Source organism: Silene latifolia, chromosome 11, assembly GCF_048544455.1.
Source record: "Silene latifolia isolate original U9 population chromosome 11, ASM4854445v1, whole genome shotgun sequence".
Taxonomy (NCBI): domain Eukaryota; kingdom Viridiplantae; phylum Streptophyta; class Magnoliopsida; order Caryophyllales; family Caryophyllaceae; genus Silene; species Silene latifolia.
The window spans coordinates 164,456,216-164,528,304 of record NC_133536.1 but is presented as its reverse complement, the minus strand read 5'-3'; the positions used below and the strand labels follow the sequence as shown (position 1 = coordinate 164,528,304).

At 37.4% G+C, this 72,089-nt stretch overlaps 7 protein-coding genes and 1 long non-coding RNA gene across 10 annotated transcripts in view; 2 read left to right on the top strand and 6 right to left on the bottom strand.

Annotated features, from left to right (window-relative positions):
* The window catches only part of LOC141612043 (F-box protein CPR1-like), a 2,933-nt gene extending 37 nt beyond the window's left edge, over nucleotides 1-2,896 (bottom strand). Inside the window, exons 1-2 of one of the 2 annotated variants that reach the window (XM_074430744.1) lie at nucleotides 1,746-2,896; nucleotides 1-1,453 (exon numbers count right to left, since the gene is read on the bottom strand). The exon at nucleotides 1-1,453 is cut by the window's left edge and continues 37 nt beyond it. In XM_074430744.1, coding sequence (XP_074286845.1) covers nucleotides 176-1,291 — 1,116 coding nt within the window. In that variant the 5' untranslated portion in view covers nucleotides 1,292-1,453; nucleotides 1,746-2,896 and the 3' untranslated portion in view covers nucleotides 1-175. The remainder of the gene's footprint in view (nucleotides 1,454-1,745) is intronic. The other variant, XM_074430745.1, reaches the window with a different exon arrangement.
* An 849-nt stretch (nucleotides 2,897-3,745) lies between these two features.
* On the top strand, nucleotides 3,746-4,456 carry LOC141614285 (uncharacterized). The gene has a single exon (XM_074433043.1). It carries the CDS (start codon nucleotides 3,746-3,748, stop codon nucleotides 4,454-4,456), a length of 711 nt encoding a protein of 236 aa, XP_074289144.1.
* An 8,624-nt stretch (nucleotides 4,457-13,080) lies between these two features.
* On the top strand, nucleotides 13,081-16,822 carry LOC141615181 (uncharacterized). Its single transcript, XR_012529690.1, has 4 exons — nucleotides 13,081-14,045; nucleotides 14,130-14,201; nucleotides 14,342-14,478; nucleotides 16,630-16,822. It is a non-coding gene; the product is annotated as an uncharacterized LOC141615181 (long non-coding RNA).
* A 16,154-nt stretch (nucleotides 16,823-32,976) lies between these two features.
* LOC141612042 (F-box protein CPR1-like) lies at nucleotides 32,977-34,945 on the bottom strand. Its single transcript, XM_074430743.1, has 2 exons — nucleotides 34,833-34,945; nucleotides 32,977-34,282 (listed from the first exon to the last, which is right to left on the bottom strand). The coding sequence occupies exons 1-2, from the start codon at nucleotides 34,847-34,849 to the stop codon at nucleotides 33,175-33,177; spliced, it is 1,125 nt and encodes a 374-aa protein (XP_074286844.1). The 5' UTR covers nucleotides 34,850-34,945; the 3' UTR covers nucleotides 32,977-33,174.
* Nucleotides 34,946-39,095: 4,150 nt separating this feature from the next.
* On the bottom strand, nucleotides 39,096-41,778 carry LOC141612041 (F-box protein CPR1-like). 2 transcript variants are annotated; one of them, XM_074430742.1, is made up of 3 exons: nucleotides 41,589-41,778; nucleotides 40,472-40,599; nucleotides 39,096-40,319 (listed from the first exon to the last, which is right to left on the bottom strand). In XM_074430742.1, the coding sequence occupies exon 3, from the start codon at nucleotides 40,136-40,138 to the stop codon at nucleotides 39,218-39,220; it is 921 nt and encodes a 306-aa protein (XP_074286843.1). In that variant the 5' UTR covers nucleotides 40,139-40,319; nucleotides 40,472-40,599; nucleotides 41,589-41,778; the 3' UTR covers nucleotides 39,096-39,217. The 2 variants fall into 2 exon arrangements, with proteins under 2 accessions (XP_074286843.1, XP_074286841.1); XM_074430740.1 differs by lacking the exon at nucleotides 40,472-40,599 and having other exon boundaries at nucleotides 41,589-41,775.
* A 2,175-nt stretch (nucleotides 41,779-43,953) lies between these two features.
* On the bottom strand, nucleotides 43,954-46,390 carry LOC141612040 (F-box protein CPR1-like). The gene is made up of 2 exons (XM_074430739.1): nucleotides 46,258-46,390; nucleotides 43,954-45,215 (listed from the first exon to the last, which is right to left on the bottom strand). The coding sequence occupies exons 1-2, from the start codon at nucleotides 46,272-46,274 to the stop codon at nucleotides 44,117-44,119; spliced, it is 1,116 nt and encodes a 371-aa protein (XP_074286840.1). The 5' UTR covers nucleotides 46,275-46,390; the 3' UTR covers nucleotides 43,954-44,116.
* A 1,105-nt stretch (nucleotides 46,391-47,495) lies between these two features.
* LOC141615180 (F-box/kelch-repeat protein At3g06240-like) lies at nucleotides 47,496-50,038 on the bottom strand. Its single transcript, XM_074433667.1, has 2 exons — nucleotides 49,721-50,038; nucleotides 47,496-48,858 (listed from the first exon to the last, which is right to left on the bottom strand). Exons 1-2 carry the CDS (start codon nucleotides 49,726-49,728, stop codon nucleotides 47,742-47,744), a joined length of 1,125 nt encoding a protein of 374 aa, XP_074289768.1. The 5' UTR covers nucleotides 49,729-50,038; the 3' UTR covers nucleotides 47,496-47,741.
* Nucleotides 50,039-51,807: 1,769 nt separating this feature from the next.
* Nucleotides 51,808-67,359, bottom strand: LOC141612039 (protein KAKU4). The gene is made up of 11 exons (XM_074430738.1): nucleotides 66,890-67,359; nucleotides 64,329-64,378; nucleotides 58,763-58,836; nucleotides 57,917-57,963; nucleotides 57,692-57,801; nucleotides 56,823-56,993; nucleotides 55,516-55,696; nucleotides 55,265-55,344; nucleotides 54,692-54,743; nucleotides 52,594-52,678; nucleotides 51,808-52,512 (listed from the first exon to the last, which is right to left on the bottom strand). Exons 1-11 carry the CDS (start codon nucleotides 67,143-67,145, stop codon nucleotides 52,200-52,202), a joined length of 1,419 nt encoding a protein of 472 aa, XP_074286839.1. The 5' UTR covers nucleotides 67,146-67,359; the 3' UTR covers nucleotides 51,808-52,199.
* Between the last annotated feature and the right edge of the window lie 4,730 nt (nucleotides 67,360-72,089).

Sequence of the window (72,089 nt, the reverse complement as noted above, 5' to 3'; positions counted from 1 at the left end):
ATCAGACAACAAACAAAGCAAATACAAAAAACTTAGTATCACAAATCCGCTTGGTTTACATGTGAAACCGACTCACGAACCATAAAACTAAAAAGACGATGGGGAGTACAAAGTACTCCTTAGTCGGGTTGCGCTTGCACATGTGAAATTACTCACACAAGAAAGATATATACTCTCATACTCTTCTACTCTCATCATTGTAATAAGGTGAGACAAGGGTCTCAATGAAGCTCCCTCCAACTTGAAACTCATCCCCTGCACCCTGTATTGTGATATCCTTGAACGTCGCGCTATCCAAATTGTACACCACCAATTTCTCAACGACTGTCTCTTCATCTTTCACCATCACGACTTCCCGTTGGTCTGATATAAGCATTAGTGGCCTAAACTCTGATGCCTTTTGGTCCACAACCAAGAGTTTGCTCCAAGATTGCTCAACACCGTATTCCTTCATCACCCAAATTTCAGTTTCTTTCTGCGAATTTGAAGGAGACATACAAAGACATCCTCCAAGCACTGCAAGCCGATTTAAGACAAAGTTTTCACCGTCAACTGAACTAGGTGCCGGTAATTCAGAAAACTTCTCTTCCGTCAGATCAAACCTAACAATAGCAGACGAGTAATCTGAAGTCCTACTCGCAAGCCAATGAATGAACCCACCCACAAAAACCCCTGAAACAAGATGACCAACAGCATGATCATACGGGGAACTCTCAGCTTGTTTCCACGTACCGTTTCTAACAGAGTACACATTAACAAACATCTCAGTACAATCAGGCTCGTACTCATTATCAGTATCATAATAAGAAAGTGTCACAACTTTATAATCATCGCTTACATGATCATACCCAAGTCCATACATGGTGAAACTACCATGAGGATCAAGAGCATACGGCGACACTGTCAACTCTCGAGTCTTGTTCGTAGTTGAGTTAACTAACAGCCTCTTATTTGCATCATTCCCAATTAAAATTAATCCGTCACAAGAAGGCATACCCTCGGTCCAAAAATCAGGGGCCACCACAAAACTAAGCTCCGTAGCCAAAGAGGTAATCTCAGCGGACGAGTGGTGGGTAATGCTGGTGCTAAACAAGGTATTGGATACACTAGAAATAAGAGTGATTCGTTCATTATCCATAAACTCTTTCGTCAGGTCGAGGTGAGCTTTGATGAAGTGAGGTTCCGAAAGGAGATGACACCATGGTTTTGAAACGCAACGACAACGGCCTATGGATTTTGCTGGTAAGCGGGCAAGTATATTGGTCAGAATCTCCTGTGGAATTGTCTTCATAAAGCTGAATTTAGTGAAAACAAACCATCAAACCTTATATCTTCCACATGGTATAAAAGATTTTATAGAGCTCACAACTCCAAATCTGAATTGACCGAATTTGTTGGACCGATATTGACCCAACCCAAAATTACCCGATTCATTCATACTTGAATGACTACCCTGATCAACAAAATCAAACAAATCAACCACTCCATCAAATCTTAAAACTACTCAGTTAAGAATTTTTCGCAGCATTAAAGTGGGTCATTAATCAGTAGACACAAAATAAATTAGCTCGAGTCAACTCCAAAATCCCAGAAATAACATGCTACTAATTTCAGAAGAAACTATGATTGAAAATAACTTGAATGAAATTATGCTTAATAATAATAATAATAATACTGTTATAATAGTATAATACCCAGAAACAAAAGAAAATAAAGAAGAAAGGGGAAAGAATAGAGAGACTTACTTTGGTTATACAATGATGCATGCAGCTGCAGGTGAGAGAGCGAGAGGAGACAGACCAGCTTTGAATTTTAATACTATAATTTCAACACCCCAGATTGCTTCATCTGTCCCACAAATAACATCTATTTACATCTGTCCCTCAATTAAGAATATACATCATCTACTTACATCTCACTAATATTAATCACTTTCACATTTCACTTTACATTCTTCGCAAAACATTGCTCACCAAGTGTTCCGGAACAACGCAACCGTCTTACATTAAAATTGTATACCACAAATCTCTTATCAAGTGTATCACCGTCCTTCAGCATCAACAGTTCCAATCGCCCAGGAACACCTATGGCTATAAATGGGGTCACCTCAAGGCCTTGTTCAGCGACAATCAAAAATTTAGTCCAAGACTTCACAACACCGTATTCTTTCATCACCCAAATACTAACTGCTTCTGTATCTGTTGTGAATAAATTGCACACGCAAAGACATCCCCGAAGTAATATTAGGTCATGATTGAAGCTTGACACAATTTCTTTAGTCCATGTATTTTAATCTGGCATGATGGAGTTACAGACATTTGATTGAAGCTTGACACAATTTCTTTTTCAATCCTTGAAGCACTAAGCTAATATTGTTGTTGGTGATCTGCTAGAGAGAAGATATAAAAGCAAACACCTATGACAATTGACAAAGGTTGGGCTAGTGAATTTTGAGAGAGAATAAGAGCATATTTCCAAAAATAGACATTCTGCATCAATTTCAGTAACCTAGATCTTCAATAATGACGGCGGTTAAACCTTCATCGTCTTCAATCATCAAAAATCATAAAAATTGCAACAAAAAACGCATTAATTCTGTAGATTTCTCCATCTCAGGAACTTCCTCTGTTGTCAAGCTTGCGTCAAATCCGGTTGAAATCGAGCCGTTGGACCTTGATGACCTTATTGCTGATGAAGAAGCAGAGGCATGGGTCACTCAGGGACGGAAAAAAGGGAAAACGCAGCTGTCGACTATCCATGAAGAACCTGAAGGTATGTTACAATTCACTGAATCAGAGGTGCAAAAGGAGCTTGCTTTTTGAAAAATTTCTGTCATCCGTTTCATTCTTGGAGGTAATCCTCCCTGGGATGTTGTTGAAGAATTTATTTTGAGATTATGGGATGAATATGGTATTGACAGGATTTCATTCATGCCTTCTGGTGTTTTCCTTGTTCGGTTCAAGCGGTCAAAGGATCAGGAGACTGTTTTAAACCGTGGTCACTTCCTCTTTGAGAACAAGCCCTTGATTGTTCGTCCTTGGAATGCTCAGGACCCTCTAACTAAATCTGATGTTTCTGTTGTTCCTGTATGGGTTAGATTGTTGAACTTACCCTTAAAATTTTGGGGACAGGGGATACCTAAAATTTCTGGTTTAATTGGAGACTATGTTAGATGTGATGAACAAACAGAGGCTAGAACAAGGCTTGGGTATACTAGGGTTCTGATTGATGTCCCTTTCAATCAGCATCCTCCCAAAACTGTTAAGTTTCTAGATGAAGCAGGGAATTTGGTTACCATAAATGTTGAGTTTGAATGGCTTCCAATATTGTGTAAGACTTGTGGTGGGATATGACACATTGATAATGCTTGTAAGAAACCCAAACGAGTTACTAAGCCTAAGCAGAGGGTAGTGCAGAGGTGGCAACCAAAGGCTCCAGTGACTAAACCACAGTCACAGGTGCCTGTTACTAAACCTCCTTCTCCTAAGGTTACAGTGCCTAGGGTTCCTGCTAGTCCAAGGATTCCTGCTGTATCTACTCCTAGAGTCTCAGGAACTCATTCTGGGAGTATTCCTTTGGCCACCCCTGCTAGAACAATCATAAGACTCAGTAGGCAGGAGTTATTGGATCAGGGTAGTCAGGCTGCTAAATTTGGGCAGTACACTTTCATGGATGCTCTAAATAATGCTACCCCAAAAGTTGGCATTGGGACTGGTCTAATACCCCTAATAGGGGGGTCACAATGATGGGCTTTTGGAATGTAAGGGGGTTGAACAGTCCAGCAAAACAGAAACATATTAAGTGGTTCTTGCATCATCATCAAGTTGGATTGTTTGGCCTCCTTGAGACGAAGGTTAAGCCTTCTTCTCTAAATAAAATTAGTTCTAATATTTGTACTGGATGGTGTGTTTCTACTAACTCTTCTTATCATAAAGGAGGTAGGGTTTGGCTTTTATGGAAGCCTAACCTTTTTGATTTACAGATTCTTGAATACAATGCTCAGTTCATACATGTCATGGTGCATGAGCTGGCTACTGGTTCACATTTTTATCTTACTATGGTGTATGCATTCAATGGTGTATCTGAAAGGAAGTCTTTATGGAGTAGACTTCAGGACATGAGTGGTCACATTCATAGCTCATGGCTCATCTGTGGGGATTTCAATACTGTGTTGGCTCCTAGTGAAAGGTTAGGAGGGAGTACTACTGAGGAAGAAATGGAGGATTTTCAAAAGTGTCTTGATGTGTGTCATATGGTTCATATGCCTGGTACTGGGTCCTTATTTACTTGGAATAACAAACAGGAGGCTGCTACAAGGGTTTTTAGCAGGCTTGACAGAGCACTTGTAAACCATGAATGGATTGATCAGAAAAAAGAGTTCTATGCTCACTTTCATCCTGAAGGGTGCTTTGATCATACTCCTTGCATCATTCAGAGATTGAGTGATATGGGATAAAGGAAAACAAGTTTTAAGTATTTTAATATGTGGAGTACTACTGAGCCTTTCTTACCTTGTGTTACTCAGGCTTGGGGGCATAGGATTACTGGTACTCCCATGTTTAAGTTTGTGAGAAAACTTAAACTCCTTAAACAACCTCTTAAGCATTTGAATAGAGAGCTCTTTGCTGATGTGGAGAACAACACTATGAGAGCTTGGAAGCATTTGGAATCTATTCAGTTTCAAATCAGGTCTAATCCTACTAATCCAGACTTGATTGGCATTGAAATTAAAGCTGCTAAAGAATATCAGGAACTTCAGAAGGCTTGTGACAGCTTCTTGCTACAAAAATCCAAGGCCACTTGGATTCATGAAGGGGATACTAATTCTAAAGCTTTTCACAGTTACATGAAAAGTAGACAGGCAAGGAATAAAGTGCTGAGGATTGCTTCTGTACAGGGGCAATGGCTCACTGAGCCAGGGCAAATTCGATCCGCTTTTTGTCATTCTATCAGCAGCTCTTGGGGGAGACACAACCTATGAAAGCTGTCAATACAGCTATTGTTAAAAGAGGGCCTTTCTGTAGTCAGGAACATTGGGACTGGTTGAATAAGCATGTCACAAATGATGAGATCAAGGAGGCTTTATTTCATATCCCTAATCATAAAGCTTCGGGTCCTGATGGATACTCTAGTGCATTTTTTAAAGATGCTTGGAGTGTAGTGGGGGAGGAACTTTGTGAGGTGGTTAAGGATTTCTTCATTCATGGCAGATTACTCAAGCAGTTGAATCATACCTTGGCCACCCTTGTTCCAAAAGTGGACTTACCTCAGGATGTGACTCAATTTAGGCTTATTTCATGTTGTAATGTTGTTTACAAAATTATCTCCAAATTGATTTGTTCTAGGTTGACTAGGGTGCTTCCTGATATTATCAGTCCTACTCAGGGAGGTTTTATTAAAGGTCGCAACATTATTGAAAATATTTTGGTCTGTCAGGAGGTTATAAGACTCTACAACAGAGCTTCTGTGTCACCTAGGTGTTTGATCAAGGTTGACCTAAAGAAAGCGTATGACTCTGTTAAATGGGATTTCTTGCAACAGATGTTGGATGCACTGAGCTTTCCTGAGCATTTCAAGCACCTTATTATGGAATGTGTTACCACTACATCATATTCTTTGGTGCTAAATGGAGAGACCTTTGGACACTTCCATGGGAAGAAGGGGCTCAGGCAGGGGGACCCTTTATCCCCCTACTTTTCACTATTGTCATGGAGTACCTGTCTAGGGTGCTCAACTTTACCACTGAAGTTCTGGATTTCAGGTATCATTCTTTGTGTGGGAAACTGAAGCTTCATCATCTGATGTTTGCAGATGACCTGCTACTGTTCTCTAGAGGAGATTCTCAATCCATAATGCTGCTATTACGATCCTTTGCTTCATTTTCTGTTGCATCTGGCTTGGAGATGAATAAGAACAAGTCTAATATTTACTTTAATGGTGTTTCTAAGAGAGTAAAAGATCACATTTTTGCCAAGTCTGGGTGTGTTGAGGGCAAGCTTCCCTTCAAGTATCTTGGTGTACCCATTACTGGTGGCAAGTTGAGGAAGAGGGAGTGTCAGGTCCTTGTGGAGAAAATTGTTGAGCGGATCAGAATGTTTGGGTCCAGGCACATTTCTTATGTAGGGAGATTAACATTAGTCCAGTCTGTCCTTATTTCTCTGTATACTTATTGAGCAAACATTTTTCTTCTTCCTAAAGGGGTCCTTCAACAGATTAATAGTATTTGTCGCAACTACTTATGGGATGGGACAAGTACTTATGGTAGGGTACCTCTGGTGGGATGGGAGCAAGTCTGTACTCCCAAACATGAGGGAGGTTTGGGTATTCGTGATAGTTTCCAATGGAATGTTGCATCCATTGGTAAACTGGTGTGGTGGGTTTATAGCAAGCCTGACAGTCTCTGGGTGAAATGGGTACATCAGTTATTCCTAAAAGGGTGTCCCTGGCCTGCATATGTTCCTAAGTCCCATTTGAGTGGCAATTGGAAGACAATATGTAGGACTAGGGATGCTCTTGCTCGGTTACCCGAATGGTATTTGGCTTCTTGATTCTAAGGGATATAGTGTGCGATCGGCTATCGGTGGCTTCGTCACAAAGAACCAAAAGTTGGCTGGGCTAAACTAGTCTGGTGTACTTGGGCTATACCTAAGCATTGCTTCCTGAACTGGCTCATTCTGAAGAATGCTTTAAATACTAAAGTTCGTCTGCATAAGATTGGTATATGTCCTGATGAGTTGTGTTGTATCGTGGTAGTGATAAGGAGACAATCCCACATCTCTTTCAAAGACCTGCAGTATGTCCTTGATGTCTTCGAGACCCCCGTGCAATCGGTTGCGATTCCTATGCCTTTGGGAATGGCATTATCTCGGTTGGAAAGAAGGAGATGGCCTGCTCTTAAGAAGCTGGTCGGTGTAGCTGTCTTTATGAGTGGATATTATGCAGTTTGGCAGCAAAGGAATGCTGCTAGGATAGAAGGTGTATTATTGCGTCCTGATGTCCTGTCTATGCAATGTAAAGCTTTGATGAAAATCAAATTATTAGGACAGTTGAGTAGAGTTAAGAAGATTAGTGATAGACAATGGCTTGAACAAATCTTGATGTAAGCTAGTATAAATTATGATGTATCATGTAACCTTGGTTTGTGCTTAATGAGATTACTTACATTTCACCAAAAAAAAAAAGCAAACACCTATGACCTATCAATCAGTACTAGAGCAACGGCAGTGCACTATATGCGGTGGAACTCTATTTAACAAGTCTCTCGAATACCAGTCTGACCCCATTAAGAAGTAAGCAGAAGGGATTTTCAATAAACATAAGGTGTTATTCATATACCTCTAGGAAGGACTATCTCATTCTCCTTCAAAGATTAAACTCACCTGAAGGAAAATCATCGTATTGCAATAATATAAGGACGCATATTACATGAGAAGAATACCTGCGCTCAGCGAACATACCAAGTAAGGAAAACGACTTCTAGCATTAGCGTGACGACATAAAAAACCAAGGGTAACAGAAGACTAATGACATTGGTTACTCTAAACTAACAAAAAAACACTGAAGTCAGGACACCCCCTCGCGCATAGATAAATTTGAATCTAGCGAGGCACACTATTTGCCATATTGCCCATATTCTGTATTTGGCATAATCGAGCTGAGTTAACTAATTCAGCTCACGTGGAACCAATTATGAACGCCCACAGAAAACGGGTTTGTTCCCAAATCCCAATGCAGCAAAAGACTTGCAGTCCATATATTTTAATTACGGATTATGAGAAAACTGACTACCCTGGTTGCCATTATGGAGTAACAGTCGTTTGATTCAATCTCGACACAATTTCTTTTTGAATCCTTGAAGCACTAAACTAATATTGTTGATGCTGATCTGCTACTTTAATAAGTATTTGGGGTATTTGGGTACTTCTCCCTCCGATTATCGGGAATTGCCCATATTCAATAGAATTGCTACAATAATCACACCTTCACACACCCTCAGATGCATGCCTTAAAAATCTAAGTGCCCAAACGAAATCGAGCATTAAAGTAAGACAGGTACAATAAGCATCCAGCTGATCATCCTCCTCCTCCGGTCTCCCGAACTCACACAGTAACCGACTACACACCGAAGTGTATAGCCCTGCCAGATTACCCATCGCAACAGGTAATCCACGCCGCCAGTGGGAACCGCAACCAATCCCCACCTAAATCCCGCTCATCAACGAGCAATATCTCTGTCCCTTAATGTGCACATCCCCTCCCGTGGCGGGTTCCACGGAGGGCGAACTAGGGTGTGAAACCACTCCCGCAAGTGACTCCACCACAATCAACACAACACTAACACCATCACCACACCAACACTCCAAGGATGATCAGCAGACAAACAATCGTACACAAAACAACAAATCTCAAATCAATTAAACAGGAACTGAGTAGGGAAACCCTACCTGATCACAACTGCAAGAAACACAAACAAGCGGTCTAGAACGGCTCATCTACGAAGTCTCCGCCTAATCAACAATCACATAACAACAATCACTATATGCAAAACCCCTTTTCCCCAATTCATAATTAAACCCAAAGCCTAAAATATGAACCAATGAATTATAGAAACAAGGACTTACTGACGATGAAACAAAGGATGAATGCACTTGTTACGATCACACACACTAAGGAGAGATTTGGAGAGGATTAGAGCGTCGTTAGTTTTGTAAAAGTGTAATTAGAAACTGATTTACGTTTTTATATAACTCTGATCATTTCCAAATCAAACCACGGAAATAACGCTCGACGGACCGGATACTCGGTCGAGTATAGAGTATACCCGGCCGAATACCCTCTACTCGGTCGACTATTCCACATACTCGGCCGAGTGTTCCTGGGCAGTAACCAAACAAGATACACGACACACTTTACTCGACCGAGTAGGCCATACTCGGCCGAGTACCAACCTAGGAAAACTGTAGTATTACACTCTCGGATCGCTAATCGCCCTAGAATGCTTCTAACGGGCTCTCGCAACTTATTAGGGCACTCTAATGTTTGTAACAGGTCAAACCCTCACCAGGCTCTCGATCTTAGGTCGGGGTTTACCAAATCAATTTATCAATCATGCACATTAATTAACTAATCGCGATTAAAAGCTACAATTAACAACATAGACAAAAAATAATTGACCAATCTGATAACCTAATTAATAACTATCCTCAATCCATGGCTCCCCTAAATCCTAGCGAAGAATTTAGCTACGCATAAGGAAATTAACAATAATAATTGAATTGGGTGAAACAAGAGAGGAATGCATAGTGAAATTAAAAGAGAGAATAATAAACATAAACTAAACTAATAAGAATAGGAAGAGAAATAATAACAATTAAACAAGATGAACAAGAGAGGAAAAGAGGAATTAAAATTACCAATATGAATCCGAGTATAAGTAATAGAGAAGAAAGGACAAATTCTAAATCTCAGGTTTTTTAGAGAGCAAAGTTACGTAATAGAGTTTTTTGGAGTAGAGAAAGATGCCCTAATGAAATAAAATTACAAGCCTTTTATACTAAGTCCAAAGAAATAGAACAAATAAGTAACTAATAAGCCCAAAGCTCGAGCTGAAATTCGGCCAACGAAGCACTTGTCGATCGACACTCAACCTCTGTCGATCGACACACTTGGACCCGTCGATCAACACCAACATTAAGTCGATCGACAGACACTAATAGCCCCGAAAATTCACCTTCCTGTGACGATGGCAAGTCTGTCGATGGGTCATCCTCCTCTGTCGATCGACACACTTGGACCATGTATATCGACACCAACATTAAGTCGATCGACATACACTAATAGCTCCAAAAGTTCACCTTCCTGTGACGATGGCGGGTATGTCGATGGACCCTCTTCCTCTGTCGATCAACACACCTGTTCTGTCGATCAACCAAGCAGCTCTTCAACGATTGTCCGTCTACAACTTCCAACACAAGGTCGAACATGGACTCATATCCTTCCTTAATCAATGGGTTTTGGCTCATAATCGTACATTCGGACCTAAAACCTGCACAAGTCATACAACTCACCCAGTAGCGATAAATGGGAGGAAATAATAATGATATGGTCATAATAAACCATGAAAATGCGTGCCAAATGAAGGGAAATATCGTATGTAAAATGCACGCATCAAACCTCCCCAAACCAAACCCTTGCTTGTCCCCAAGCAAGCAATAAGTAGAAACAGGAAAGAGGACAAACGGAGTGGCATGAGACTCAGAGATAGCTACACAATTGACTCGCCCAAACCAATTTTATGCAACAATGAACACCAATGCTAAGGAATTAACTCCAAAGCGAGAGAGCACAAAAATTCAAAATGCAAACGAGTTAAATTAATGACCAAAAACTACCGAACCGTCGACCTTGCAAGACCCATCAATGTCGGACTCTCACGGGTCGTTCATCACTCATTTAAGGCACATGGTGAGTATAAATTTCTTGTAAGATAGAAAGAATATAGACACTCACCTAACTACGACCTACAAAAACATGCATGCAGTATAACATGATAGGTATCTCTAGCTACCGTACACATACACTCCAACCAAACAAGGTCCATAACACATGCTAAGGACTTACATATGAAAGTGAGGAGAGGTAAATGGGTAAGAGGGAGCAAAAAGATTTGGATATGTGGAGGTAAAAGCCAAACTAGCACTGAACACAACCAAAAATAAACACATTCCACTTCTAATCCAACATCAAAAATTAAGCATAATGCCAAGTGCGGCATAAACTCGCTCACAACCACAACAATACTCCTCAAATTATGAATAGGATGAACATAGGAGTAAAATAAAATTCCATCTCTTTTTTTTCAACTTCATTTTTTTCTTATCATTTTTTTTTCACTTCTTTCCCTTTTTTTCCATTTCTTTTTCATTCATTTTTTTTTGTTGTTTTTCACCTTCCTTCCAACATCCATCACAATAGCAATAAAATTGACCATAATATAACTCCCAAACTTACCAACAAGACTAGCTTGACAAGGGTAGGCCATATAGGAATGCAGTTGAATAAATGGGTAAAAAACAAGGCATATTTGGCTAATGTGAGGCTAATAGGGGTAAAGCACAAAGGAAGGGTCGCCTCTCCACATGTGTCACCGCCACAAACTCGAGTGTATGTAGGCCATAAGAGACAAATTTCATGCTTATGCAATTTGATGTTACATGCTATGTAAGGAGTACTACTCACATCCTAAATGAAACCGGTCATGAATGTCACCAGTTTATGAAGATCTAAACCTTAGAATGTTTAAGTAGTTTGCCAACAAGTAGGTCAAGTCTATTCGTTTGGTAGAATCTATCAAAAACTCGTAAACTATGCAAATGATTTTCTCAAAATAAAGGTGTCACAAGTACAAGGTTTAGGCGAGATAACAAGAGTATAAAAGCAATGTCATCGTCGTTACATAACCACTCTGACTCAACTTAAGACTATACCTAAATGCAAAGTAAGTGCAAACATGTTTTTGTATTTTTTTGAAACTTTTCAAATTTTTTTTTGTGTTTTTGAAATAAATGCATGCGGAAATGCAAGAAATATGCATATGGATGCAACACAGACATATTTATACCCTCCCCAAACCAAATCACACAATGCCTTCATTGTGTTCAGTAAACAATCAGTAGCATCCAAATATAGGGGACGAGATATACGAACAAGATGAATGCAAATGAATATAAATTAGAAAAAGAGAACTCACAATAAGCGCAAAACAGACCTCCCCAAACCAGCATCAAATATAGGGAGGTCGTGGCCAGCTGCCACCAATCAACTCTAACACGCATATAAGAACCTGCGTGAAACTTAGATAGATATTTAATCTCATTCCAAAATTTATATTCATGTGAAGCAATACTAAACTAAATGAAAATGCAATAAAGGAAACATGATTAAGTATGTGAATTAAAAACTAAGCACACTTTACAAAGTTTTTACAATCCGGGCTGCCTCCCGGTCAGCGCTGGTTTATATGGTTCCGCTCGACCTTTGTTACCTCATCTACCAAAATAGCTGAACAGCCCACAACATGGCTACTGACTGAATGAAGTACTCTCAGCATTCTTTATCTTGGCCATAAGCCACCACTTCACCCTTTCTTTAGAAATAGAAAGGCATACCTTCGCACAGGCTAACTCACTTCACTTAGCCCTCGGGTGCTCCTTTTTCGCTTGTGGCATAGAATCTCCTATCCTTCCACCATAATCAATATTGCCAGCTTTAGAAACTACACCCAATGCACCAAATCCACCTCCATACCCTTGTGGTAGCTTAGCCTGTCATGTCCTGGAGAAAGAGAAACAACAAAATGGTCCTCCATCTTGCTCCCAATATGGGGCGGAGGTGTCACGGCAGTAGTAACAGCAAAACATGACTCAACTGGGGTCACATCGGCTACCTTATCGGATTCTACGGAGGAAATAACATGGCAAGGTACAATTTGCATAGGTGCCCTACGAACACTAGACTGGGTGTATGTCAATTTCTCACCCCCACCTTAAATGTCAATGTCCTCGCTCCGACGTCAATTATTGCACCAGAAGTGTGCAAAAATGGTCTCCCTAAGATAATAGGGGTATGGATATCCTCATGAATGTCTAAAACAATAAAATCAACGAGTATAAAGAACTTCCCAACCCGCACAGGGACATCTTCTAGGATTACCAAAGGACGTGACAAGGAACGGTCTGCCATTTGGACAGTCATATTGTAACACCCCGTATTAAATCACTACTGATTAATTTGACTTAATTATATATAGATCTGCTTTTATATTTTTCCACGCATATTTTAAATTGTTTTCGTCACATTTCCATTTTAATTTAAATTATTCCTACATCTTACAAGCAATTTCGTTAATCTTACTTTTGATCAAAAAGATTTACATAATGTAACACCCCGTGTTAAACTGCTAAAAATTAATTTGATTTAATTACAATTAAAACTACTTTTATAATTTCCCAATTATATTAAGTTACGTTTATCTCAATTCGTTCTCAATCTAAATTTATTAACACACGTTTTTATAAATTATTTCGTTAATTTTTATTATAATCAAAAGCTTGTCTTAAATAAAAATACGATGACAATCGTTGCCTTATTCAATAATGTTTCTTCACATCACCCCAAACTTTTACATTACTCACTTTGTAGTGTATCAAACATTTGGCTATGTCAACCTTGCTTCTTTTGTTTTTCCCTGCATGTAGTTTTGTCATCTCCACTATACACATTCACGTGCCTTCTATAGTTCACACGTCTTCAATGCCTTCACATGTATCTTTTCCCCTGCTCATGTTTTTGTCACTACCACTTCACTCATTCACATGCCTTCCTTCATAACTACACTAACCCCTTACATTGTGACAAGCATCCTTAACGGCAACCTTGTTATAATCAGCTTCACCATTTCTTACATTGTGACAGCCACCTAATCCGAGTCAACACTGAGCCGTTATCAACCAACACTCGTGCCTAACCCACACAATACAACCCCAAACACCATCATCCCCTTCAATCAAACAACCACCAAATGGCATTTTAACTCCGTTTAACTACCACGAACTCCACCACTGTACCACCACTCCTTTTCCTTTAAAGCTACCCCTGCTCTCCGTCCCTGTTTCAAATAGAAGCCACGGCCAACACAACACCTTCAACCCACCTGACCACCCTCGGCTATCAAACCACAGCCTTACCTCCGTTTTGCTCCTCTGTTTTCCTCTGTTTCGGAAACGGAAGCCATATCCTATCACCTCTGTCATCTCGCGCGCCTTTATCAGCTGCCATCAGGACAACTCCTGTTGCCGTCAGAGCAGCACCACCGCCGTGAGCCTCTCTTCTTCTCCTTCCTCCTTATTCCCTTTTCATATACAAATAATCCAACTCACCCTCCTCCCTCGCCTGTTTTCGTGCACCATCGGTCACCACCGTCGAACCATAGTCCACGTCGCCTTTCTGTTGTCAATCGCAGCCGCCATCGTTGACATTAAATCACCGTAAGCATCTTTCCCTCCTCTTCGTTCTCCCTGAGATCTACTCTTACCTTTCCTCCTTGTTCTGTTCTTCCACCGCCGCCACAGGACCACTGTCGGAGCCGCCGTTGACGCCTCGCCCTCTGTTGCTATCAATGCCGCTGCAGATTTCAGAAACTAGTGAGTAATGGTGACTTAATCCCTAAATCGATTTGGGATTTGTTCAGCTGGATAACGTTATAAGTCACACCGTTCCTTTTCTTCCTTTTATATAATACGGGTTTGACCCGATTTACTAACTTGACTTTTCGTAATCCAAGGTTTGATTGACGGGATTCGGACTTGGACTTCTCCTGCTTTTATGACGAATTCAAGACGGACTTGTGACTTTATTAATAACGATTAATTTCTTATTAAATCGGATTAATAAGCACATTATCTTATTTCACTAACTTCGGTAACCCGACCTTCTTCTATCCCTCCTTAATTTTACAAAACTCGATATGCTAATGTGAATGAATATGTTTAAATATGAGTTATGTAACTTGTTGATAATTAAATATTGAGTAGAAATACTAGACCGCTAAATTATTAACAATGGCTTGAAATATACATATGCGCTAGTTAATTACTCAATTGGTTGGATTTGTATGTTAAAATTTCTTGATAACAAGTTATTTATCGTTGTGCTATTTTCTCACCTAGAAATATGATTAATATATATAATTAAGTAATATCTTAATGGGCTACATTTCTTTATCGTCGTGTGACGTATATCCCGATATGTTATCTTATGATTCTTGCATTTACTTTATTAAGTAGTACGTAGTCCATTGAGATGTTAACGTTTAAATGAATAAAAGTATATTAGCTATTAACCTCTAGCCTAAAAGAATTATACCTTTCCTCTTTAAATACATTTAAGGCTAGAATTGATAAGTTTAAATTTTATTAAATATTAAAGTTTAATAACAACTCTTTTAAATGTTTGAAAATTAAAAACAATCGATAACGTTTTCAAAACCAAGATGGTTTACGTGATTTAAACGTTTCTCCAATTACAAGGAAAGTTACTTAATAAATAAGTGTCTTAATTCATATCTTCTATAAAAGTTTTACACCTATAGTTGGTAAAAATATTTAAAATGATTTGATAATATTTTCAAATGATTTACACAAAATGTTTATTAAATAACCAAATTTTTATTAAAAAGAAGATTGAATAAGCTCTTTTAAAATGAAGCTTAAACTTAAGCTTACTATAGTAGAAATCTAAATACCTCCCTCAAATAAAGAATTTAGAAATAATAAATTCCAAATAAGATTTGCCAAATCCTAAAGATTTCAGAAAAGATAAAGCAAGATGAATTTATGTATGTTTACGTTTCTTATTCAAAAGTTTCTAGCACTCTGGGACATGTCCCTTAAATGGGACCGTTGAGACCAGAATATCGAGAACATGATAACCTGGCTATGCCTCTTAAATGGGACCTCTGAGCCATGGAATCTTTCCCCGGTTTACTTGGGTATGCCCCTTGAATGGGACCTCTGAGCCAAGTACCTTTGTATTGTCGGTATACCGGGATGGTCCGTATATTGACGTATCATCGTCTCTATGAGACACCTGTGAGTCTTTCGTGTTACATGTTGGGCGCTACCTTGGTAAGGTTTAGGGATCGACGTGACGGAAGAATGCTTAGAGAGCTTATGCTATACAAGTATGGACATCACATCCCGAAGCTGCGTGTGGAGGGATTGTCGTTAGGATAGTAGTCGACCAGCTGCCACTGAGGAGCTGCGTGTTCCAAGAAGTTGTGGAGTGGGTATATGCGCATATATTGACGGGGAGCTTGATCGGCTTTACTACCTTTCAGATATCTTGGCAATTATTATTTCACGGTTGCGATCGTGTGCAGACCTTGACGGTTGCGATTGTCTTGGTGCCTCGAAGTGTATGGGACATGTCACTTAAATGGGACCTCTGAGACCATCCATTAGCAGTCTGTTCTTCCCCACGATTCTGGTTGTTAAACCAAGTCAATTTAGTTGTCCGGTCCTACTGAGCACTAGGGGTGAGATGTAAACCTCCTAGAATAGGTATGATTGGCGGGATTGATGTTCACATTCATACTTAAGGTGAGATGCAAGCCGTGAGTATGCGTGTGACATTAGTAGTCACGTCCCGTGCTTATTTGTTAAGAAAACAAAGGTTTTTAAAAGAAATGACTACAGTTTTTACTCAAATGATACATGTTAGACTTATCGATGAAATTGTTATATGGTGAATAATGTTACTGCGTGATAAAGGAAGATCAAGGTAATAATGTCACATGTTTAATGATTGGGACTTGTTGTGCTCACATGTGCTTAACTTTGTTAAGTGTTGTTGTATTACTAAAATGGTTTCTTAATATCTTTGAGTAATACTGTTGTAGCATTTGTATATTAAGAATGTTGTGATAAGAGAACTTACGTGATGTATGCTTTATGTGATTCTTATTTATGCATATCTTTTCCATTCGCATTCCTGCTTTTGAATGATGAAGGCGATGATAGGAGAATGGTTAGGTTACTGTCGCTCAACGACTTTTGTTTATATGTTTTTCAGGTACCAAGAACGAGTTAGATGGAGACACCCTTAAAAAGGCATTCTGGGTAATGAGAGGAGCTTTCAATGTTGGTTTAATTTTGTAATTAAATCTCTCGACTAAATTATTTAGTCATGTGTAAGTGATCCATGACGATCTAGATTCATTTTTATAGCAATGACTTGGGTTTGTTCCACTTTTATCCCTTAATTAAGTCATTAAGAATCCGGGTTGTTACACATATTGGTACATTTAAACTCAATCAAACCTATCTTTTTAGCTAAAGACAAAGGTAAGACACTGACACTGGCACCCAAATCACATAAAGCATTATCTATAATATGGGTGCCTAAGAAGCCGGGGACGGAGAAACTACCTGGATTAGCTAACTTGGGTGGAGACTTGTTTTGTAGGAGTGCACTACACTCCTCAGTAAAAGCTATAGTCTCCACCTCATTAAAACTACGTTTACGAGTTAAAATTTCCCTTATAAACTTAGAATAAGTAAGTACCTGGGTAATTAATTCAGTGAAAGGAACAGTTACCTGGAGATTCTTGACAACCTTCAAAAATTTGCTGAACGGCTGCTCAATCTTGGTATTCAGTTGTCGGCTAGGAAACAGAATCTTAACAGCTATTTGTGTCTCAGCAACTTTCACCTTTCCTTTATTTGTATTAGTCGACTTAACGACTTCGCCAGTCAACTTATCAACAGTAGAAACCGACTTATCAGCAACGTCGGTTGACTTACGAACAAATCTTGTCTGTTCATCATAGATGCTTGTCGATCGACATGGTACGTCTGTCGATCGACATGGTATGTCTCTCGATCGACCATCCTTTCTCGAATCAGCCATCACTTGGCCGCCTATCTCAGCTTCAACGTTAACATCTATTTCTTCAATAATGAAATCGTCATTTTCATTAGGCATAGATGGTCCGTCATAAGTGAGACCGCTTCGAAGATGTATAGCATTAACCGTCTCATGAGATTTATCTGGCTGGGAAGGCAACTGACCCGGTTGCCTAGTAGCTTGCTTAGATGCCAATTGGGCCATCTGAGTCTCTATCATCTTAATTAACGCATCCTTAGCTTGATCACTCTTTTGAAGTTGTATCATAAGAGCTTTCACCATACCCTTTAACTCCGCCATTTCACTTGGATTTTGAGAGGTGTTTTGCTGAGGCGGAGGAAAGGATGGGGGTTTTTGAAACCCTTGTTGCTGATTTCTATTTGCCGGAATGACATAGGACTGCTGTTGTGGAGGTGGAGCAGGATTCAATACATTCTGGCTCGTCCAGGAGAAGTTAGGATGCTCCTTAGTTCTCTCATTATAGAAATTGGAGAACGGATTAGCTTGCTTGTAGTGCTGAAAAGCAAGCACTTACTCCTTCTCCGTCATACACTCAACAGCAGAGTGTCCGTCAATTCCACATCTCTTATAGAAAACTTCTTGTTTCACCATAGCATTAATTGTTTGTTGTCCTCCTGAAGCTTGACTTAACTCAAGTTTCTCAAATCTTGCATTCATGACTTCTAATTGTGCCGCAACGACACTATTATCCCCGCTACTACCTCGCACACTGTCCCTCGGATTTCCATACTCTACTGTATGGGTAGCCATCTCCTAAATAATATTCCATCCCTTGTCATCATCAATATTCTTCTGTAACCTACCATTCGCAGAAGCATCAAGAATGGCCCTATGATCGTCATACAACCCATTATAAAATTGGTTGCAAAGGAACCACGACTGAAATCCATGATGAGGAATGGAGCGAATAAGCCTCTTGAAACGGACCCAAGCCTCATTCAAATCTTCAGTTGGAGACTGCTTGAAGCTAGTAATCTGTCCCCGTAGAGCATTTGTTCGCTGTGGAGGGTAATATCTCTTATAAAAAGAAAGTGCCAAAGAATTCCAATCAGTTATCCCAGCTGCTTCCTTGTCTAAATCGCGATACCACTCACGAGCATAATCTCTCAAAGAGAAAGGAAATATGGTTTCCTTCACCTGGTCTTGTGTTACCCCAGTAGTAAGAGGGATTGCTGAACAGTAATCTATAAATGTTTCCATGTGCTTGCAAGGATCTACACCTCCCTTACCTCCGAATTGGTTTTGCTCCACCATACCGATATAGGAAGGGCGGATATCAAACGTGCCATTTGCAGTTGTAGGGAGTTTGAAATCCTTAGGTATCGATGCAAGCGTGGGCTCAGAATGGCTAGATAATTTAGGCATGATCTGAGCAACGGCAGAAGTAGAAATATCCTCTTCAAAGGACTGAGTTTCTGCGATAAATTCGGCGTAAACGGATTCAAGCGTACTCAAGTCTTCGGCTTGACGAATTTCCTTCCAAAAGTTTCGTCTAGCACGTAGTGTCTTTTCCGGTTCGGGGATCAGATGTAATGAGCTCGAACCTGTGAGACCTGGGCATAAACAAACACTAAAGGAAAAGAATAAGAACGGTCTCAAGGAACTAAAGTCCCTTGAGACAAATTACAAACTAAAATAAACAAATAGAAATTCACCGTCTCCCCGGCAACGACGCCAAAATTTGACACGGCTTTCGCAACCCTATAAAAAATAATCAACTGGTCTCTAACTAATATAGCTAGGGAAGTGAGGATCGTATCCACAGGGAGACTAAAATGTGTTCTACTTGCTAACTAAAGTCTGTCTAGGTAATAAATCCGGGGTTGTTTGATTTTGTTTGCTAAACTACAAGTAGTGAAGGGAAGATAAATAAAAGATTAGAGAAAGAGTATAAAAGTATAGAGAGACAACTAGGATTGTCGGTTCACCAATGAATGTCTGACGGTAGGTCACAGATCGGTCGCAAATATTAGTCTAAGAGGCAGTGAAAAGTTCATCTCGGATCGCTAACCGCCCTAGAATGCTTCTAACGGGCTCTCGCAACTTATTAGGACACTCTAATGTTTGTAACAGGTCAAACCCTCACCAGGCTCTCGATCTTAGGTCGGGGTTTACCAAATCAATTTATCAATCATGCGCATTAATTGACTAATCGTGATTAAAAGCTACAATTAACAACATAGACATAAAATAATAGACCAATCTGATAACCTAATTAATAACTGTCCTCAATCCATGGCTCCCCTAAATCCTAGCGAATAATTTAGCTACGCATAATGGAATTAACAATAATAATTGAATTGGGTGAAACAAGAGAGGAATGCATAGTGAAATTAAAAGAGAGAATAATAATAAACATAAACTAAACTAATAAGAATAGGAAGAGAAATAATAACAATTAAACAAGATGAACAAGAGAGGAAAAGAGGAATTAAAATTACCAATATGAATCCGAGTATAAGTAATAGAGAAGAAAGGATAAATTCTAAATCTCAGGTTTTTTAGAGAAGAAAGTTACGTAATAGAGTTTTTTGGAGTAGAGAAAGACGCCCTAATGAAATAAAATTACAAGCCTTTTATATTAAGTCCAAAGAAATAGAACAAATAAGTAACTAATAAGCCCAAAGCTCGAACTGAAATTCGGCCAACAAAGCACCTGTCAATCGACACTCAAACTCTGTCAATCGACACACTTGGACCCTGTCGATCGACACCAACATTAAGTCGATCGACGGACACTAATAGCCCCGAAAACTCATCTTCCTGTGATGATGGCAAGTCTGTCGATGGGTCATCCTCCTCTGTCGATCGATACACTTGGACCCTGTCGATCGACACACTTGGACCATGTCGATCGACACCAACATTAAGTCGATCGACAGACACTAATAGCTCCAAAAGTTCACCTTCATGTGACGATGGCAGGTATGTCGATGAAACCTCTTCCTCTGTCGATTGACACACCTGTTCTGTCGATCGACCAAGCAGCTCTTCAACGGTTGTCCGTCTACAGCTTCCAACACAAGGTCGCTGAACACGAACTCATCTCCTTCCTTAATCAATGGGTTTTGGCTCATAATCGCACATTCGGATCTAAAACCTGCACAAGTCATACAACTCACCCAGTAGCGATAAATGGGAGGAAATAATAGTGATATGGTCATAATAAACCATGAAAACGCGTGCCAAATGAAGGGAAATATTGTATGTAAAATGCACACATCAATAAGTAATTGCTAAATCCCGCGCACTAGTTTACTAAATCCCACACATTTTGCCCCTTTATTCCATAATTGCCCTTTTATTCTACAAGAAGATCGTGATTCGCGGATATCACATATATTTTTCCGTTTAATCAACAACTTTTTTAATACCTTCTTTTAATCGATTTAATTAATTTTGTTTATTAAAAAAGGTTTATTTCAAAATTAGGGTTTTTCAGATTTCAACAAAAACAACAAACATTTGATTTGATTATTTGCCGATTTCAGCCCAATATTGCTGCTAATGTTAATGGATTCACTGGGAGGAGGGTAATTGAATTTGATTTGATCATTTGTTTTTTGTTTTCGTTTTAGTTTTATGTGAATTTGGACCGCGTTTTATGTGTTTGACCGATTGCGTAGAAGAACAACTTTGGGAATGGAAAAAAGAGGGGGAGTAGTAGGAAAACTGGACAAGTATTGGAATTTCCATTAACATTAGCAGAAACATTGGGCGTTTCTCATTTTTTTTACCTTCTCTCTTGTTCTTCCATAGTGGGGGAGAAATGAGAGGGGTATACTCGAGGAAAAAATACGCGAGATTGAGTAAATTAATGCGCGCGCTATTTTGCAAATCCCTAAAACTATATGAAAGATTATGAAAAAGTATGGTTAGTGGAAGTTATATTGCTAAGGTTATTTAGGTAAAATAACAATTGATTTTACAATAACATTTGTGTACGTCGATTTTATATAAGAATTATTGGTTTAGCTAAATATCATCTTCGTAACTTATAATAGCGTAGTTCTTAACCATCCACGTATTAGTGAAAGAGATATATATGTCTTTACTGAATGTCTTACACTGATTTGGTGCAAAATCAATTTAAATACAAAGCGTTTTGCTTGTGTGCTTCCCTACTCACCTCTCATGGGTATTTTGTGAGAGGAAATGGTATCCGTCACAAGCTTGTGACGGATATCGCCGTATTCAATGAGATTTTGTGATTTAAACAAGACCAGCTCAACGTTTACTTTTTTTTTTTTTTTTGTATGACACCAAATTAAAACTGGTGGAAATAAAAAAGTCAAATCTAATTTGTGTTTATATGTTAATGCTTACATTTAAAAAAAATTATATATAAAAAAAGTCAAATATAATTTAAATTGAATAACGAAGTACTCCTTACGTTCCGATCATTTGTTTATCTAATTAATTATGCTAATTATAATATGCTAGTCAAACTTTCTCATAAAATCTGTCATTTATAATCTACTTTTGCAATCTGCTTATGCTGAAATTAATCCGTTGTTTACCAAACAGGGCCTAAGGAAAAAGGAGTGAACCATTTGAGGGTATTGTTATTAGAAGACAAGTAGACAATAATGAAATTGAATAATCAAATAACTCATTAGGCGTTAGCCATGAGGGGGAATATTGCTGCTCGGATGGATTTACTGGATGTTTCGTGCCCACGGTGTCGTGTATGCTTGGAGTCTTGCCTTCACGCTATGCGAGATTGTGATGGGGTGGGGGGAAATTTGGGATGGCCTGGGTGTGGAGAGGATGGAGGGAGTTGGGTTTGGGGATACTAGACAGTGGATAAAGGAGATGATGAAGGGGATGGGAATGAGGGAGTGTGTGGAATTTGTTACGGGTTGTTGGGCAATTTGGGAGGACCGTAATTGTAATACTCCGTATTTATAAGTCTCTGGGTACTCTATCGATTAGGCCTTACTCTGTCGAGTAAGGGTGAGTTGCGTTTTAAAATAGTTTCTGACCTGTTGGGTACTCGATCGAGTAACTATGATACTCGATCGAGTAAGGGGGCACTCGATCGAGTACCTTAGCTACTCGATCGAGTAGCGGGTTCTGGGAGTTATTTCTCGGGTTTTGTTAATTATGCGATTAAGGTATATAATCTTTTCCGTCATTGTTCTAAACACTTTTCAAAACCTAAAATACTGTCAAGAGAGAAAGCAAAGTACGTTCATCACCTTAATCTCATTGTTAGCAAATCCCGGAGTTTGGAAGGTCGGATTTCACCTTTCTTTATACCGTTGTGATCCTTGCGTCAAGGGTAAGACCTATATAACATTTTTATAATGTTTCTTTAAAGTTGGTTAAACCCTAATTTGGGAATTGGGGGTTTTGTAGTATGTTATGTTTGGTAGTGATTATATGTTTGTATGTTAGGAGGAGGATTCGTAGAGGAAGCTTTTTGATATCAATTTGTGAGATCGTCGATTGTTGTGCTTTCGGTAGGGTTTCCTACTCGGTATTAGTTACATAATATGTGGTGATTGTGCTGTAATTAGTGCTTGTTGATTGGTTTCGTGACGGTTGTTGATTGATTGTTGTTGATGGATGTGATTGTTTGTCTATGGTTCTCGAGATGCGTTCTCGGCTGAGTGGAGTCACTTGCGGGAGTGGCTTCACGCCCTAGTTTCCCCCTTCGTGGAACCCGCCACGGAAGGGGATGTGCACATTAATGGGACAGGGTTATCGCTCGGTATGATGAGCGGGGCTTAGGTGGGGGAAGTGCGGTCCCCCACAGCGTGGCTGGTCCAAGTGGACGATCGGAGACGGAGTTGATTGGAGTGGGTGATTGTGTGTGATTTGTTTGAGTTGTGTTGTTATTTGATCGTTGATTATATAAATTGTGTAAAGAGTCGACCCGGTTTATTGTTTCTAAAACTGCGGTGATCTATTCGGGGATGGTGAGCAGATATTGAGCAGGTATGAGATGAGTACTGGGATAGCTGGGATGTGCCACGATATGATGATAGAAGTCTTCCGCTGTAGCTTAGTAGTTTTCATAACATTTCAGTTAGATCAGTAAACAGCCAATTTAAGAACATGTATTTGTACTTTTGGTTTTGGTTTCGAGAGTGTAACCTTTCACTAAGTATTTTTATTTAAACGTTGTTTCTTTATTGTTTATTTGATTATCATTGCCTCGGGTAACCGAGATGGTAACATCCATATACCTGGGTGGTCCTGGTAAGGCACTTGGAGTATGGGAGTGTTACAAAATGGTATCAGAGCGAACGATCCTGAAACCTATAACCAATGAACCCAATGAATATAGGGAGTCAATTAAAATGAACCCGGGGTAAAGGTTGTAGGAGCTAATGCAAAGGCTTGGGAGACGTCCTAAAGTCGCGAAATCGCCCTACAATTTTGAACCGGTCACATGAGGGGATGTATGTCAAGTCGTATGTGTTGTTTGTCAGCTTGTGTGTGGATATGATGAAGTATGTCGTAATTGTTGAATGCTTGGAGTAGAAGGTTGAGAATATGAATGAAAGATTGATGAGACATATAGAACTGTGTTGGAATAAGAAGCATGTTGGATGTTTACTATGTGGCATTTGATCATATTATATAACTGTTTCGTTGATTTTATGAAAAGTTTGGTAGAATTGCATGCTTAGCTATATCACATGTTGAGTTTATAATGTTGCTTAGTAGGTTGGGAGATGTGAGATAACATGCGGGTAGTTTATGCGAGTCAGCATAACTCGATCGAGTAGGGGGGTACTCGATCGAGTAGGTGTGATACTCGGTCGAGTGGGTTTAACTCGATCGAGTGGGTATTTGACGATTTTGAATCCAGAATCGTGTTTTTGGGCACTCGATCGAGTACCTCGGGCACTCGATCGAGTAGGGGGTCACTCGATCGAGTAGCCGGGCTACTCGGTCGAGTATGTTAGAGGTCAGAAGGTCTGTTTGAGTTCTGGAGTCGAGGCACTCGATCGAGTATGTTGGGCACTCGATCGAGTAGCCTCTTACTCGATCGAGTAGGTTTGGGCACTCGATCGAGTGTGTTCTGGGCAGCCTGTTTTCTTGTTTTGAGGTTCTAGTGCGTATGTTTATGTCTACCCTTTCTTAAATAGTTTCAAGATGCCGCCCAAGAGAAACGCTTACTATGCGAGAGCTGAGACCATGAACATAGATGATGTTGTTAAGATGTTGCAGCACCAAGATGCTCTCACTGAGGCTTTAAAGAAAGTGAATAAGGATAAGGAGGTTGATCACTCTAAGATCAGTCTCTATATAGCGAGGTTTAACCTCAAAGAGTACACAGGAGCCGGGGAACCAAACCTTCTTGACAACTGGCATCGTGAGATGGAGAATATTCTGGACCTGGTTCATTGTCCTGATGAGATGAGAGTAGAACAAGCTCGTTCTACCTGAGGGACGCAGCTGGCAAGTGGTGGGATACGGTGAAGGTGGGTGCTAGGGAGATGTATGTGAACCAGGGCTTACCTGCTATACCTTGGGAAGAGTTTCGGAGAGCTATGAGGAAGGAGTTTGTACCGGAACATGTGAGGATTAAGCTGAGAGAGGAGTTCGATGGGTTTAAGATGACATCTGATATGTCAGTTGCTGAGTATTACAAGTAGTTTAATGAGAAGTCTAAGTATGCTGAGGATATGGGTCTGAGTGAGGCGAACCTAGCGCTGAGGTTTGAAAGAGGGTTGACACCCAAGATTATGGATTAGTTACCCGTGGGAGTCCTTACCGATGTTAAGGAAGCTTATGAGAGAGCTGGGAGAGCTGAGAGGCTGGTTGAGATGGCTCAGGAGAGAGTGAGTGAGAAAAGAAAGGCTGAGAGTGAAGGTGGAGGCCAGTCTAATCACAAGAAAGGCAACCACAATCAAGCTAGAGGGTTTTCTTCTGGGCAGGGTTTAGTGTTGGGGCTTCCTTCGGGCGTGGCCATGTGAGTGGCAGTGGTAGTTGGGGTATGACTTGCTTTGGCTGTGGCGATGTGGGCCACAAGAGACATGAGTGCACGAGTATGCCTTGAGCTTTTCAGGGATCGGCTCGGGAGAGTTATTCTCAGGGACCTGCTCAGAGTTATGCGAGCAATAGACCGTCTGGATCATGGTCTAACCGGGGAAGTCAGAGCTATCAGGGTGGAGGTAACCGCAATGGCGGTAATTCTTATCAGAAACCAGCTACGAACAACAACAACAATCAGGGGTCGGGTGCTAAGCCGACCACATCAGCCAGTACTGTCCAGGGAGGTGGGCAGAAGACCAGTGGAAAGCTGTTCATGATGGACAAGAAAGCAGCTGAGGAGGATGCCCATGTTATCACTAGTACTTTTCTTGTTAACGGTATTCATACCTTTGTTTTGTTTGATTCGGGGGCTTCTCAGTCGTTTATATCTTCGAGTCATGTTAAAAGGTTGGGTTTGAGAGTATATGAGTCTGTGAGTGAGAAAGTTTTTATACCTTCGGGAGAGTCTGTATCATGTGAGAGGTTGTTTAGAGATGTGTCTATGATAGTTGGGCAAGTTGATCTACCTGTAGACTTGCTAAAGTTTCCTTTTAACGGTTTTGAGATGATAGTCGGGATGGATTGGCTGGGAAAGTATAAAGCTAAGATTATTTGTCATCATCAAAAGAAAGTGTCTTTGAGAGGGCCTAAGGGTGTTAGTGTGTCTTATCGTGGGTTTATGGTCAAACCCAAAGTTAAGTTGATTGCAGCTGTCACTTTGAAGTCTTATCTGAGGAAGGGATGTCCTTTGATCTTGTGCCATGTGAGAGATGACCGGATAGTGAGTCCGACAGTTGACCAGATACCGGTGGTGGGAGAGTTTACAGATGTTTTTCCAGAGGAGATTCCGGGGTTGCCACCGAAGAGGGAGATAGATTTCACCGTTGAGTTGAAACCGGGGACGGGGTCAATCTCTAAGGCACCGTACCGGATGGGTCCTAAAGAGATGGAGGAGCTCAAGAAACAGTTAGATGATCTGATAGAGAAGGGATACATTAGACCTAGTGTATTGCCGTGGGGAGCACCAGTTCTTTTTGTGAAGAAGAAAGATGGGAGTTTGAGGTTGTGCATAGACTACAGAGAGCTGAACCGAGTGACAGTGAAGAACAAGTATCCTTTGCCAAGGATAGATGACCTGTTTGATCAGTTGAGTGGTGCATCAGTCTTCTCCAAGATTGATTTGAGGTCGGGGTACCATCAGGTGAAGATTAGAGAAATGGACATACCAAAGACAGCTTTCACGTCGAGGTATGGCCATTATGAGTATGTAGTGATGCCGTTTGGGTTATCTAATGCACCGGTCGTGTTTATGGATTTGATGAACAGAATCTTCAGACATTTTTTGGACAAGTTTGTGGTGGTGTTTATTGATGACATCTTAGTCTATTCCAAGACTAAGAAGGAGCATGAGGAGCATTTGAGAATCGTGTTGCAGACCTTGAGGGAGCATGAGTTATATGCTAAGCTGTCCAAGTGTGAGTTCTGGTTAGAGAGAGTTGCTTTTCTGGGGCATGTGATCTCTAAGGATGGGGTAGCTGTGGATCCGGCAAAGATTGAGGCAGTGACAAAGTGGGAAGCACCAAAGAATGTTGCTGAGATTAGGAGTTTCTTGGTTTTAGCTGGATACTACAGACGGTTCGTGAAAGATTTCTCCAAGATAGCTAGACCTATGACAGCTTTGATGAGGAAAGAGAACAGGTTTCGTTGGGATGAGAGTTGTGAGAAGGCGTTCCAAACATTAAAGGAGCGTTTGACCACAGCTCCTATCTTAGCATTGCCTGAAGGGATTGAGAACTTTGAGGTTTATACAGATGCCTCAAAGAATGGGTTAGGATGTGTATTGATGCAGAACGGTAAGGTGATTGCCTATGCTTCTAGGCAATTGAAGTCGTACGAGGAGAATTATCCTACACATGATCTAGAGTTGGGTGTAGTGGTGTTTGCTCTCAAGATTTGGAGACATTACCTTTATGGGGCGACCTTTAAGGTATTTTCGGATCACAAGAGTCTCAAGTACATCTTCACCCAAAAGGAGTTGAACATGAGACAGAGGAGGTGGATGGAGCTGATTGGCGATTATGACATGGATATTATCTACCATGAAGGGAAAGCCAATGTTGTTGCAGATGCTTTGAGTAGGAAGAGTGTACATTCCCTATCTACAGCTCTATCTTTGATGAGGTTGAGAGATGAGGTGAGGAAGTTTAGGATACATATGATGCAGAGAGGGGATGCCGTGGGAGATTTGACAGTTCAGCCTGATCTTTATGATGATATTCGAGGTAAACAGGCTTCAGATCCTAAGATGGTTGAGTGAAGAGCTGGAGTAGAGAAAGGGGCAGTGTCCCGATTTTCTATTCATACAGATGGTAGTTTGAGATTTGATGGTAGGTGGTGTGTCCCTAATGATGAGGAGCTGAAAAAGGCAATCATGACAGAGGCACATTGTACACCATATTCAGTACATCCAGGTGGTGACAAGCTATACAAGGATTTGAAGAACACATTTTGGTGGCCTGGGATGAAGAAAGAAACATCAGAGTTTGTGGCCCGTTGTTTGACATGCCGAGAGTTAAAGGGGAACAATGACGACCACAAGGTAAGATTCAGTCTTTAGAGGTACCTGAGTGGAAGTGGGAATCCATTTCTATGGATTTTATCGTGGGTTTGCCAAAAAGTCAACAGGGTAACAACATGATATGGGTAATAGTGGATCGACTGACCAAGTCAGCTCACTTTGTTCCAATGAAAGATACATGAACTAAAGCACAATTAGCTATGGCCTACAGGAAGAATGTGCTTAAGTTACATGGAATCCTTAAGGACAGAGATGCGAGATTTATCTCAAGGTTTTGGAAAGAGTTGCAGGAATCTTTGGGAACAACTTTGAAGATGAGTACAGCTTTTCATCCTGCGACAGACGATCAGACTGAGAGAAAAATCAAAACTCTTGAGGATATGTTACGAGCTTGTGTGATGGACTTTGGTGGTAGATGGGAACAGAGGTTGGATTTGATAGAGTTTTCTTACAACAACAGCTATCCCACTAGTATTGGCATGGCACCGTTTGAGGCTTTATATGGGAGGAGATGCAGGAGTCCGATTTGTTGGGATGACAGTGCTGAGGTAGTGGTTCTAGGACCAGAGATGGTACATGAGATGGTTGAACAGATTAAGATGATCAGGGAACGGATGAGAGCAGCTCAGGATAGGCAAAAGCGTTATGCAGATCTACATCGCCGGGATATAGAGTTTCAGGTTGGGGATAAGGTTCTTCTGAAAGTGTCTCCTATGCGTGGGGTTATGAGATTTGGGAAGAAAGGCAAGCTGAGTCAGAAGTTCATCGGACCCTATGAGATCTTAGAGCGAGTTGGGGAAGTTGCTTATCGTCTGGCTTTACCTGCTGCGTTAGAGAGAGTGCATAATGTGTTTCATGTATCGCAACTGCGGAAGTATGTGAGTGACCCGTCACATGTGTTAGAGGTAGAGAACTTAGAGCTATATGAGTCTTTATCATATCTTGAGGTACCTAAGCAGATTCTTGACCAGAAGGTTAGAAAGACTAGGAGTGGTGAGACAGTTTTGCTTAAGATCCTTTGGTCTAACCACGAGACTGAGGAAGCTACATGGGAGGCAGAGGATTCCATGAGAGAGCGCTACCCTTTCCTTTTTTATTAGGTATGTTTGGTCACGAGGACGTAACCTTGTTTCTTTTTGGGGGGTAGGAGATGATCGCAAAGAGTTTTTAAGAGCTTTATACCCTTTTTATGTTGTGTCGGTATGGTCGTTGTCGTTTGAGTCGGGCTGAGTTTGAGTTAGTAACATGTTCTATGTTGAGTTTTGTTTTGGTTTCTGAGTCGGAGTGCGTAGTGTGAGTCTTTGTTTTGTTGTGGTTTGAACTTCGGGGACGAAGTTCTTTTTAAGTAGGGAAGACTGTAATACTCCGTATTTATAAGTCTCTGGGTACTCTATCGAGTAGGCCTTACTCTGTTAAGTAAGGGTGAGTTGCGTTTTAAAATAGTTTCTGACCTGTTGGGTACTCGATCGAGTAACTATGATACTCGATCGAGTAAGGGGGCACTCGATCGAGTACCTTAGCTACTCGATCGAGTAGCCGGTTTAAGGGGAGTTATTTCTCGGGTTTTGTTAATTATGCGATTAAGGTATATAATCTTTTCCGTCATTGTTCTAAACACTTTTCAAAACCTAAATTACTGTCAAGAGAGAAAGCAAAGTAAATTCATCACCTTAATCGCATTGTTAGCAAATCCCGGAGTTTGGAAGGTCGGATTTCACCTTTCTTTATACCGTTGTGATCCTTGCGTCAAGGGTAAGACCTATATACCATTTTTATAATGTTTCTTTAAAGTTGGTTAAACCCTAATTTGGGAATTGGGGGTTTTGTAGTATGTTATGCTTGGTAGTGATTATATGTTTGTATGTTAGGAGGAGGATTCATAGAGGAAGCTTTTGATATCGTTTGTGAGATCGTCGATTGTTGTGCTTTCAGGTAGGGTTTCCCTACTCGTATTAGTTACATAATGTGTGGTGATTGTGCTGTAATTAGTGCTTGTTGATTGGTTTCGTGACGGTTGTTGATTGATTGTTGTTGATGGATGTGATTGTTTGTCTATGGTTCTCGAGATGCGTTCTCGGCTGAGTGGAGTCACTTGCGAGAGTGGCTTCACGCCCTAGTTTCCCCCTTCGTGGAACCCGCCACGGAAGGGGATGTGCACATTAATGGGACAGGGTTATCGCTCGGTATGATGAGCGGGGCTTAGGTGGGAACGGCTGCGGTCCCCCACTGGCAGGGCTGGTCCAGTGGACAGTCGGAGACGGAGTTGATTGGAGTGGGTGATTGTGTGTGACTGTTTGTTTGTGTTGTTTTTTGATCGTTGATTATATAAATTGTGTAAAGAGTACTGACCCCGGTTTATTGTTTCTAAAACCTGCGGTGATCCATTCGGGGATGGTGAGCAGATATTGAGCAGGTATGAGATGAGTACTGGGATAGCTGGGATGTGCCACGATATGATGATAGAAGTCTTCCGCTGTAGCTTAGTAGTTTTCATAACATTTCAGTTAGATCAGTAAACAGTCAGTTTAAGAACATTTATTTGTACTTTTGGTTTTGGTTTCGAGAGTGTAACCTTTCACTAAGTATTTCTATTTAAACGTTGTTTCTTTATTGTTTATTTGATTATCATTGCCTCAGGTAACCGAGATGGTAACATCCATATACCTGGGTGGTCCTGGTAAGGCACTTGGAGTATGGGGGTGTTACAGTAATAAGCTGGTGTTCGAGGGTGAGGGTGGGGATGTGAGTTCGGTGGTGAGGAGAGTTCGTGATATGGTGTGGGAGATGAGGGATGGCCTGGTAAGTGAGACCATTTGCGGGGGGAGCAAGGGGGTGGTGGACCAGTTGGAAATGGCGATGAGGTGGGGTGGCGCAGGCCTCGACCAGGGGTGATGAAAATTAATGTAGATGCTGCGGTGTTGGATGGTATTGGTGTAGGGTGGGGGTGCGTAGGTCGTGATGGGCAGGGGAGGGTCTTATGGTGTACCACAATACAACAAAGGGAGGAGTTGGATGTGTCGATGGCTGAAGCGATGGGGATTTGGCACGGGCTTAAGGAGGCGGCGAAGCATGGTTACCAGGATGTTGAGGTTGAGAATGATTGCGCGGCGGTGGTGCACGATTTGCAGAGAAGGGCCAAAGGACGTAGTGACTTATTTCTTATTTATGACGACATTTTTTCGCTTTGTAATTCTTTTAGGTCTTGTTCGTTTTTGTTTACTCGTAGGAACAATAATAAAGTCGCTCACAAACTAGCTCACTTCGGTCCTTGGCTCGTGGGTCGTCGCAGTTGGGACTCTACGATTCCGGAGGATATTCTTTGTATTGCGGATCGTGATTCAAGGCTAATGAATTAATTCCTGTCGAGGTTTGCTTCAAAAAAAAAAAATAACTCATTAGCGGCATGCCTAATATAGAAAGGTAAACAAAGAATTAAGACAGCATAAAATAGAAATGGTAAACAAATAACTATAGCGGATGGAGTATAGGTTAAGCTTACATTGTTTATATAAAAAAATGGTAAACAAATATCCGAGAATTAAATCGAACTTCAACAAATCTAATTCTCATGAGTCATATCACAAATAAGATCCTACAAGCTGTTGTACAGTAGCATTGTATAACATGCTCATATATATTAAATATTAGACTATTTAGGCCCAATAAAAGAAAAAATTATACACGACTCCTTTTTCCTTAATTTTGATTTCTCTCCAGTCGACAAACCATCCTCTTTCTTTTCACTAAATTTCTCTTAAACGACAGTCGACAAACCTTTCTTTTCCGTAATTCTGATTCTATTATGATGAAAGGGAAGCAATTAGCATCATAATCAAGGAGGAAAAACGCATCTAACAATATTTTGTTGAACGAGAAGCAATTTACATCATCATCAAGAAGGAAAAATGGATCTAACAATACTTTGAGGTAAATTTCTACATCAATCATAGGAACTATTATTAGAAGAATACAAGCTAAAAAGTACGAGCATATAAGAATACGAGCTATTAAGATAAGAATACGAGCTAATGTAAACAGAATACGAGCTTAAAAGGATCAAGAGCTTTAAAATACGAGCACATAAGAATACGAGTTATTAAGATAAGAATACGAGCTAATGTAAAAAAAATACGAGCTAATGTAAAAAAAATACGAGCTCAAAAGGATCAAGAGCTTTAAAGTACGAGCATATAAGAATACGAGCTATTAAGATAAGAATACGAGCTAATGTAAAAAGAATACGAGCTTAAAAGGATCAAGAGCTTTAAAATACGAGCACATAAGAATACGAGCTATAAAGATAAGAATACGAGCTAATGTAAAAAGAATACGAGTTTCAACTATTTTCATGCATTATAAATTTTGGATAAAAAAATTCCTTTCTTACGAGTATGTCATATGATTTGTTCCGCATAGTCAATTAATTATAATAATTTAAGGGAGAATATGATTCATTAATTGGATGATGGAGGAAGATGGAGAGGAGTTAGAAAAATATGGAAACAGTCAGAGGAGAGAAGAGGGATTGAATTGAAAATTGGATTACGTTAATTTTTTTTTTGTAAAAGTATTTGAAAAAGGACTAAAATACCCTTGGATGTACAATGCTATTGTACATCCAGTTGTAGTCTTGGAACTGGAGTCATATGGTTGTATTTTTTTTAAAAAAATTTGATAAGAAAAGAAACTAGATTAATCTGAGATCAACCATAACATCCTTGCGGATGAGAAAAGTAAAAGACAATCGATAGATTTTCAATTACCAAGAAGAATAAAAGTTACTTGAATGGTAAAAGAACGGCAAGGAGACATCGACTATCAAACAGAAAGCTCAAGCCTTTAACAACCCAAAAGAGAAAAAATCACAAACCCAGAAAAAATGAAAATGGCTAAAGTAAACAATACAATATCAAAATACAAGCTGCAAGAAAATCCTCAAAACAGTATTGAGAAAAGTAAATTGATGAGTTCAAACAGTGCTAAAAAACCAGATCCGTAAAAAGGACATTGGTTTCAAAGTTGTTCTTTAACATAAACGAGTTAACTCGAAGTGCTAGTTTAATCCTTGATTAATTAAACTTTCTCTCTCAACTTATCTAGAGAGCACGCCTCACAATTAATTAACTTGGTTCTATGGATGTATGGTTGTAATATGGTGATACAAGAGTTTCCCTGAAGCCTTCATACCAGCCGAACCCATACTTTATGCCCTTTATTGTCATATCTTGAAACTTTAAGGTATCCAAATTGTACACTACAAATCTCTCATCGAGTGTATGATAGTCCTTCAGCACCACCAGTTCCCGTTGCCCAGGAACACCTATATATGGGATCATCTCTGACCCTCGTTCAGCAACAAGCTTAAATTTAGTCCAAGACTGCAAAACACCGTATTCTTTCATCACCCAAATATTGATTTCATCTCTAGGGAATGAATTGCAGATGCAAAGACATCCTCCAAGTACCATTAGTACATCATACTCACAAGGGTCACCATTAATTGCACTAGGCGCGGGTACTTTACAAATCCTCTCTTCGGTTAAATCAAACCTCGCGATGAAAGGCGAGTCATCCCAATAGTTTGACGCAATCCAGTGTATGGACCCACCCACAAATACCCCTGAATAATCATACAAATATGGGCAACTTTCCACCTGTTTCCAAGTACTCTTCTTAACAGAATACACATTAACAAACATCTTCATCTCATCATCATGCTCAATAAAATAACCAGATAGTGCTACGACCTTATAATCGTCATTGACCTGATCATACCCGAGTCCATAACTGGTAGATCTACGATGAGAATCAAGATCGTGTGATGGAATGTGTAATTCTAGAACCTCCTTTATAGTTGGGTTGACCAACAAGATCGTACTTTTGTCATCCTCTATTAATAATATCAATCCATCACAAGAAGGTCCACATATCCGACTTTTCAGGCTCATGTCAAAAGTAAGCTTAGTGGCTACAACAGTAAAATCACCGGACAACTGACGAGCAATGGTGCCACTAAAGAGCTTATTAGAGTCATGACACTTGAACATGAGCAATTCATTATCAATGCACTGTTTGCTTTGGATGAGGTGACCTCTGATGAAGTCTTGATCAAGTTCTGAAAGAATATGACACCATGATTTGGAAACGCACCGACAACAACCTATGTCTTTTGTTCCAACACGAATAAATATTGCCAACAGGATTTCGTCTGGAATTATCAGTATCAATCTGAATACAGTGAAAACAAACGATCAATTTAAAATCACATAAAGCCTTCACTTCTATATGGAATAAGACTTATAAAGGCAGACAAGTCTTTAAGCTACCTAACAAAGCAAATCATCTTACAGAGATTTATCTCCCTACTCCAGTCTTCGTCAGGTGATGGGCGTAACAAATTTTTTAGAAATATAGATTTGATCTTGGATTATGATTGAATAAAGCAAAATTGGTCACTAAAGTAGGTGCGGTTCCGTGTATTGTGAAATAGTAATCCTTAAATGCATCTTTTGACGCAATTTTCATCTTGGGTCATTCGGAAATAAAAATCAATAATATCAAACAAGCACATACTAAAACAAAAATGATATCACTCTATACAGATGACTTTTCATTCCTAATAGGGCTGAAGACAGATAAACGGTTTAACCCTATTACTGTAGCAGCATATCATCAAGCAATTTTATACATCGATTTTCCCAATAATCTATCATCATCCAAAATTTTAAGGAAACAAAAATTAGGGATAGGAGAGAATATAAAGAGATCAAGTTTATACCTTGCTTGGCGAGGCATGCTGATAGGAGAGAAGAGGGATTGCGATTTGCGAACAAGATCAATTCTGATTTACCAGTGATTTCTACTTTTCTAGTCTGTTAGACTATCCGGGTTATAGCGAAAATCGACATAGTAGTAGTAGTATTGACAATCGGGTCGGGTTTGGGTCTGGTCATATGCTTATATCCGTTTGGGTCATATCGGATTAGCCTATTCATTTAGATTGAGTCGTTATCGGGTCGAGTTTTTCCCGGGTCAAATGATGTATCCTGTTGGATCGGATCGAGTCATTATTGAACCTAGTTATTTTATTGCATTACTTCATTAAAATTATTTATCGATAATTTTCTCGTTTAATTACTTTATTATTAAGTGATAATTTTTGCTTTCATTACTATGTGGTTGGATTGTAGAATTCATGGCTAATGTGAGACAAGATAGCCAAAAAAAATATGGTAATGTTCCATGATGATAATGAAGTTGAAGTACATGAAGGAAAAAAAAACGGAAATTTTCCATGGTACCTTCGAACTTTGGCAATTACACATGGTACTCCTCATTTTAAATTTGTACATATAGTACCTATGTATTTACCTTTTTCTTTCCCAAAATATCCTTAACTGACTTTCCCTCATAACACCGTTCGTTTACATCTTCTAAACACTTCACCTCTTGTTTTACCCAAAACATATCTTCTAAGCTCTAATCTTCATCTTCTTGCTTTACATCTTCAAACCTAACCTCACTCATCCCCTCTACCACCACCACCACTACCACCACACCGTACCACCACCATTACCGACAATACCCAATCAGTCAATCACCATCAGTGGGACCCTCCACCACCATCACCACCATTAGCGAGACCGGCACCGTCACCTAGTCCAGCACCATACTACCACCATCGCTAATTATGGGTTCATAATTGTGAAACAATCAAACCCATTTCACTAATTTAATCCTCCACTCAAATCCCAATGTCAATTATCAACATTTCACCAATTTAGTCAAAACTCAAATCTCAATTAAACCAAGGGTCATGGAAGCAACAACCCGGTTCACAAATCGCATCTTTTGGTAATTGTTCATCAGGATAACCTGTTTCCAGTAAGGTGCCACCTCAGGAAGTCCATTGCATTCACAGATGTAAACCAAGTTCAAAATATCCTTTTGGAAGCAATACCCACCAAATCTACCATAATATCGAATGTTCAGGCAAAAAAAAGACACAAGTAACCAGGTACACTCGCACGTTGATAAGTTGATGATATTTACAACTCCATCTCATGTTCCATCTTTTAGTATAATCTAAAAAATTCCGAGACAGATCATAGCAATGAAGTCCCTTGCTATATACGAAGTAATTGCTATATAGGAGCTTAATTATGATTCTTAATCCTTAATTTCTTGTAATTTTGTTGAAGAACCAGCTGGAATTGCAATGAGGGTAGCAATACAAACTATGCTTGATTCAAAGCATGGTGATGCCTCTAGTTTGAAGGCACTTTTGTGTTATCTCGTTTATCATACCAAAATAGAGAATAACATTTGTCAAGCACTAAACGATGTCGTCCTTCCTTTAAACCACCAATAATATTTTATGCATCTTGGAATAGGAAACATCATCAGTTTCCATGAACCGTATTCTTCCATGATCCAAAGGGCACTTTTGTATTGTCTACCACAATGCCTTTGCTATTGTGAGTCTGAATCTTCTCAATAGCCTCGGCTGTTTTGATAGGAACAGTTGACTTTTCAACAACAATCTTGCTGGATTTTGGAGTTTGGTGGTGGTGCGTGTGGTGGTAGTGGCGGTGGTGGTAAAGGGGATGAGTGAGATTAGGCTTGAAGATGTAAAGCAAGAAGATGAAAATTAGAGATTAGAAGAAGTGTTTTGGCTAAAAGCAAGAGGTGGAGTGTTTAGAAGATGTAATATGACGGAAAGCTAATTAAGGGTATTTTGGGAAAGAAAAAAGTAAATACAGGGGTACCATATGTAAAAACATAAAATGAGGGGTATCATGTGTAATCTGCCAAAGTTCGAGGGTATCATGGGAAATTTCCGAAAAAAAAAAGATGATAATAGTCGATAACTCGGAAACCTACATGATAGTACTTTGTGTTGACAAAATCTAACTTTTTGGAATTATGTTTTTAGATTGTGTTAACAAATTTCAGTATTTTTTAATACTAGTTTAAAATCCGTGCAAAGTTGCACGGGTACATATAAAATCATTTAAAAATTGACTTATAAATTTAAAGCAAATTTAATATTTTCTATATTCACTTTAAATTTCTTACTTTAGAAAATATCTTGATCATTTTTGTTGATCCTTTTGAACCCAAGTTTATCATATGTTTACCCAATGTCTTCGACGGTTAATTATACCAATAAAGATTCTTAAGACAACAAAATCAGTTGTTTTGACGATTTTTGTAACCTGTCCAAAAGGAGCAATCATGCATTACAATTTATCCGACCCAACCATAAACCCGAATGTTTGATCCATTTTACGGTCATGTCCCGTAAATTATGACATGCGATTTGAACGATCCACGACTCTTAATGACTCGTGATTTCAGGGTCAAAACCCTACACATTCGACCTGATAGATTGAAAATAAGTTTATGTTAAATCTATGTTAAATACTACTAAATCATTAATAATTACTACTTTATATATATTTTAGGAAAATATGGATTTTCTATGTATAAAAAATGAAATAATAAATAATACTGTAAATTTTATTAAGTCGGTGGCCTTTTTAATTCATAAACATGATTAAAAAATAATTATTAAAATAAATTTAGTTTTTAAAATTTTTCAATGTATAAGTTAGACCATATCGAAAATATTGTCATTTAATGCTAAGTATAACTTAGAAAATATTGAAAGTACATAATTTTGGAGAATGAGTAAACAAATTTAGATTTTTTTTCTTGATAAAGTGCTCCAATTTAGGAGTTCTTTTAGGAAATATTAATTTTCAATGGAAGTAAAGATATGAGCTGTTTGGAGGGAAAAAATTGTGTTAGTGGTTGTTGTTTTATAGGTTAGTATAGATTATTAGACTTTATATTTCAAATACCTTTTCTTCACTTCTTTTCACATTTCACTCAATAATATCGGTTTACGTTGAGTAAAGATAATGAGTTAAATTTAATAGAGCTAATCCAAACTGAACTAAACTAAACTGGGTTGAGTTGAACTGGACTGAATGGCGAGCCTTACCTAAATTGAATTGAATTGAACTGCCTTGTTAACAAAATCAAGATGAGTTGAGTAATGGAGAGCCGAAATTACGCCAGAAAAAACAGGGCTAATGTGGTAGGAGTTTAAAAAATGCTAGATTTTAATTAATTCAGAATTGATACGTAATTGAACCAAATTTTAAGGCTCTCAACTATTTAAAATGTCTCAATTATGAAATCTAATTTCAATTGAGTTCCCAAACATGCAATAGGGTAAAGTTGTTAAGTCACTCGTCAACAATTTTGAGGAAAAGAAGTATTTATCGCTTTTAGAAGACAGTAAAGTCATCGAGACACCAAGCCACTCCACGAGTTTAGCGGTATGTCTCTGCACAATTAAACAACCTTGTTCCGACTTTGAGAAAATAAAAGATTTTACTTAATTGATTGGAGTATATCCGTTTATTGAACTCGACTCACCCTGCCCACCAAATAAACGGGTACGAACAAGACATTTTAAGAAAATTACAAAGGTCCATCTCATTAATCCGTCCCAAACCCGCTAACCCTTATCCTTGGGCCACAAATTTAAAGTGAGCTCAACCCATATCCAGCCCAAACCCGCATTTGATACTCTAGTTTGTCTCAATCATTTTTTTTTTTTTTTTTATTGTTTGTGATGGATATTTTAATCAGAGAAAAACAAATGATTGCGACGGAGAGAATATATTTTTAACTTTTCAACATAAAAACTAAAAACTAATTGAGTTTATTCACTCCTAAAGACTAAAGTTTCTTATTTTTTTTTTTCTTTCTACTCACAATAACTTCCTTATTTCTATTTTTCCTAGGTATCTGTGTAGTCTAAATTTAATTGTATGATGAGATAGAGTGTTTGTGCATAAAAGAAATGTGGAAGTTTACTTGGAAGTATTGTTTTTGAGTTGCATTACAAGTTTTTGAACTCAAAATATTGATTGAGCTTATGACCGAAAGTTCATGCCCATTACTTTAATAGGTTTAGACCGCTTAATGCTAGACTAGATCACGTAAAAAACCAGCTAAACCAGAGTAGAATACAAGTAAGAACGATCACTAATATAATGATTCCCAACCAGCTATAATATTAAATTAGTTTTACAATATACCCGAGCATTCAATATTTGTCATGAGTATGACTAAGAAAAACCACATTCAACCGCTCTTAGTTGGATGGATGTTGTAATAAGGTGATACAAGAGTTTCCCTGAAGCCTCCTACCCAGCAGAACCCACCCTTTATGCCTTTTATTGTCATTTCTTGAAATTTTGCGGCATCCAAATTGTACACTACAAATCTCTCATCGGGTTCATGATAGTCCTTTAGCACCACCAGTTCCCGTTGCCCAGGAACACCTATATATGGGATCATCTCTGACCCTCGTTCAGCAACAAGCTTAAATTTAGTCCAAGACTGCAAAACACCGTATTCTTTCATCACCCAAATACTCGTTTCATCTTTTGGGAATGAATTGCACATACAAAGACATCCTCCAAGTAATATCAGCACATCATACTCACAAGGGTCACCATTAATTGCACTAGGCGCTGGTACTTTCCAAATCTTCTCTTCAGTTAAATCAAACCCTGCGATGAAACGCGAGTTATCACAATAGTTTGTCGCAATCCAGTGTATGGACCCACCCACAAATACCCCTGAATATCCATAAAAATACGGGCAACTTTCCACCTGTTTCCAACTACCCTTCTTAACAGAATACACATTAGCAAACATCTTCATCTCATGCTCAAGAAAATAACCAGATAGTGCTACGACCTTATAATCGTCATTGACCTGATCATATCCGAGTCCATACCTAGTATTTCTAGGATGAGATTCAAGATCGTGTGATGGAACATGTAATTCTAGAACCTCCTTTATAGTTGGGTTGACCAACAAGATCGTACTTTTGTCATCCTCTATTAATAATATCAATCCATCACAAGAAGGTCCACATATCCGACTTTTCAGGCTCATGTCAAAAGTAAGCTTAGTGGCTACAACAGTAAAATCACCAGACAACTGACGAGCAATGGTGCCACTAAAGAGCTTATTAGAGTCATGACACTTGAACATGAGCAATTCATTATCAATGTACTGTTTGCTTTGGATGAGGTGACCTCTGATGAAGTCTTGATCAAGTTCTGAAAGAATATGACACCATGATTTGGAAACGCACCGACAACGACCTATGTCTTTTGTTCCAACACGAATAAATATTTCCAACAGGATTTCTTCTGGAATTATCAGTATCAAGCTGAATACAGTGAAAACAAACGATCAATTTAAAATCACATAAAGCCTTCACTTCTATATGGAATAAGACTTATAAAGGCAGACAAGTCTTGTTATTTTACTAAGAAGGCACAAGCAAAACGAGGGAAAAGAAACTACAAGTCTTTAAGCTACCTAACCGAGCAAATCACTTGAGGCCTTTAGAATGGGAGGATTATATTTTTGACTATTCCAAACCATCTAGAGGAATTTATCTCCCTACTCCGGTCTTCTTCAGGTGATGAGCCTATTGATGATATCAACTACGGAGTATCAAGCAACAATGTCAATGTGAGATTACATCTTCATCGTAGACATGTTGGTTGAAAAATAACTATAAACAACTGACAGCTAAATCTTCATTGAAAATTTTCCGAAAAAACAGAAATTTCATCATCACCTCAACAAATTTTTTAGAATTATAGATTTGATTTTGGACTATGATTGAATAAAGCAGAATTGGTCACTAAGGCCTTGTTTGGATACTAAAAGTGGAGGGGAGGGAAGAGAAGGGGAGGGAGAATAGAGGAGGTGATTTTTCCTCCAAATCTTTCCTATGTTGGAGGGGAAATTATTTGGCTCGAAGGAGGGAAATAAAGGGATCCGTTTTCTCTCCCCTCCAAATCACTCGACATCCATTTTGCTAATCAAACAAACGATTTATCATCCTTCCAAATCCGTCCCCTCCCTTTCCCTCCAAATCCCTCCATCAAAACACACCCTAAAGTAGTTGTGGTTCCTTGTATTGTGAAGTAGTAGTCCTTAAATGCATCTGTTAACGCAATTTTCAACTTGGGTCATTTGGAAACAGCCTCTTTGACTCTTTGACTCAGGAGTAAGGGCGTAAGGCTACGCTACATACATTGAGACACTACGCGGGGTAATATGAACACAAATCAACAATGTACAATAAGCACATACTAAAACAAACAACAAACATGATATCACTCCATACATATATGACTTTTCGTTCCTAATAGGGCTAAAGACTCCATATTCACTGTTTCTTAGTTTCTGCCTTACAACTGTTAGAACATGCAAATGGGTCGGGCCAAACAATACTAAAACACAGACAAACGGTTTAACCATATTACTGTAGTAGAAGAAATTAAAGCCACAAATTTCAATTATCCTAGAATCTAAATCATAGGTAGCAATTTTATAGATAAATATTAAAAAATCAACCAATTTAAAAGAAATAAAAAATCTATCATCATCCCAAATTTAAAAGGTATAAAGAGATCAAGTTTACCTTGGTTGGCGACGCATACTGATTGCACAGGCCTGATAGGAGAGAAGAGGGATGGTGGACAAGATCAATTCTGATTTAGCAGTTCCATTTATTTCTTTTTAATTGTTTTCGGTGAGCAACTGATTTCTAGTCTGTTTAGAGTATCCGTGTTATAGTGATAATCTATGAATATTACTCCCTGTCCACACTAAACATTATATTTGACTTTTTGACACTATTTATGATTATAGAGAAATTTTGACTTTTTGACACTATTTATGATTATAGAGAAATCTTTGGTATTATAAGTAGGGTAGGGTCTGGGTAGAGTCTACTCAGACCCGGACCCGGACCCGAGATTTTCCCTTTGACCCATACCCAACCCAGACCCGCAAAGGTCTAAAATTTGAGGACCCATACCCGGACCCTATGGGTAAGAATCGGGCCTGGGTCTACCCGCGGGTTCGAGTTTTAGCCACTTTAATAGCAGGATTAAAGGCTACGGGTCTATAATATTAAAAAAAAAAAATGCATACTACTCTAACATCATGAATTTATTAATCTCTATTGTACAGTACCAAATCCAATATACATACCAAAGAGATTAAGGAGGCCAAGAAGACCTAAATTAATTTTACCTCCAAATTCATATTAAAGAATCAAACTCGGAACCCTAAAATCAATATTGTACTTGATAGCCTTCTCTATCTGACCGTCGCTGGCTGCCGTTAATAGTGGTTGTCGGTCGCCGCCTATTAGAGAGATGGTTGCCAGTGACGTATCAGTGCTGCGGTGGTGGTTTCCTTGTGTCAGTGGTGGTAAGAGTTTGGTTGTGTTTTATCACTTTATGGACCGGACCAATGGACCAAATATTGTCGTCATTGACATGTTTTAGCATATAAAACTAGAACTCGAGAAGTTCGTAATGATCAAAATAAACAACATTATTTTCTTACGAGATTTAACTACATAATTACCTCTCATAATACGTGTAAACAAAGTAGAAATAAAATCAATAATATTACAAATTTAAAAATTCTTTTATTACATAACTTCGGTCCATGGTCCGGTCCGCGGTCTATTCGGATTGGTCCAGGACCGGACCGAAGACCAAAGTATAGTAAATAGGTGGACCGTGGACCGGACCAAACAAAATTCGGTCCTGTCTGATCCGGACCAAATAGTCCGTCCGGTCTGATCCTTGGTCCGGACCACTGAGTGAACAGCCCTAGAAAACATAGTCATGCGAGATCTTGTTTGATTCATCGTCATGAATGCTATAAGAATATCAAGTTTTTATAATTTTTAATAATGTGTAACTAAAGCTATTCATGTTGCAAAACGCGTCTCGGCAAGCGTAATAAAGTCAAATGTAACCTTTGGTTTGAATGAGAGGGAGTATTATTCACTTGGAGAGTTGGCAAATCGGGTCTTTACTCATATCAGATTGGGTCATATTGGATCAGCTTATTCATTTAGGCCGAGTTATTTGTGGGTTAAATGATATTTATCGAGTTGGATTGGATCATTATCAAACCTAGTTATTTTATTGCATAACTTCAAATTTTGACCATTATAATTACGTTTCTACAATTTTTTGTATTTACTTACTTTATTATTAAGTCAAACGTATTAAACTAAACACTAAATCGCTTTTACTTTGATCAATATTAAGCTTAATAATTGTCGGATCGTCGATTTAATCGGTTCAATATCGGGTTGGGGTTCATGTCACTGATCATCAGGTCGTGCCGAGTTATGGGTTGATTTCACTTTGCGCGGAATATTCTCAGGTTCTGTCGGCCCCGGTTTGCACGGGTTCGAGTCGGGTCGGGTCAGACTTGCCAACTCTAATACCCTGTTTTTTTGGGCTTAAATCACACATCTTAAGGTCAGTTCAGATCATATAAATTTAGAAAAGTTCTATAAATTTAGTTAAGAAAAATTCAGATCATAAGTTCAGAAACTTTTAACTTAGATTATTACGACTTGTCAAATTTTCATTTTGATTACAATCTGTACCAGCTCCTATCATCTTCCACATTTCTCTTTTTCAACTTTCACATTTATAGAGTCCAATTAATTTCAATTTCAAAGAATTTAAACACCAACATTATTCCAATAATTTTCTTGCGCAAAATTGCAGTACTTTAACGCAACGAGCTAAATGGCGTACGGAGCACATGACCATGCACTTGTATTAAAACACAACAATGATGCTCATATGAGTATAATATAAACCACGACTACTAACTACTCTTAACAACAGCTAAATGATCATATGAGTATATGGGTGCCTGCTAGACATGCCAAAAACAACCCGATTGACCCGACACAAAAAAGTCTACCAGATTGATTTAATGCATCAAATTTTCTAATTACGGTGTAGAGAAAAGAAAACATTCATTCTGGTTGTAACATAGTATCCAATTCTCAATACAGAATTTCAAATCTGGACATAATATGATCGAGTAGCATATTACATTGAACATCAACTTTACTTGAGAATAAATGAAAGACCCCCCCCCAACCTCACTTTTACCATCAATTCAATTATATTTGTAATAAGGCGAGACAAGGGTTTCCTTGAAGCTCCATCCCAAGTTAAACCCTTCATTTATGCCCTTTACTTTCATATCTTGAAATGTTGCAGTATCCAAATTGTGCATCGATAATCTCTCGTAGGGTGTAAAGTCGTCCTTCATCATCACCAGTTCCCGTTGCCCCATAACACCTTTTAATGGCATCAACTTCGATCCTTGTTCATCTACAATCGAGAATTTAGTCCAAGACTCCATTACACCGTATTCTTTCATCACCCAAATATTAATTTTCTTTTCCGAGACTGAACTGAACATGCAAAGACATTCTCCAAGTATTCCCAGGTTATAATATTCAGAAGCTTCATCAAACATTGAACTAGGTGCTGGTACTTTCCAGAACTTCTCTGTGGTTAAATCGAACCCTGCAATAAAATACGAGTAGTACGCAGGGTTTCCAAAATTCAGGTAATCCGAAGGGTTTAGTGCAATCCAATGTATGGACCCACCGACAAATACCCCCGGCGAAACATGATGATATGGGGAAGTCTCCAACTGTTTCCAAGAACCATTTCTAACCGAATACACATTAGCAAACATCTTCGGCTCATGCTCAAGAGAATAACTAGACACTAATACAACCTTATAATCGTCATTGACATGATCATACCCGAGTCCATAAGTGGTGACTCTAGGATAAACATCAAGATCATGTGATGGAATATTTAATTCTCGAACCTCCTTTGTAGTTGGGTTGACCAATAAGCTATCACTTTTAGCATTCTCAATTAATAATATCAATCCATCACAAGAAGACGTTCCCCAAACCCGACATTTCGGACTCACTACAAAATTGAGCTCTGTGGCCAAAACAGTCATTTCACCATAGGAGTGACGGACAATGGTGCCACTATAAAGAGTATTAGAATTCGTAGAATTGAGCATGAACAATTCATTATCGGTGAACAGTCTGGTTTGGGCGATATGACGATTGATGAAGTGAAGTTCCGAAAGGAGATGACACCATGATTTAGAAAGGCACCGATAACGACCTATGCACTTTGCTGGTAGACGGGTAAATATCTCCGAAATGATTTCTTGTGGTAAGCTGAATATAGTGAAAAAAAAAGTCATTATTTTGAAATCCCATAAAGCTTTGATATAAGAAAGTGCAAAAACAAATTATTTCAAGGGTTGTACTCAGTCAATAGTTTACACTTGATTTATTTCCCTCACAAAATAAAGCAAATATAAAGTACGGAGTACTAAGACATAGGAGACCGTTTTTATAACATGCACCAAAAATACCCTCTTCCCTTCTTAGAGTTCTTACTACTAGAATTTTAATTTTTTTTATATTATTCAATAAAAGAAGATTTACCTTATTACCTTCACAAATGCTAAAAAATATGGCTAAAGTGTGGTCCTTGAGATTACAAAGAGTAAGGAACATGACAATGAAAAAGCACAATTATACTGACAACTGATTTAAATAATGTGAGGGTATGAGACGTCTAAACTTAAAGACGTTGACAAGCAAGAGTTGCTGATTAAAAATGGGGGACTAGGGGAGTATGTTGCAATTAACTCGTTTAAATGGAGGCCTGGAGGGATTCAGATATTACCAAATAACCGAATTATAATTATCCATTGAATGTGTCTATATTTCAATGACCATCACGAGATTCATCAACAGTAGCAAAATCAAAACCAAATACTCCTACTAAAAATAAATATGATAAGGAATTAACATTCCAAGTCCATTTAATTCAATTCTCGACACAATTTCTACTATGTTCGTATCGGGTATTTGGATACATAATGATTCAGAATCCAAGGTCTCCAGTTCAAACAATAATTGTCATCCATTATACTTCATTTGTCCTAATAATTTGTTTGCCTTTTTTATTATTATATTTTAATCAAAGGCAAACAAATGATTAAGACGAAAAGAATACCATTGTTTAATCCTGTTATAATATTAGGACTAAAAATAAATCACAAAACTCAAAAACCCTAGAATCAAAATTGTAAATGGTAGGTAGAAGACAATAAAGCGATAGTAGACACAATTATTTGCAAATAATCTATGATCAACCAACCAAGACTTGTTGATAATAAAAAAGAAAGAATAGAGAGATGAAGATTGCCTTGGTAAGCGAGGCATCCTGAACTTCTGAATTCCTGATTGAATAGGAGGATTATGGAATTATGGAGATGGACAAAGATGGAGAAACAGAAATGACAATTTTAAATGTGTCTTTGATGACTCTAGGGTCTTACCAATTCATGGACTATACAACTTGAGGATGTATATGTTCAGACGGTGTAGACACTGAAACTTTTTGTGTCAAAGATCAGAAAGCTTTATATTAAAGAATATGAGCTTTATTAGAAAGTATTGACTTCATTCATTTACACATTAAAAACATGAAATTTAAATTTAATTTTGGAAAAATATATGTAGTTCTCGAATTTTATACTTGGTTGTACCACGCTTTAGACAACCTGTTGGATGTATAATCCTATTTGTGGGGTCTTACGGACTCATTTAACACGGTTCATGAGTTCATCCTATTTTAGCACGAAAAGAGACCGGCACGATCAATTGGTTAAGTACGGCACCACATGTTATGGCCTTAGGACCATGCTTGAGTCGATGTTTGAGGAAAAAAAGAAAGAAAAACTAACTGTGCTAGCCCAGATACGTTATGGTTCGTTCACCTGACGTTTAGACACGCCTAAAATAGGAAAAAAAATAAAAAATAAAAAAAATAAAAACTAATCAAGTCTCTTTACTTTACCTAATTGTAAAACTAAAATTCTCAAATTATATAAGGGTAGAATGATTAGGTCTCTTAAATTAGACGAAAGACGAATTTGAAGTGCATGCCTAAAATCTCATGAGAAATTAAGCTTCTGATGCCCCATATAAAGTGTTGCATTGGCAAAGAGAAGCTGTATTATGCAATTTTGAAAGCGTGTACAGTGAACTCAAATTGAATTAAGTATCAAGGCCTTATTGAGATGAATCCTCTGAATCGTTTGCTACTTCGTTATGAATGTGCTTCGACGGATGCAGAAAAGTGGTAAATGAATCCTCTGATTACTACTAAGTTATCATAAACATATGCTTCCGGATAAATGGAACTAGGTTATCATAATTCATACACACGCAAGTAATGCGAAGTGATAGTCGCAGTCCACTGCACGGAAACCACCCACAACAACCCCTCAAGTAACAGGTTGAAGAGCTTGCTCATATGGGGAACTCTCAACTTGTATCCAACTCTAAATTCTAACCAAATACACATTCCGGCTCATACTCGTAGGAAATAAATCTAGAATCCAGTGGCAATCTTTCAGATGTCTTACACTTCCAACTTAATTTTTAGTATAATAATATTATTAGTACAAATATATTTACATAATTACATTTGGTATCAAAACAAATCATTCGAAAATGGAATTTCATACAAAGAATTATTTAGTATAACTACAATGAATCATGATTAAAGTGCCATCAATTAAGGAGACCCGCGTAAAAACAAGTGGAATGAACAATGTGGAATCGATCGAATATATAATATGAATCGAAACAAAGAAAAAAACATTCCAGTCCCATGACAGAGGCTCATCCTCTCTGAGTCGCATTATTGTAATAAGGCGAGACAAGGGTTTCCACGAAGTTCCCTCCGATATGAAACTCATCAACCCCACCATGGATTGTGATATCCTTAAACGTTGCACTATCCAAATTGTACATCACCAATTTCTCGTCCTCCTTATCTTCATCCTTCACCATCACTATTTCTCGTTGGCCTGACATACATAAAACTGGCCTAAACTCTAATGCTTCGGGGTTGACGATAGAGAATTTAGTCCAAGACTCCTTAACACCGTATTCCTTCATCACCCAAATTTCAATTTCATCATTAGACCATGACGGAATGCAAAGACATCCTCCAAACACCATGAGGCTTTTAAACACAAAGTTTTGACCATCAAATGAACTAGGTGCTGCTACTTTGCAGAATTCTTCTTTAGTCAGATCAAAGCCCACGATAACCGACGAATAATCTGTAGTGTTACACGCAATCCAATGCACGAAACCGCTCGCATAAACCCCTGAAGTAACATGCCCAACAGAATGATCATATGGAGAGCTCTCAGCCGGTTTCCACGTACCATTTCTAACAGAGTACACATTAACAAACATCTCAGTACAGTCAATCCCACGCTGATTATCAGTATCACAATAAGAAAGTGTTACAACCTTATAATCATCGTTCACGTGATCATACCCAAGTCCGTACATGGTGAAACTAGCACGAGGATAAAGAGCGTATGGCAAAACTGGCAACTCTCGAGCTTCGTTTGTAGTTGGGTTAACTAACTGCCTCTTACTTCTATTATTCTTAATTAAGATCAATCCATCACAAGAAGGCATACCCTCGGTCAAAAAATCAGAGTGCACCACAAAACAGAGCTTCGTGGTGAAAGCGGTCATCTCCCCAGACAAGTGGTGGGCAATGTTGGTTCTACACAAGGTATTGAAGTAACAAGAAATGAGCATAAGTAATTCATTATCCATAAACTCTTTGGTTCGGTTAAGGTGAGCTTTGATGAAGTGATGTCCAGAAAGGAGATGCCGCCATGATTTGGAAACACAGCGACAACAGCCTATGGATTTTGCTGGTAGACGGGTAAGTATATCGGCCATGATCTCTTGTGGAATTAACATTATCAAGCTGAAATTAGTGAAAACAAACTGTCATTATTGAAAACCATCAAGCTTAATCTTTCATAGCGAATAAACACTTGTAGATGGAAAACAGAATATATCGGCCATCAAGCTTAATCTTTTATCATACTTTGACACCACACTCAAAACATTTTAACAAAATAGTCGTGAACTGATGACACCACTCCTACACCCTTCTCATGCGACACTTGTGGCCAAATCAAAGTTTTACTTAATTGATTAATTTTTTCTCTTGTGCTATTCTGAAAAAGTTACATCCAAATCACTCCCTACCCCACAATTTGCGGGAGCCATTTAGGCGCTGGATTAATATTGTTTTATTTAATTAATTACTTAAGAGGGAAATCATTTACATCGACCTTAGTAAATATAAATATAAATCTTACAATACATTGGTGAGCAACATCAAGTGATAATAACAAATGGAAACAGAATAAATAAGGTCATGCAAATGCTAGATAAACAAACAAACTACTACTCCCTCACTCATTTGTTTAACATTCTAATATCGGAATGTTTTTCATGAGTTATTTGATAATCAGGCTCATCTTGATCCACTTGTCATCCAATAACTATATCTATAACTAAGTAGCCATTTTCCTCTCCGTGGTTTTTGTGTCAAAAACAAAGATAAACAAATAATCGGGACGGAGGGAATACTAATTTTGAGACCATTTCATAGGTTAGCTCTATACCTAAAGATAAATATAAAACTTGAACCAAAATCATGGGAGTAAGAAGATGATTATTTCATAATTTAAAAACATAAATGCAATTCTAACACAAATTGATTCCAAATAATGAGTTATGAAATCAGAAAAAGAAATGAAAAGAATAGAGAGACGAACGCTGGCATTGTGTTGTGTGCGATGGATGGTTTGATACTCGGAAGTCAAAGGAAATTTGGAGATGAACAAAGACAGGAAGAGGGAGTCAACTGCAATATTAGAGTAATTTGGTATTTCAATTGGTCTCCCTTGTGACGGGTTACCATTTGTGGCGGATATTTTGTGAGTTAAAATGGTAACAAAATGGGTTAGTGGAGAAAGGGGACCACATGAATAGTGTTGCAGAGAGAGAAAAAGTGGATACTTTGTGAGGTAAAATGATATCCGTCACTCAAGAGTGACGGATATGTGCCGTCACAAACAAGAATTTGTGTTGGTATTTTTGGTACCAATACTTAGAAAAAGATTACGCATTTGAGGCAGTACCTTAGACCTTTGTAGTTTTTAAGCATATACACATTTTTTCTGAGTATATTATCATTTATAAATATAGTGTTTGAGCAATATTATATTTTTTTAGTGTAATGTTTTAGGTAATGCGCTCAAAAACTTTATACTAAAGCAGAACTCAAAAACTTTAAAATAAAACTCAGAAAATAAACAATGAGAGGTATTACCTCATATGTATAGTCCATGAACTGCCAATACTTGCAACTGTATTCATACAAATTCACATTCTACATCATTATGCCAACATGTAATGTAAGAAAGTCCACCCTCCCTTCCCGTCAATTGTTAATTATTCATCAAATTTATTGTTAAAATAAAAAGGATAATAATTAATTGATACACCCAAATATAAAAAAGGACAATAAATGATCCGAAGAGATGGAGTATTAATTAATGAGGCTTGACTGATTGACTTGGAATGATACTAATTTATTTCAATCATCTGTTAGTAAGACTCTCTCCTAGATTTAAACGCGACTGCATTTTAAATGGTCGGTAAGCTACGATAATACTTTTAGGGGTGTTTGGTTGGAATTTTTGTAATAGATTGAAATGAGTTAGATACCCATTCTAGTGTTTGGTTCCACACTTTTGGAATAGAGTTAGATACTCAATGGTTTCTTCATTCCAACCCTTCGAAATCACTCAAATTTCTAACTCCATTACATCATATTATTACCACTCTATCCATTCAAGGATACTTTAAACTCAACGACCCCTTAATAGCTTAACTTGTCACATCTGTTTTAAACTCCAAAACCCAAGTTACAAACTCTCACAGCGGTTACTAATTGTAATTGTAGTGCAACTTCAATAGACTCACATGCCCTTTTTTCGTTGAGTCGACGTGTTTTTATTATGGGTCCATTTGAGCTGTTAGTTTTTTTTTTTTCAAGGGATTTGAGCTGTTAGTTTTTCTTGTATACATTTCATACTTCTTTCTAGACCTGGCACAATAAAACCGAACCCAAAAAACCGATCGAAAATATCTGAATTGATAACCGATCGAACACCCTATAAGAATAAATTAGATAGCACCTGAAAATTGGCTCAATCCGAATCCAACCGAAACTCAATTAAACTTCATAATAAGCCAATGACACCCAGACCTGAATATATTTAAACCGATTGATGTGAATGAAAAAATGTTTATTTTCTCATAAATACATTCAAATTTAGGTGTTATTTCATCGATTCTTTATTTATTAATAGTATTATGAATTATTACATTCAAATTGAAAATAACACGGCCCATTTAAGCGAATTTTGTACTCTCAAATCAAGAAAACTATGGCCCAAAATTCAACTAAACTAAATCAATGCCAACCTGGATCGTACCCGACTCAAAATAGCACAAACTAATTAAGATTGTTAACTGAAATAAACCCGATCGAAATCGATCTGAAATCGAAATTAAGTTCAATCTGAATTTAATCGAACCAGTTTAGCCCATGATCCTTTTGTCAAGTCTATTATAAGTTCTTTCTCCACATCTCCACCCATCTTCCCATAGTAAATTAGGAGTAATTTATTTCAAGACTCGACATATTCTCGTTCTCTATAAAACATTATGTGAAGCAAATATATATATTCCTCTTTTCAAATCCAAAAAGCACGATCCCAACATAGAGCTTCTTATCGAGTAGTAGAACGGTAGTACCTCCACCAATTGGATTCTCTGGCAATTCTTATGGATCTTTAAAGAAAGGCAATGACAATCTGGAACAAGTTAAGAGCCATCTGCAGCTTCATATTGTTTCTTACAATTTCTTATGTTAACAACTCCCAAAACTACAAACATCTTCACTAACAATCAATGACGACGAAGATATCAGGGCGTGAAGACAGATTTCACGATCATGACTCAAAACAATATTTCAATAACATGACTGACATAAACAGTAAATAATCAAACAACCTACTGAAATACATTTACCACTCTAATTGCATTTATCTGAGGCCTTTTATAAATAGATGCTAATCTACTTCAGGCGTTAAACAAAAGTTCTAAACTGAGATTAGACTACTTCTAGCCTAGAATACAGGGCATGGTACAGCTGAATTACACTTCTGAGACTAAATGAGCCATTTATTTACCTCTTCCCCGGGCTCTTCGGGTCTGAACTCTCGGCTTTCTTTCCTTTGCTGTCTCCTTCGCCTTTCCTGTGGGGCCATCAACAGTGGGGTGGCTAAAGTCTTGTGATAAGTTTTCCTCCTGCAAGCTAGAGCTGTTTTGGGACCCGTTTGGCACAACGGTTGTGCATGGGATATCAATGGGTTCGGATAAAATATTTGAGTTCTCGATGTGAACATCTTGTCCCCCTTGGCTTGAACCAACCGGGTTCCCGTTTTCTTCTTCTAACGGCTTAGGCTCCTCCGCTGCATTTTGTCCTGCAGCATAACTGCACAAGAGATGACAGTAAGCGGATAGATGTTTATTCAATAGATCCGTGAAATAATTGAGATTATCAATATGGACTCACTCAGATGCAACCGAACCATTTTCAGCCGTGGTGCTTCTCGATTCATTCACTCCATTGTCTTTGTTATCATCCGGAACCGACACATCTGTACAAACACGGAAAAATATAAGCTCAGAAGAGATCATACATTAATATTTTAGCCAGGGTTACCAAATTCGCTCTCCCCCCCTCCGAATTCCAAATTGATTCAAGCTATTCGCAATTCGTTTTCATGTCAATTCGCAGGTAATTCACCCAGATGATAGGACTTCGCTAAAACCCACAAAATATTTTGAAAAAGTTAAAAGTATATGAAGATATCAGTGTTTGTCCCTTAGTTCCTTGTAAAGATTGTGCCTTTTGAGTTCCCCTATGGAGTTTTTGTTTAAAAATTTATATGCAGCTATACACATTTTTTAATGAATTATTGGGAATTGTTCATTACGAATTAGCGCATTATGATAGGCTTAGCGAATTGGATTCGACAAATTACCGAATAATAAATTTTGTAATACGCTCAGCGAATCCAATTCGCTAAATTGAGCGAATCGCGAATTCGAATTACAAAAACGAATCGAGCAAATTATGAATCCGGTAACCCTTATTTTGGCAATACAGAAGTTATATTCCAATTAAGATACCTAAGAAACAGTAACACCTTCAAAATTAATGCATAACTTGTTAAGAAGATGGATGACTTCCATCTAGAGCTGGCAAAAGCTGGCCCGACCCGAGGAACCCGATCCGACCTGCCCGAAACGGCGAAACCCGACCCGATAAAACCTAAAAATTGGGTGACCCAAAACTGAACTGACCCGACCCGACCCGATAATCGATAGCAGTCATGTTTTCCAACCCAAACCCGACCCGACCCGTGACCCGATATTTTCTCAACCCGATAGATGACCCGATAATGAACTAGCTTAATAATGGTTTAAATAACACCAAATTGACATTCATCTTAATTATTTTAACTTAAAACTACAATTAATACACCTACCCATTATTTAAACATAAAATAATCATCTTAAACTAAATATATAAGATAAAATATATGCTGATAACCTGACCCGACACTGACCCGCTAATGACCCGACCCGACTTGCCACCCATTGATGACCCGACCCGAAGATGACCCGGCATGAACCGACCCGACCCGAACCCGTCATTGATGCGACATAACCCGAACCCGAAATGACCCGACCCGCCTTGACCCGACCCGTAACCGACCCGAGTGACCCGATTGCCACCTCTACTTCCATCAGAGAGCAAAACATACTTGAGAAAAAAGATGCATAAATATTATGGGGTGTTCAACATATATTAGACACCCCGAAAATTAAATGATGAACAAGTATTTAGGTCGGTCTCGTAAGTGAGATGTCTCTCAAGGACTCGTTGAGAAATAACATACACTTGACTTGGTTCGACGGCATTAGATCCAAACTTCCCACGGTTCCCATCTTTTAAGAGACAATCCCAACGCCAATAATGCCATAATCCCATTTAAGGTTACCATTTGTTTAAACAGGCTTTTCATAATCAACATACATTGTGTATCTTTTAGAAACACAAAGCATGCCTTAAGTAGACTTCCAAAGAGGAGCTATCTCCAGAATTGCAATCAAGAGATGTACAGATAAAGGTCGATCTAATTGAAAACTATGGAAAAACTACTCAACGCCAATAATGCCATAATCCCATTTAAGGTTGCCATTTGTTTAAACAGGCTTTTCATAATCAACATACATTGTGTATCTTTTAGAAACACAAAGCATGCCTTAAGTAGACTTCCAAAGAGGAGCTATCTCCAGAATTGCAATCAAGAGATGTACAGATAAAGGTCGATCTAATTGAAAACTATGGAAAAACTACTCAACGCCAATAATGCCATAATCCCATTTAAGGTTACCATTTGTTTAAACAGGCTTTTCATAATCAACATACATTGTGTATCTTTTAGAAACACAAAGCATGCCTTAAGTAGACTTCCAAAGAGGAGCTATCTCCAGAATTGCAATCAAGAGATGTACAGATAAAGGTCGATCTAATTGAAAACTATGGAAAAACTACTCAAATGGCTTTTTATGCAATAATTGGCAAGTATAAGTAGTATTACCAACAGCTTCAGAGTGTTCCGGATGTTCCATAGACTGAACAGCATTGTCATCCTATAAAGAACAAGAGTACAACATTAGCCAGATAAGAGTTGGTTCTAAATTCAGATATAGACTACATCATACAGCAAAATCTAACCACTACATAACTATCCCCGGTTCTGTGTTTTAGCTTTCTAAAGTTATACCTTTAGCAATTCACGATTACCTTTTGCAATTCACATAACAGATCTTCACCTAAGGTTCATATGCGGTGTCTTCACAAAATTAGTAAACCATCAGCTTAAAAAGCAAAAACTATGGCGCGATTAGAAATTTACTGGATTCTAAGCAAGTCCTAAAATGGGTCATTCAATGAAGCACACTATACACTTATACTCCTTTAAAGACCAATACACTGACGCTTTATCAAATGCACAACTCCTTTAAAAAGTTAAAAACATCTGATAAAATCCCTCCATTAAATCTGCATCTATGCCCCAATCTCTTCCTCAAGATAAAAGAAAATTTTCACAGGATCAAAACACAAGCTTGCAGTACAACTTGCTTGCAAACTGCAAAGGTCTAGTACACACCTGACTACCTCTAGAGAATGAATTTGCTACAGCATCACGCAAAACATTATCTGGTTCAACATGTGCAGACTCTGCAGGATCTGAAAAGAAACAGTCAGAGTAAATTACCTGTAAAGCTCTCCAACATAATAGTTAAATAGCAAGGTACAATTTTTGTCATAGTTAAGAAGAAATCTTCTAGGAAACTATGTATGGAGTCACATTCATGGCAGCTTGCAGATAACTTAAATGCAAGAAGATTCACAATATACCTGCTGCTTCTACCGTCCCTTTACTCTCCATTTTATCCTGATTACTTGCATGTGAAAATATGGATAAACTGGTCTTTGTTAATGGTGTTGCGGCTAGAAATTCTTCTGTAGCTTTAGTGCGCACTCTTCGTATCTCGTCCAAAAGGTTCCAAGATCCAGTGGCAAAAGAGCTCCTTTTCAGCTGCATACACGCCCACAAAAACTAAATAGGTATGGCAACTACAACTTACAAGAGAACAAGGAATAAGACTATCAATGTCAGATTATACAACAGCATAAATATGAAACCGAGCAGCAAAATTACGAAATCGGATAATACGTGAGCAATAGGGCAGCATTGATGTTGCTGAGGATTGTATCTTTAAGGTTAGAAACTCAGAAATTCTATTATGAAGACTAAGGAGGAAGTAGACCTAGATAGCGAGAATTCCATGCAAGTCAGAATACAAAGCTAACAGCAAAAACAAATCAAGTTTTATAACAAAAGCCTCGCCTCTCTTTAAGACCATGATCTCCAAAGTTACCATAGCTTTCAGCTACTAGATTATTTTTCTCCATTGTACACCTGATATATGAGTTGCGGCTTTTTAAAAAGGTTACACTTTTCATCTCCACGAGACCCAGCATTTTAGCATTTCCTTAAGCAATCAAAGATCCTACAAAAGAGTTGCTGGGTTGCAGACTTGCAGTGCACGTGCTAACTACTATCTTATAAGTTAATCTCCACCAATCTCCTCAAACACGAAAAACACCAATAAGCTTTAATAAAAAGTTCAGTTTACACACACAGAATAATTACGTATATTTTAAAGCCTCCACTAAACAGAAAGAACACATCCTTATCTGAACTATCAATGTTTGATAGATAAGTTCAAAAGCGAACTAACACCTTTCTCAAAGACAAGTGCCTGTCCTCTGGCAAAGGATCACGTTGGATCGTCAGAAAAGATAAAATGTTCACATAAGTTTTGTGGTAAAGGAATGTCCATAAATAACCCTTCTAGTTTATACGGTGGACTCCTATAATACTTCAGATTTTAACATGTATCCTCAGTTTTCCAATATCATCTAATTACCCCTATACTCAATTAAAAGTTCCTTAAAAATAAGAGGGTTTATGATTAGAATTTGGGGGGGGGGGGTGTATAGCATAGAAATTCCTTAAAAAATACAAAATTATTTATGAGCTCATGCTGGAAATGATGTGGAAAAAAAATCTAGTACGCAAAAAAAAAGTGACGTTCAATTTTGGATGTTAAAAAAGGGAAAAGCATATATTCAGAACAAGAGGAAAGCACTTAATATACCTCAGAACTGCGCAAGGTTGAGGTTGGAGTTTCTTCCTTGAAATGCAACATGCTTAATGTCGATGGAGAACCAAATTCAACATGCTTTGATGAGGGCGACGCCCACGCAGGACGATTCTGCATATATGATTTTGCCATATCTGCAGGAGATCCCTTCTCACTTCTAATGAACTTCACAAAAAAAAAAAAAAAAAAAAAAAAAAAAAAAAAAATAGACAGCCATCATCAATAAATGTCAATAGTTTAATATAATTTTAAAAACGACGACCAAGGCTTAACCTAAATGTCTAAAAGCAATTGGGATCAGGTAACATGAATTGCATTGACTCATAGCCCAATATAATTCGGAATAATTAACTTCATCAAAATCTAACCCTCTTACATCCGACTCACATATTGTTAGAATCACAAATTCATTATATTGTGACAATCAAGACTTTCAATTAGTCACGCAAAAAATGTACTAACAAATGTTTAATTTAATAACTACTTCCTCCGATTCATTGGAACTGCTAAATTTTTTCAAAATTCTCCTCATGTCTTTAAAAAAATGCAGCCAATACCAGTGAGCGATGAAAAGGTTTTCAAAGCAAATAACTCGCCATTCACTAAAACACTTTCCAAGCCCCAAATTGCTAATATGTAAGTGCATGCCATGGATCTCCTATCAGCATAGTCATGTCATCACTTAAAAGTACATAGAAGCTAAAATATGCCAATTGCAAATTGCATATTCTGAATAGAGATCATTTCATAGATAAAAAAGGAAAAGGAAAAATGATCTAGCTCTACTTATGAGTATATGACTAAGAAAAAATGTAGCCCATTAAAGATAACACATAGACTAATTTACAAAAAGAGGTACAAACTTGGGATGGTGAATCAAGTTCAGTCTCCAACTTTTTCTTTGAGCCTGATCTTTTTTCCAGCAGCCACTTCTTTGCTTCCATAACTGCTTTATTTCGAGTAGGTGGAGTACCTTCACATAATGTCGAACAAATTAAAAAATCCGAGCAATGAGCAGATAATTCTCGGTTCCGGCCATTAAGCTTTGACAATCTAGTAAAATAGTTTGCTGAGAGTTCAATTAGTACCTATTATACGTGATTTGATTAGTCTAATCAGTTGGTTCCCTTCTTCCCTGTTCAGAAGCCAAAAATCAATGCAAAACATGAGAACATGAAACCAACAAGAACCATTTGGATCATAAATTAGATTTAACGGAAGCCTCCCGTGGATGCATTGACATGTGTGGGTTCATTCTTCAGTGTTGATACCATAAGAGCATGACGTAAAAAGCACAGTACTTTGTATGCACAACAATAAAATTACACTGGTGCCTCAAAAGCCTCTACCTGTGGCACCAAGTGTGAGCCCACCCAAAATCATGTTGCTACCATAAGGGCACACCAATAATGGATAAGAGTAAAAAGTTGATCATCTTTAAACCTTACAAAGTTACTAAGTGATGATGATGTTCACTACCTATCAAAGAGTAAGTAACTAATAAAGACTTGAATAAAATGAAGGTACTATAATCCCTGAATTTCAAGGTCCGTCCTATACTATTAAAAACATACAACACAAACCACATTTCCAAGACTTGATTTAAAAAAAGTCACAGGCCTCACAGCCACACCTTGGTATATTCAATAAAAAGAAGAAAACTGTTTTAACTAAAATACAATGAAAATGAACCTCATATATTAGAAAGAAAAATACATATAATGCTCAAAGATTTAAAGAAAGAAAAGCTCACTCGAAAGCTATTGAAGCATAGGCGAAGATCTATAGAGTCGGTATAACTTCATAACTAAATTTTGGCTCATGTATTAACAAAATTCAACATTGCCTCATCATTATGCTTTAATTAATAATTGAACATTGTGGAGTAAGGTGCACTATAAAAATTAAAAACAAGTACAAAAAGTGTCTGATACCTTGAAAAAGTCTCCTCCAACACCAACTCTTCTATCTTACGCTTATTTTCACTCTTGCAACTTGGTGAAAAAACCTTCATATTCAAAATAAAAACATCAGCCCCTCTCAACCATGATAGGTATCAAGACATCATTAAGGAAAGGGAATCCAGACGTAAAAGTAACTCCACCCATCACGTGTACATAGACAGAAGAATACAGAAGAATGTTTAGTAACGAAGCATGATCCATAAAAATCATTAGTATAAAGTTGTCTTCCAATAGTAATTCATAACCTAAGTGATCAGGAGTCAAGGACAAAGAAAAAACACGAAAAGATAACAAGTTTAAAATTGAAAGCCTGAAACTTGGAAGAACATATCAAAATGCATTGCCATGGAAAAATAGGCTGAAGCGTTCATGATGCTAGAAAAGAGTAGGTACATGTACAATTCTGTAGAATCTAACAGGTTCCATCAAGCTGTGACTTGAGAATAATTGTTTAAATTAATAGGTGATCATTATTGATGAACATTATGCATTGGGTTAATTCAATTTTGCATAGACTATCCAACTTATTTGCTCAAATATTGGACCATTCTCATAATTATAAAAACTTTTCAACACTCAAAATACTACTTTCGAGGTAGTGGTACCAGAGGCAGAAACCTACTCTTCACTGCATCACTGCATGTAATAAAAAGTTACGCCTCATGCATATTTTTATCTACTGATGAAATACTTAACTCCACCAAAGCATAATTCGAACTATATGGATCATGAAAAAAAAAAAAAGATGAAGTCACATTGATGAAGATTCAAAATGTCACCTAACTGACAATTCATGGCCATCATATCACCTATTGGTTTTCCTAGTCAATTAAATGAAAATAAATAAATTAATAAAATATAGCCCCTTACTCATACTCTTGCCTCAATCAATATCGTTTTCTCCAGCTAATTTTTTTAGATACCGTTCTTAAATGATACTCCCTCGGTCCCTCCCTTCATATCCAAACATCCTGGCCCCACCTTTTTATGAGATGATTTGGAGTATTTGGATTTGAAGTATAAAATATAACAAAATAAGGTGAGTCTGACCTACGTTTTGTTAGCATCTCTGTGGAACAAAAGGTGAGTTTGGTCCACATTTTTCACCGTACCAAGTAGAGTACCATTTCGACCTTACTTTCTTACATGATACTATGAGCTACACCCAATTACCTTAGTAACTAGTCTCCTCTAAGACGATCTTACAATAAGGTAGTGTGATGCTGTTACATAATTGGCAGCAAAAGGGTTACTAAAAGTTGTTGAATGGTGACGACTACGAACGATATAATGGTTCACTAATAAAAATGGACACTGCTAACAGTAAAATGGTTACTAAGCTTATGAATATGGGTACTAGATAGAAAGTTCACTGTAAGAATTAAAAGCGATACTGAAAACACATAAGCGTACCCGAAAAAAGTGGTACAAGAAGTTATTTTAAGATAGTCTCGTACGAGAATTGATGTGCCTAAGAAGTCTATATCATCCAACCCAAGTGAGCGTCTATTATGATGGAGGGAGTACTAACAGAAAAAGGGATATACACCATGCCGAACTCAGTTTTCTCTATTACTACCTAATCAGACTTCCAGCGAGAGTTTAAAGCCCATTCAATATTGACAGTGTCATTATCACAATAGCGTATAATCAAGCCATCAATATTTAAACTATTCAACTCATATTTGTTTTACAAAAATGTACAGGAACAGCATTTTTAGGGTTTTGAAAAGAGCTAGCGTGTAAAGAATATTAGGCTAGGGATAATATGGCAAAGAGAAAGGCATATAAGCACTAGAAAAAAAATCTGGGAATTGAGTAGTAACGTGCCTCCCTAGGTGCGCTTTTATCTACAAGGCGCACTTGAGAGGCATTTTGGCTAGTGCCTCACTTAGACTGGGGCTTAAGCTCACGAATTGCACTTTTTTAAGCTAAGTCCTGACGACTGGAAATATACCTTAAGAGTAAATGAGATGCTTAGAGATGGAACACAAAAATATTCAGCTCTGATCCTTTTTGAAAAGAACGTAAATTCTATAAGCTGTCGGCTTAAGAATGTTAACCCAGTCACCACTCTAAGAAAAACTGAAGATGAAACTGTCAATGGAAAAGCTCAAAAAGCAATTTTCACAGGAGGAGCACGACATTTGTCAGGTAATGAATAAGCATATGCAGGACTGCAGGCTATATAAGTCATAATGGCATAACTATATGAGTCCAGCATTTCAGAATTTATCTTGGTGGATTTGGATTTAAAGCAAGTCGTTTAAACTATCCTAAGAATTCATCTGGACATAAATGTTCTACATGCTTTTAAAACTCATCAAACCCTGGGCAAAAGGTTTAAAAAAACAAAGGAGACTAGACCAATTTCCACTACATATAGAGACTGATTCATCAGCTATCACTAAAACTAAACACTTATAATCACTTAGGTTTTTGGCATTCGTGAGTCGGGTGCATGAATGCGTCAAACATCGAAGCATCACAAAACAAAGGTGGCTGATTAAAAATAGACTAAGGCTCTGGAATTAAGTGAATTAACCATTCTCATATTCTTATCAACCCCATCTCACTTTGGTAACCGAACCTTGATATTTTAATAAGAAGAGTAAGTCTAGAGCACCGCTGCTTTATTATGTCATTTCTGGGTTAGCCATTTATCTTACTCGGTTTTCACCATCAGGAGCCAGTGCCACTCAAGAATCATTCTACAATGTACGAACCCGCAATAATTTCCACTAAATTATTCTGTCGTAGTAGATTGAAAGAGTTAACTCCATTAAAATATAAAAAAAATATAAAAAAAACTTTGCTTTAATATCATTAGTCACCACTCACCACTACTCAAAAAACTTAAATCAGTCGAGTAAAAAGTTAGAAATATAAAATACACCATAAAACAAAGAGAGCTGAAAGTATGGAAGGGGGGACCAATTATCTACATAATATTTGGAAGATAAGGTATCTAAGAGAGCTCTACACAGTAAACATCTGCATGTCAGATCTACCAGCAAAAAGATCAGCACTAATTTAATATCCACATGTCCTCACTTGGAAAAATTACAAGCTCGGTAGCATCCGAGATTAATCTATATATATACATATAAAAGAGAGTTTTTTCGAGCGATCTGAGAGCGTCCACATCACCAAAAATAAATTTAGGAAAGTATAATTTTTGATGTAAAAAATAAAGTGAAAAATCTTTTAATTATTATAATATGTATATTTCCTAAATTATATTCAAGTGATATTTCCAATTTTATATCAAACTTTTACATTTCATTTGTCAAAAAAATATCGTTAAAAAAATTATGAAAATAATATAATTAGTTTTGTGGTAAAAAATGATATCATTAGAGTATAAATTTCATATTATTTGCACATATTAAAGATGATGTACTTCTTAATATGTAAAATTGTGTACTTTTTAGTATGTTTTGTCCCACATTGGAAAATAAGTAAGTGTGGTGAACATACTACATATAAATAGTAGAATTGTCCCACATTGAAAGATTAGTATAAGGTGGGTGATTCTATAATTATAAATAGGAGGCATACTTGGAACTTATGCATCAACCCAAAATCTTTTGAGTCTCTTAAGTATTGTCTTGGAGAGCTCTTAAAAGTTTATATCATTATATTTTCTACCTAGGTGTGGTAAATATACCACGTTTAAATAATATAATTAGAATTATGTTAAAAAAAAAAATAATGTAGGTGTGGTAAATATACTACGTTTAAATAATATAATTAAAGTTGTGTTGAAAAAAATTATATCATTAGAGTATAGGTTCATATCATTTGCACATACTTTAATTATGATAAAAAAAAAACGTATGAATATTAATAGATGTATTTGCTTATTATTAAATCGGGTTGGACGTCGAATTAGGTTCAAAAAATATGGTGTACTTTTAAATATGTTATTCATCTCACATTGAAAAATAATGTAGGTGTGATAAATATATACTACGTATAAAAAGTTGAATTGTCCCACACCATAAGATTATCATAGGTGAGGTGATCCTATGATTATAAATAGGATTTATCCTTGGAACTTAGGTATCTCCCCAAATATATTAAATCTCTCAAAGTATACTTATTATATAAGAGACTTTAAACATAATCTTGAATTAAATGTTTAATTTTAAAGTTGCAATATTTTTTTTAGGTGGGAGGAAGATCGATAAAATGGTTAATATTATAACGGAAATTTTTCATGTTACCCTCGAATTTTGTTAGATTACACATAATACCCCTAATTTTAAGTTTGTACATATAAAAACCTTGTGTTTACTTTTTTTCATAATGCTGTTACTCCTATGAGTAACTAGATGCGTAATTGAGCATGCCATGCTATTTGTGTTTTGTTATTTAGGTATTAAATATTAGTTTATTAAATAAAATATGGATTTAAATATTAGATGATGAAGTGTTTGTGTAATAAACGATAACAAAAGAAAAAAGACGTCAAAAGTCATAGGAGTAATGACATTATGATGGAAGTTGTCAAGTGGTATTCTGGGAAAGAAAAAGGTGAACACGGGGAGTACCATTTGTAGAAACTTAAACTTAGGGGTACCATGTGTAATCTATCAAAGTTCAAGGTTACCATGAGAAATTTCCAATATTATAAATTTATAATGATATAGTTAATTAAATTTTCATTAAAAGAGAGAGATATCCGTACCAATAAAACAATAAAGGGGGTATTATTTTTTAATTATTATTTTATTACCACGCCATCAAACTTAACGTTTATTTAACAGCCTTTTATATTAGGGGGTACCATGGGCAAAAAAAATGGAACCTCAAGGGTACTATAGGCATATTCTTAAAAGTAGGGGCAACATGGAAAATATGACAAAATTAAGGGGTACCACAGGAAATTTCCGTATCTCAATTATGATAAAAAAAAATGAAGAAAAACAACGACAAATATTAATGGAGAGTACTTGATCATATTATTAAATTTAAATATAACTATTAGATATAATGAATAACAATTAACCGTATTCGGTATTCGGGATCTGGTTGAATGTCGAATTAAGTGCAAAAAATATGGTGTAATTCTGAGTATGTTATTTGTCCCACATTAAAAAACAATGCATGTTTGATGATATACTACGTATAAATGGTAGAATTGTCCCACATCAGAAAAATAATCCAAGTTTGGTGAATATATTACTTATAAATAGTAAAATTGTCCCCCATCGAAAGATTAGTATAAGGTGGGGGTGATTATATGATTATAAATAAGAATTAAGTAATTAACCCACGTATATATTAATCTTTTATTTTTTTTAAAAGAGATATTTTAATAATATGTAAACAAATCATTAGACATAGAATGTAAACATAAAACCCTTATGGTTTTTTTTTTTTGCATTATAAATAAGTTAATTACCCCGTTGCAACGCACGGGCATTCAAACTAGTTTGTTACTATATAGAGTCCAATTCAAAATAAGCTGCTTCCACTTAAACCATTGACGACTTATAGTTGATGGAAAGGGTTGGAGACAGTAATTTACCTTTTCTGATCCATCATTCTCGGCCTCATCAACCTCATCGTCATCGTTTTCTGAACCAAAAAAACCAAATGATTTACATTATACACTATCCAAAACAAATCAAAGTGCTACTAATAAACATTCCAAGAAATTGTTGCCACGGCTAATATAACCAAGGAACGCCGTACTTAATGATTTCAACAAGCCAAACATGGCACAAGAAAATTAACGTATCAGTAAACAAGTAAAGGGAAAATCTTTATCAAACCATGCATGCTTGCCCTTACATGTATAAATGAACATTTGTGATCTCAGAGGACTTCATACACTTGTTTTCAGTCTCAGAGTCTCATTATAAAAAATAAGGGGTCAAAAACAGAAAATAAGTGAAGCATAAAAAAACCAGAAGCAACATAAAATAATACAGATAATCTTCCACAAAAGCCGCATTACGTCCCAAGCACATATGCTAACTCAAGCAACATGATTGATCAATGAAAAGTTGCTCAAGTCGTAAACAGTTGGTAATTAGTAGTTCCATACAAAGTACAAACAGCACAGTCCAGGGTGAACAAAAAAAAAAGAGATGCAAAAAAACCGCAAACTCAAGAGACAGTATAACAAGCTGCTACACCAAGCTTCTCAAAACTTCAAAATATCCAGTGTAAGAAGATACACTATTCAATGATGTCTCCCCAACGTCTAAACAAACAACTGGCCCTAACAAATCCAATATCCACTCTCCTCTCAGCTAAATATTTGCACAAACCTCTTCCAAGATATAAAATTTAGCTATATACTCACCATTGATCAAGTCAAATTTGTAACAAAAGAACTAGTGATAGGCCAAAGGTAGACGGCTAATCACAACGTGTTAGGGTATACAAGATTGTTTAAACATACAAGAATATTATGTGCAACTACCTGTTGTATTAGCTAGTTACATATTGCTTTTCAGTACTTTCAAAAGTGTGTAGGTAGTTTTCTTAATAAACCATAAACTCTTACAAATACTATTAGTCACAAACAATATATATTATTATTATTATCATCATTTATTGTTTCTTCACAGACTGTCTAACTTGGAAAAATAGAGGAACGACTACAACAATAAATAATTGTTTGGTCGCAACAAATTACTTGTCACTAAGCACACCATAACAAATGACCTGTACTATCTCAAATAACTTGGGATTCCGTAATTGTTTTACAATTTTACAAATTTGGTAGTCAGTATTATTATTCGAGTATAATGATTGTAATAATGTACGTTGAATGAGGGACTTTGTACATGCAATCAAATCTACCATTAATCATTGTAAGATACCCATCTCGGCCATCAAAGGAGCACCCTGTAACTACGTTTATGTTATAAAATAAAGCCATCATTGCCCAAGGTGACAAGAACAACCCCACCACATTTTAAAACTATACACATTACAGAATTTATTTCCAAGAGGATAGCCGCAACTTTAGTGATGAAACTTCCATTCTCACTTAAATGAAATCTCAAAAAACAGAACCATAGAGATCCATTAGTGTAAAAGTTGTCAACTTTGACAGCCAAATCAATTATTTTGTTGCTCATGCCTATTGGTTTGTTATCCCTTAAGTTCCCCCATACAGTTAATCAGAAACATCATTCACCACCATTTCTAGTTCTAACTCGCCAGACTATAGACCCATTAAATCTCAAATAGCTCAAGCAGAATGCCAAGTCAAACCAAAATTCTCCATTTCTCCAACCACTCAAACCGAGCTGTATCTAGTCGCCCATATTTCAACCCACATCGACTCAAAACAGTCCTAAGCAAATGCAAATGTCAAGTCAGAGCAAAACCATTAATTTCTGCAGTTACTAAAAACGAGCTATTCACCAAATTAGTTACAGCTGATAACCCATTCACAGAAACCTGCACACTGTGAGTACCAAACAAAAAAAGAAACCTACACACTGTAATTTTAAGATCTGATTTACAAGAACTTAACCGCCACAATCATTAAAGATTAACTAAGATTGCTAATTCAATTATTCAAATTTATTTTAGAGACGATACTCTATTATGACCGTAATATCCACACAAAAATTATCGAAATCTAGCACTTCTATTTCCTGCTACAAACCGAATAACTTTATTCACACAATAATACTTCCAAATGCACCAAAAACATCCCTCTTATTTTCCGCACAACTTTCGCACATTTTATAAACATGATGTGACATACAATAATACAAGCATTAACTCTTCATATCAATTAAGCTATCCCAACCTCATTTTCACATTCTTAAGAAGACCTTTCTATCCCAGAAGAATATCAAAAACCACAAAAGGACTTCCGCTGATTCGCTAACCTTGAAATCTAAATCAATTAAAATCCCTAAACATAACTAATAGCAAAACAAATTTCAGTAACTCCGCTACATAGCTTAAATCCACACCAATACAACATAAACAAATTTCCTACAGATAAAACCGGCTCGCTTACTACATTCCTCTCCATAAACACACACAAAAACACAAACAAAACTAAAAAAAAAATTCAAAAAAACAAAACAATACAAAAAGCAATAAAATGAATACCGGAATCATCCTCGGAAGATGAGGAATCATCATTGCCGAAGAAAGAGAGCAACTTTCCAGCACCAGAAGCAATAACTTTGGCAGGATAAATCAAGTTAGAAAGCCAATTAGGGTTTTCGATATCTTCCTGTTCTTCAGGCGGCGGTGGCATGGAAGGACGTGCGTAAGGAGTTCGAGACGACGGCGGAGGTCGACGGTTCCTGGTGATTTTGCCGCCGGCGGTGCGGGTGTCCGGTCGAGAGGATACGGTCGCCATTTTTGGGAAGAGAGAGAAAGAGGATAGAGGAATGAAATTAAATATGTTTGGGAAAAACAAAAGAGAAAACAGTTATTGGAGATTGTTGCTAACTCCAACGGTTATTGGATTAGACGGAGACCCTTTCTCGTAGGTTCAAATTTTTTTGTACCGTTATTTTATTAATTTTTTCCTCCCGATTTAGAATTTGTTTTTCAAACATTTTTCAATAGATAGATTTTGATTAAGAGAGCGTATCCGTTTTATACTTTCATCCACGGTCTCTTATCCAATCCTAGAGGTGGTAATCGGGTCGGTTGGATTAGATTTGGGTCGATCGAGTCATGTCGGATTTGGGTCAGATCGAGTCGGCCTATTCTTTGGGATCGAGTCAGGTTCAGGTTAGGTCGTTATCGAGTCAAATAATGCCTCGGGTCGGGTTATTTTATCGCATTATTTCAATTTTTCACAATTAAATTTAGTTTTTAACCATTATTTGGTTTAGTTACTTTATATTGAACAATATTAAGCTTAATAATTGTCGGGTTATCAATTTAATTAATCTGGTTAATATCAGATCGGGTCAAAATCGGGTAGGGTCTGGTTCGAGTTCGGGTCACTGATTATCGGGAGATGACGGATTACGGGTCGTCATCGGGTCGGGTTGGGTCGAGTCAGGTTTGCCACCTATCCATTGGTTTTTTTTTTTTGGTAAATACCAGCAGTGAGGCAATCTCTTTCGGGGTACTGAAATGAATTTAACGGGTAGACCCCTCCCAAGTTTGGTTGTTTCCATTCGCAAGAGTCAAGAATCGAACTCATGACCACTTGTTTAAGAGATGAGAGCTCTTACTGTTGGAGCTTGTGTCCTCCACAAATTAGTGTGATAACATTTGTAAATCTCTTACAGGTTCACAAGGATATACTTCGTATTTTAATCAGTTGATTAACGATGACCTAATAACGGTTGGCTTGCTAGAAAGTTTGACGTTATTATCATACAAATGGCGGTGATCAACTGGTCCCTAAAGGTCACACCTATAGGATGTGTTTGAGAGATGTGGTTATAGAAATATAATCACATTGATGTCTTATATGACTAAACAGTTAGTCAATGTGTTGATGAGACAATTATTTAATGAAGATTAAATAATATTAGTTGAGACGAATTAACTGTCAATTCGTAAATTGAATATAATAAGTTATATTTAATTAAATGTATGCAATGTTAGCTTGGACGAATTAATCTGTTAATTCGTAATTAAATGTAATCGGTTATATTTAATATCAACAAGATGAATGTGTCATAGTGGTAATAGTGAGGGTACTCAAACCAAGAGGTCATGGGTTTGATCCTCACTAGATGACAATTTATAATTTTAACACATTTATACATTTTGTAATAACCGAAAATAAGAGAAAAAATTCTACCCTAGTCTCTCTCACACACGGTTAAAGGGAGAGATAGGAGTAAAATTTTCTAACCTAATTTTTTCATCTCACTCTTACCTCTCATCTCTACGAAAAAACACAAAAAACCTAAAAATTAATTAGTTAATTTTAGGATCGATTCTAGCAAAATCAAAGGGCATATCTCATATCGTCTTGGGTGCAACTGATAGGCGAATATCTACTTTGATATTGTTCTTAGGCCGTATTTGCTAGGACCGAAGGTTATTTCTTAATCCTTTACAATTTTGTTTATGCAATTTATTTTATGACTAGTTTCATCATGTTATAATTCGTTATAGTTCTTAAATTTAAAGGGATGCATACAGATAAATCTCACACTTACCACTCATATCAGCCAACTTTTAGTTATGCAATCCATTGGTAACATCTACTTTTTGGAGGTTAAGCTTAAAAAATTAAGACCATAAATTCCGAAAAAACTATAAAATTTTGAAAGACGAAACTAACATTTTCGGATTTGCAATGAAAAATTCCATCATAAAATATATTTTTTGTAAAAAAAAAGTCATATATAAATGAAGAGAAATACGGTCGAAGTGTTGTCTCGAAGACCACCCAAAAGTAAATATTACCAATGGATTCGAAGTTTGTAAGGACGCTAATGGGATCAGGATTTGATTTCCCAACGGCGGGCATTCCCACATGATACAAATATGTCCATTTATTCGGGATAACTCGTGGAAAGTTGAGCTACATCATATATATCGCTAGGGCTGAGCAAAAATTTCCGAAACGGATTTTTAATACGGATACGATACGGTATACGGTTCTCATTATACGATTTTTCGTATATACGCCATTTTTTTTCCGGATACCCGATACGGTTTTAGAGAAACTGTTTCGTATCCGGGTCAGTAGAATTCGAAAAGCATATACCCGGTTTGACCCGGTTTTAAGTTTTATTTAAAAAAAAAAAAAAAGGAAAAAAAAACAACGCATAACTATAAGTCACTAACCCTACCTAATTGATATCGCCTTAGCAAAATAAAGAATCAGACGATCAAACATATTTCCCATTTTCCCCCAATTTTAAACCCTAATTTGAAATCCAGATCCCCAATTCAATCATATTATTTCCCCAAATTCAGATCTGCCTCTCAAATCATCACTTTATCAAGGTTTGTTGTTAATTTTAATTTTCATTTGTACATTACTTGTTTATATGTATTTCAGTTTGATTTTATTTGTACTTTTTGTTCTGATTTCGTTTTTCTTCATTTTTTTTCGTTTTGTTTCGTGTATTAGACACTTGGATGATTGTATTGAATATTTGGTAGACGATGTTTTGTAAGACTTGTAATATTTGAACTTTGAACTTCTAATTTGGGTGCATTCTGGAAGCGAGTTTTGTGATGTCTGAACTTTGAACTTCTAATTTGGAACTTGGCAGGTCTTTATTTGGATTTGAAGCAGAATATTTGCATTTTGCAGTAGTGTACTCACTTTATCGTCTCAGTTTGTGTTCCTTTTTTTTTGCGTTTAATGAAAATTCAGAAAACCGTATTCAGGTACCCGGATTTCGTATAACGGTTTAATCGGGTACCCCAAAACCGTATACCCGATAAAACCGTATCGTATCCGGAACCAAAAAAATGGTGTTCAAAAAACCGTATACCCGATACGGTTTTCAAAACCGTATCGGGTACTCGGTTTTGCTCACCCCTATATAACACGAAGCAAATTCAGTTGTGGATTGACCAGCTAATTGGGGAGTGCCTCAAATGCAACAATTGGTCACCTATACTTTGTCGAATGTGCTAGACCGCCTTTTCCGTTTGATGAGCAAGACATTAGGGCGTCTCGTGGCCTCGTGTGGTTCCGTTCTATTCGTTTTAGTGTAGCGTTTTGTAGGTTTTTTTTATTTCCGTTTATTTTGATGTTATACCTTGCTTTTATTCACCAAAAAAAAACCAATGAATTGGATAAGAGGGAGTATAAAACATATCCAAATACTAGCACATCATGATAATAAAGACAATTTTTTTTACATTACCTAGGCAACTTGTCATGCCAATTTGTTATCTATTTGACATGTCTTAAGGTTTTAGACGGATACTTACATCTTAAACAAAAATTTGTTTTCTTTTTTAAATGAGGTTTAAATCCAACTCGTGTTTTTATGTCAGTAAATACCTAACATTTAGGGTTGTTAGCATCAAGTTATCTAACTTTTTTCCTTTTTGTCCAAACGTACAAAATATTTAGGTTTGTTTAAAAGTACCAACTGACATTTTTCGTCGAAAAAAAAATCAAGACTTTGTCTTAAATTTACGAAAATATGATCTTTTTTTGGTTAATTTTTATCCTATAATTACTATTAATAACTTAGCATCATGTAATTTTATTATCATCAAATAACCTTAACTCTTCTCTTATACCCTCCCTCCCTCCCTCACTCACTCCTTCCATTCCCCATACCCAAAGTCATTAATAACTCATTACACTAATGCCAACACCTTGTCTTCCTACCACTGTCAATCTGTCATTAAACTTGAGCATGGCAGCATAAAAAGGGATTTAGTGAATCATGAAAAGGGGAAAAGACTTCATGTAAGGAAAAAGAGGAGAGCAAAAGTGGTAGGAACGAAAATACGAAATGAGAGAGAGAGAGAGAGAGAGAGAGAGAGAGAGAGAGAGAGAGAGAGAGAGAGAGAGAGAGAGAGAGAGAGAGAGAGAGAGAGAGAGTGTGTGTGTGTGTGTGTGTGTGTGTGTGTGTGTGTTTTGCGGTGGTAATGGAGAAGGAAAGAAGAAAAAGATGGTATGATTAGGAAGCGATAAAGGTTGTTTGGGGTGGATGTTAGGTCGATTTTGTAACACCCGCCACTTTTTCTAATTTAATTTCGTAGTCGTATTTTGTTTTCGATTACGATTTAACTTTTATGACTCATAATTTACTTCCGAGTAATCTCTTTTTCTCCCTTTGAATTCTTTTATTCTCGAGATTTTGTATTAATTCTAATTATTTCAGCTTTGTTTTATTTATTCATTTAACTCGTATTCTAATTCTATTCCGAGTTAGTTTGTTGTATTTCGGAATTTATTTCTATTGAACTCCTTTATTATTCTTTTGAATTCTAATCTCATACTCCCTCCTATTTATAATAACTCTCCCCCTTTCTTTTTTTTCATCTATTCATATAACTCTCCCCCTTCCTTATTTAGTAAAGTTTTATACTTATTTTAATCAACTCACCCCACAACAATACCCCACAATACTCATACTTTATCTTATTTTAATCACCTTACCCCATAACAATACTCATTTTAATCATCTTACCCCACAATAATACCTTCCCTCTCTCCAATTACCTTACACCACAACAATACTTTACAATAAAATAACCCTCCCCTTTTGCGTGCCCTTTTGAAAGGGGAGAGTTATTATGAATAGGAGGGAGTATATTTTATTTCTATTTATGAGATTTAACTTTTATTCTTTAGTTTACGTTTTTGTTTAACTATTTATTTAATTCCGTTCTAAGTTGATTTTAG

Excerpts from the sequence above, each read along its gene's own strand:
- LOC141614285 (XM_074433043.1), top strand. The coding sequence starts at position 3,746 with ATGGGCTTTTGGAATGTAAGGGGGTTGAACAGTCCAGCAAAACAGAAA.
- LOC141612039 (XM_074430738.1), bottom strand. The coding sequence starts at position 67,145 with ATGGCGACCGTATCCTCTCGACCGGACACCCGCACCGCCGGCGGCAAA. Across the intron at positions 57,802-57,916 it reads AATCAAATCACGTATAATAG|GTACTCCACCTACTCGAAAT; the intron begins GTACTAATTGAA and ends CATTATGTGAAG. Across the intron at positions 56,994-57,691 it reads AACTTGATTCACCATCCCAA|TTCATTAGAAGTGAGAAGGG; the intron begins GTTTGTACCTCT and ends TTTTTTGTGAAG.